We start from the raw sequence: 72,089 nt of genomic DNA, 5'->3' as shown, positions 1-72,089 counted from the left end.
TATGTCTGTTGACAGGAAACCTTTTGTTAATTGCACAGAGGAAAGAGTGGGAAGATAAAAGAGCTTACCAAAAGCAAGCCAATAAGGGACCCATGTATACAAAAAACATGTGTGAAGATGCTCTGTTCTTTTAAGAGAAAAAGTGAAAATTTTGATAGATGTCCACAACATCCATTTCAGTGGAAAGCTAAAAATGCACATCCACAGAAACAAAACACTGTCAGCAAGATGATGCTTGGATGCTTTATATTCAGCACGTAAAACACAGCTAATTTGGATGGGAAAATAAATAAAATATATTACAGGATCCAAAAAAGAAAAAAATAATACTTAGGATTTGAACGGCCAACAGCAGGAGAACTCTAAATGTAATGGTTTGGATCAAAGTTTATTAAAGTGCCGTTCTAAACCCAAGGTTCATTGACACAAGTAGATCTCACAGAGCTCTTGTTTAAAGAAAGATTGTCAAAATATAAAAAGTCACTAAACACACTAGATTTGAGGCATCATCTGAAATAAAAAGTGTTTCAAGAAATTATTGACTCAAATTAGGTGTGTAAAAATGCATACCACACAATTTTAGAACTTTTTTGCGTTCTTTCGGAAATTATCCAATAAGTACACAGAAACGTATAGTTTAATTATGACAAATGTGAAGAAAAATATGTAATTCTTTTGCTTGGCACTTAATCCACAGGAGGATTATTCCTGTGTTGTGGGCCAGTTTTTGTGAGCCCTGATATGTGAAGCGGAGGGCCGGAGAAAGATGAAGGGTGTTAAGGGACGGAAACAGCTGGTGAGAAGCCCAGAGGATATTAATCTGAGGAGGGAGACAGGATGGCAGCAGAGGAGGCTGTCTAATAAAGCATGGTATTACTACGGCAAAGGTGTGTGTCTGTTTATATACGTCTGAATGTCTTCCTGGAGGATTACAGGTGAGCTAAAGAAACAACACTGGCTGCCCATCGACATCTAATGCTAGAAATTTTGGAAAGTTTCCACATTTTCCAAAATGATGATGCACACAGTTTCTTTTCCTTTTTTTTTTTTTTTTTTTACTCAGTGAGTTCAGTTAACTGCTGCAAGGAAATCTGTTATTATCTTTATGACGTTCTATGAGTCCAACCACAAAATTTAAAGTTCTTAACACACGCACAGAAAAAGAGAGGGGGGTTTCTTGGGAAATTAGATGAAATGAAGCGATCCAAATTTTCTTACTGAGGAATTAAAGTTCCGGTTAAAAGGCAGAGGTGGAAATGTGGGAGGGGAAGCTGGGCGGCATCAGTCGCACAGACAGTAATGACGGCGCCACTGCTGTTTAACAATCAAAGATGGGGGGCGGGGGCTCGCAAGGAAGTCTCTCCATGAAAAATACAGGTGTTTGGTACAATCAAAGCTCAGCTTGCAGAAATGACTGGGTTTGAAGTTGAAAGGGGAGGCAGGAGGAGGTGGTTGAGGGGGGCAGCTGTGGTGAGTGAGCTCCTGTGTGAAGAAAAAAAAATACAGAGAGGAACACTGTGGGCTGAGGTGCTCCTACAGGATTTTGAATAATTAACAAGGATAAGGAAGTTGACTACTAGGTGCTTACTGTTTACTTTGCTTGGATTTTTTTTTTTTTAGTTGACTTTTGAGGGGAAGTGGGGCTTTAGGTTGGCTTGTTGGCAGAAGGATTTGTCTGGGACACCATGGTGGTTCCCATGGGACTACAGACAAGTCTGTCCAGTCACAGACCGATGAATCAGATCCACAAATAGCTTTATATGATAGGAATTGTGGATAACTTGCCCTTCAAGAGAAGTAAAATTACTACACAGAAAAAGACACTTCTTGAAAATGTAATGAACAAATCCGGTGCACCAAAGTGAATTTTTTTTTTTTTGTAGAATTGTAGAAAAACTTACCGGTACGTAAATTAAACAGTTAAAATACCCTTTAAATTAATTCCTTCAGCTTTTTATTCATGGACATAGTCTCTCCACCATAAAATACATAGATGAAATAGGGTGAAACTAAAAAGGTAGCATTTAGAGCTCTTTCCTGACAACCACAGCTAAGAAATGCAGCTCAATGAGAAAGACTGCCTCGGGGTGAAGAAGCATTGCTTCCTTGCAAGATTAACTATAGCATAAGTTTTCTTGCTTAACTAGTTGAGACTTGATGCAAAAATAAATTTTTGTACGCTAAACAAAGAAGCAACCAAGAAAACATCAACAACTTTAGGCGGGCTCCAGACATCAAAGCTAAAGTGATAGACAATTATTATAAAAGAGCGGCAAGAGAGAGAGAGAGAGAGTTATATAGAGTTGTTGGGAAAATTGATTAAGCTAAATAATTTAAATTTCTGGAGGATTATACCCACAGTTAAAATTCTCTATAAGTTTTTCCTCCTTTCAAATAAACCGTTATCATTTTTTAGACATATCTTGGTGTGAACCTTTGCCAGATTTTTCAGAATGTTTTTTTTTAAATAATTATCTATGAAATCATTATCGTCTTCAATTGAATACATTACAGTTTATGGTTTGCACAACAAATTCAAGATCAAGACTTGTTCAAAGCACTGTAAATATATTTTTTTGCATCATTCTCATTGATTGTCTAACTCATAACATGTGCAATATTTGTATAAATATTCTGTAAAATATTGCTCTCAAAATTTTCTTACTTTCCTCCCTCGAATAACTCAAAATCTTTAACTCTGTTGTTCCTATTAAAAGTGACAGTGACAACAAAGATTAATTTAAGCCTTTTTAAAAGATGTATATAGGCACTAATAGCCTTTATTTGTTTATTTTTTAAACTAGTGAGACAAGAAACAGGATTGGGGAGAGGGGGGAGACATATAACAAAGTCAAACAAGCCTGTTATCTTATCACATTATCCTATCACAATTTCTGTTATGATATTTCTTATAGACTAAAGTAAGTTGTAAGGAGAAACTGATGTTTTGTTTAAACCACAGGGATAAAATGCAAAAGATTAGACACGGAGGTGCAAGATGTAGCACTGATATGTCTATTCTAAAAAATAAAAAAAGAATGGATTTTGCTACTATGAATTAGTAGGTGAGAATTTTTACTTTTAAATAAAAGTAACTCTTGAGTTATAACCTAGGTTTTAGTCCAAATGGGCCTCTACCATTTTGACATTTAAATGTAGCTAAAATATTCCTGAAAACAAGAAATGCAAAATTCCTGCTAAAACAAGTGATCGATTGCATGTGGACAGATCATACAAAGAAAAAAAAATAGGTGAAAAAGAAAATATAAACAAATGCTGTTGTGGCTTTACGAAGACTGAAACCAAGGATGACCGATAGAAATCTCACTAACAACTACAGGTCTTTGGCTCAAAGTACTTAGAGATTCACTTCCATACAGAAAGCCTTTAATCTTACCTTCAGCTACCACAGATTACATGTCAGATTAAATAATACTACTTAAACTTCAATGATGGTATCAAGGTGTTACTTTCTTGTATCTCTTATACTATATCCGTTGGATATGCTGTTCTTTATTACATCTCAGGTGATTTTACATCTCTTTGCAGGCGATGAAGCAGACTGAAGATTTTTTATTCGTTATCTCCCTTTTATTTCCTCTTTCTTTCATCTTTTCTCCTTTTTTCTGTTTTTCCTTTCCTGTTCTACTTACATTGCAGTTCCCATATAATCTGTAAAACTCCCTGCATGAATTATAATAAAGCTATTTATATGCATAAATCAAGCGGAACACTACCACAATAGCCGTACTGCTCCACTTGTGAAAGTAAAATCTGTTGGGCTGTTTTTGGCATCAAGACAATTATTCTTATTGCCACATCACCAGACAGGACACTGTTAAAAAAAAAAAAAAGGATAAATGATTGATGCTGACGCTTCCTGTTTTCTTTCTGACTAAGTTTTTCCTGCAGATATGATTGGCACTGGGGCATTAACTTAGTTAATGGATGTTTGCTTTCTCTCACTGAGCACATATATCAAGAACAGTTCCTTTTAAGACTTCCAAAAACCTTAGAAAAGTGCATATTGTTAGGTTCAAAAATGTAGGTTTGTAAAAGAAGGACTGAATACACACAGAAAGGGACTTTCAACAGCTTCCTGCAGGAGGGGAGAGACGCAACCCAACACACTACTCTCTCTCCGACCCCCCTCCTTGCAGTGCCTTATTTATTAACAGAACATAACGCATGGTTAAAACACAGAGTATTGTTCTGAAAGGACAATTGATCAGGTCATAAGACAGGATGCTCCACTAACTGAATCACAAGGCAGGGTGGTCTTCTGACTGAATCACAAGACAGAGTGAAGCATCTCCTTGCTCCAATGTTTCATAAGCACACACACATTAATTTTTATAATCATCATTGAATAAACCTAACACATATTTTTTTAAACTCTGGGTTTTTCTGACCACTGGACAAACTTTTCTACTTCCAGTCTATATCCAGACTTATCATTGTCCTGGATACACCAATTAAAGTACTGCTATCTGCAAACTTAGGAGTATAAAATTGAGGATTTGGCTGTACTGTTAACTACAGGCTACTTTGTTCTCCTTCATGCATATTAAACAAATACAGCTAAAAGAAATACCAATGAAATAAAATTGTTATAAAAATAAGTAGGCTGTATAGTCCTGTCTTCAACCTATTAGAAGATGTTTTGAATGATAAGTTGGTAGCTCTAGCAGGTGAATGCCTCATGTTATCTTTATCAGGGTTCAGAGCTCTTACTATTTTACAGAGCACCCTGTCCCTTAGGAAAATTCTAAAGATTATATAGCAGAAAATTTAGAAACACAGTAAACTGGAAAAGTAAACAATGAACAACCAGCTAAAATAAATAAATTAATTAAAACTTCTAAGTTAAAATGACACAGCATGACAAAAAAAGCATTTTTGAAACGAATAGAAAATCCCTTTATTTCCCTATTGTCTATTCTGCTACAATATAGTTTTATTTGTCCTGCTGTGTCAGCAGTTTCTAGTAAGATACCAACTGGTGCAGAAATAGCTTGCTTTGGTTGCTAATCCTGTATGATGAGCAAAATATTTCAAGTCCCTGGTTTGCATTTTGGCTGAATTTGTCTTTTGACTCGTCTTACAACCACAGACCTGAAGACATGTCCAAGCTTTGCGGGGATGGGACCGGACATGACTGCTTGATTAACTTCTGGCATTACCTACATGAAAATAAGATCTTCCTGAAATTACTGGGTTATTTTTCATTATTTACTAATAGATAAGGATAACTCTTTGTCAGCAAAAGTGTCTTTGGAGGAAAATCCTTTTTCTGAGTCGTGGTTCTTCCCTGAACTGAGCAGAGCTTACCTAAACATGGAAGCTTATGAGAAGGATTGACAGAAGAGCTGAGACCAGATCAGGTCTGATTTTAGCTTTTAAGAAATTATGCATAAAACTTCATGATTAATAACAGGTACTCAGTGTTTCAAATCTCTAACAGCATCCAGTACCTACACCGGGAAAAGATCCTTAAATATGAATTAAATTCAGAATATATTAACTTTGTTATCATTAAAGACACTGAATTAATTTTGTGCATCTGTTCTTTACAGATACCAATCGAATTAAGACACCTTACATTGGTAGAGTCAGTAATCAAAATTTCTTCATGTAATTTTCCAAATCATTGAAAAATAAAGCTGCAGCTGTGATTATATATCCCATTTTAACTCTTTTGTGTGTTTTTTTCCTATATTTTTAATCAGTATGTTCTATGTTATAGACAATGTATTTGCTTGCATTACGAATAAATTTGGAATAGTGTGGACAGCTGGGTAAAAAAAAGGTGGTTTTGGAAGAACAAATCTTCAAATTCAAACAGCTTTATTTATTCCAAAAACCGCATTTCAATTTGAATATCTCTCTGGTCAATATAGCAATCAATCATGTGAAAATGATAGACAATCAATCTTCCTGAAACACTGTTGGTGCAGCTGAGATATATAAAAATAAGAAGCTTGTTAACTTAATCAAATCAACGTACTTTGCAACAATTTTTGGCCCAATGGTTTGTTAAATCTACTCCCAGCCATTAACCCAGGAGGATAAAGGAGATTATCCAAAAAAGATACAGAAATTCTTTACTTCAGCAAACCATGTCAGGACTGACATATAGAAATGTAAACATCCTCATAAAGGTTCTTTTCAAGCATTTCTAAACATCACCACTTCCTGTCATATAATACAAGTCCAGCTAAATGGTTAAAGGTGCTGCTACATACAGCATCACTAAAACCACACGGGCTCTGCTGGTTAAATGACAAAAGCAAATATCATCACTTCAGATTGTTTAAAGACGCACCGACATTTTCACGTAGAGTCACACATAAAAAAGCAATAAGTCAGCAGACACAGGAATAAAAGCTATCAAACAAGCCATCCAAACATATTTTAATCATTAGGAGAGTTCATGAGCCCCCGACACAAAACTGCACTGTAATTAAATGCTATTAGACAGACTCTTTCTGATTGTGCTGCATTGTATTCATGAGGAAATAAGCTTAACTATTTAAGGAAGTCTGTAAACACCATTTAGACGTGGTGTGTGGTCTGAGCTCCTCTGCATCATCCTGAAACTCATGTAACATGCAGTTTTTCTTTTTTATTCCTGATTTACTTGAAATAATCCCTCAATTCTTTTAAATTCTCACTTGATAGATTTATGTTTTATTGGAGAAGTGTAGCAGTGTAATTCTACAAGCAAGGCTTTAACACAGGAGATGATGTGTCTCGCTTGGAAGCTCAGTCTTTGGTACCATAAAATGAATCAGATAAGTTAAGGGTTGAAACAGAATTCTGCTGTTTGTATGGACTATGCTGTGGTGTTACCGGGTCAAACTCAGCTTTTGTGAAGTGCTCTTCAGAGAAAAAGGCCGTCTGTGATCTGTTTGTCTGTCGATTTGAAGCTTCTCCACCAACATGCTGCAACAGGACAGGAATTAACTCAGAGGAAGGCCAAATTAAAACAAAAAAGGACCTCAAACGGAAGAAAGATGTCAGCAATGTTTGATGCATGCTCCCAACTTCTATCAGACCTCCTCCTGTCAGGAGTTTTGATAATTTTGTTAGCTTTCTGCATGAGCTTCGGTAAAATATTAGATTCAAAAAGACAAGTATTCGAAGAAATGTTCTCTCTACAGAAACGTTCATTCATTAAATTATTTATAGTGGTTTACAATGATTAAAGCACAAGGCAGTAGGATTTGACAGTTATAATAGAATGCAGTCAGGAAATAATCAAATAAAGGAAAGTCAAACGTTCATAGCAAATAAAATCATAAAATGCTATGTCTAATATATTCTGTTTATTGCTATCCATTGGTCTGATAGTAATAATAAAAAGGCAATGATGATAATACTTTAAATCAGTTGAATCATATAAAAAAAATCTATCAAATTCCTAGTATTAAGTATTTATAAGAGCTTCATGGTTTTGACCAAATTCTTTTTTTTCTTAATGAGAATTCCAGTTTTGTACAAAAAATAATTTCCTTACCTTTGCCTGAAATAAAGTTGAGTTTGATCAACTGTTTATTATGTAGTTACATGTGAGGTATTTTTTAGTTGTCATTTACACAATCATAAGTTCCAACTACATTAATATCAGGAAAATATAAAATGTTAGATATTAAAATATCCAGTAGAAAGTTTCTTGAGTTAAATTTTTCTGTTTTATGATCTCTGAGAGACTAAAGTGTGATTCTGTTGTTATTAAAGCTCTAAACGTAAAAATACACCTTTAAAAATTCAGTTTAACAGAGCTTTGTAATCTGCATGGCACGTTTTCCTTTTTGAGATTTAGTGTTGCATACAATATAGACAGCAAGAAGACATTGAGTGAAAAATATAAAATAATTCACTGCCAGTAGAGGAACTTCTTTTTTTCAAATCTTAGAGGGGATTTTTTTATATATATATATTCAGTTTAAAGTAAATATATTTCAGGACTGTGATCATTGAACATCACCATCACTATAACATGCTTTAAATTGACCACATATGGGCCAGTAGTATTAATCTAAGCCCCCATGTTTAATTTATGAATCATGGTTAGGGCTGGAAGGTTGGTCAGACAGAAATAAAGTATCAGTTTCACAAATTGAGCTTTTAATTATGATAATAGAGCTCTAAAACTGAGGCATGTACTTTTAACAGCCATCTAAATATTTCGAAACAGGAAAAAGAGGGTGTTTGATATGCAATTTATTTTGTTGGGTTAACAAGATACTTTTTGACCAAATAAGTTATAAAATTTAAAAAAAATGTTTTTTCTTTAACAAACCAAGACAAGTCTCTTGACATAATGTTTCTCAACCCAAAACAGCTTCCACTGGAGGTAGAAATAAATAAAAACAAATTAACACTGTGAGAATATGAACTGTTACATTGGTGATTTGACAAAATAAAAAGTTGAAAAAATTAAAATAAAGCAGACAGGAGTGAAAATGATTAAATGTTGTTTATTATACTGTAGTTCACTGAGGCTGGATTTCAGATCTAGAAACGACCAGTCTTGAACTGACTGTTTGCTTGTCTAACTTAAAGGTTTGGAAATTAATGTTATGACTTGCTGCATATAGATAGTAAGACTGATAAAAAAAAAAATTATATAGATGCACATAAATTAGTCAGTCTCATTATTTGTCAAAATTTTGTCTAAAATATAACTTTTCACTCTAATTGAAGAGTTTCTGACACAAATTAAAGGCACAAGAACATTTCCAGATATTTCTTTAGTAGCTTGTGACCAACAGAAACAATTCTTATCTATTTAATCACACTAATGTACATTTAATAAAGTGAAAGTAACAGAAACATAAAGATGTCACTTCTAAACAGATGCTAATTAGTGGGAATAAGGATATATGTTTTAAAAACCACCTTTAAATAAGGTTCTCATCCCAGAACTGCCACAATAAAACTGGTAAAGGTTGCTTTACTTCAGGTCAGATTAAGTTGCTTATTTTCTGTTTCAGCTTTGTTTCTGCTGAAGGGTTAGATCATTTCTGGCTTTCGCTTTGTTGAAAAGATATTTGGTTTTCTTGCTTCATTGTATCAATTGGATTGATATGCTTATAGGATATCTTATGGTTCCTCACTTTGAAGATTTTTTTTTTTTTTTTACTGAAACTGTACAATATATAGCATGCAAACAAAAACATTAATCATCAATTTTGCAAGTTATCTTACTACTGGTTGTTTTTTCCCAAGGAATATTTAAAAACAATTTAGTGTCTTTATTATCATAAACATAATACAGATGGGGCACAAGCAGGCTACAAAGAAGGAAGATCCTGTGTAAGGTTAATCATTGCTAGATAAAAAATTTGACCATTAAAACGTCCCGATTTGAAACTGTTTAACTTTTCCTGTCTGCCTTTAACATTAAAATCACATTTGAATTTAATTTGAAAAAAAGAATGGTCACATGTAAAATCTAAACCACACAATTAAAAAACAATTACAGAATTTTCAAGGAAGTGTTAAATAATTTAAGCAAAAGGGGTTTTGGCATCTTTATATTCTTACCATCTTTATATATTTATTCCATGCATACATGGTGCTACAAATTCTCTTTGGCAACCACCTTAAAACAGTTGCTTCTCTTATTAAAAACCCACATTGTGTGTGAACAGGAGATGCCAGTATATTACATTTTTGCCAGTTTTACAAATAAAACTCAGATTCCTCAGGGCTATGATACACCAATCATATTGTAGATTGGATACTAAGAGATATGTCATGTTAGAAAATAAATAAAAAAAATAGGAGTATATTTCTTCACATTTAGATCACGGAGAGGCCATACATTACAGCAATATTTTATTGATTATAAAATCTCATATCTTGAGCTGCTTTCATATTTAATGACTCATATTGAACTTTGATGTTCAATATGATGTTCCTATTCAAAGTAATAGGAGCTCCTTTTGGGGCTTAACACATGTAATCATCATACTTTAAAGATTTTTGGACACTATCTTGTTGTAGAACAAATCTGAAATTCCTGAAAGAACCTCTCTAAAAGGCATTGGAGAAAAGCAACTTTTCTGCTGAGATGTTCTTACACTAAAAGCTGACTTTTTTTGCAGATCATGTGAAATACATCAGGGAGGTTTGAAAGTATGCTACTTTTTGCTTGCCTAATTTAATGCAATAAACATTTTCAAAAGAAGAGATCAAATTATCAAATTTTAAAATACAATGTTAATTTGGAAACGCTTTACTTTACAGTACATCAATGACCATATAAGGACATGGTAATAACATTGCATGTTATACCAGGCAACAAGAAAAACTTTATGGAGAATATTTGTAACTGCTCTTCTTCAAAATTTTAGACATACAAGGTAAAGTCAGACTTATTAGATTTCAAACAGTTATTGCCAGGTAACTCATATTCATTTCACTGACAGCAATAAATGAATGTGTTATTATCTAGTAAAATGCACTTTACTTCTTGTCAACAGAAAACTAAACCTAGAAGACAACAAGATAATCTTATTAACCAAACTTTTATTTATATGTTACTTGAGTTCACTTTTATAATGCTTTAGTTATCTGATCATGAGTTACAATTCACTTTGTAAGCCGGTGGTGGCCAATAAAATAAACTGTTATGTTGTAAGCTAATGGTAATTACACACCATTGTTACATAGTAACATACAGTTGTAATAATTAATTTGAAATATTAATACTTTAATTTTGGGGTAATTACCAAATTATCAAAATTTTCTTATTACCAGGTAATATAGTGTGACTTCTGATGTTATTACCATGTTATTACATGGTTATTGATGTACTGTAAAAGTACTGTATTTTTGAGTTGCCTCTCAGGTCGGACACAAGTAAGCATGAACAAGGACTGCAGGCGATTATAATCAATGTTAAAACTGGTCCAATATTCTCTGTAAAAGCATGAGGCATGAGGCAGCATAACCAGTGGAAAGGTATTCTTCACAAACATCAAAAATCGCTGTGTTCCCCATTGAAAATGTTATTTCTTATCAATTTAATTCTGTTTCCTGCAAAGATTCAGACTCAGGCTAAGAGGAAACCACCTTTTGATCTTTTTGTAAAGGATACTGCTCTGCAAGATTTTGGATCTTATCTAATGTGTGCTTTTTAATGTAACTTAACTATTCTCTGTTTGTTGCTTTTATTTTTTCTGACTCTCTTCCTTCTGTTCTTAGAGTATTGATCTATTGGTGTGTGAAAGGTCTGCATCTCATTCATTCTGAATGGAGCACTGCGCACAAGGTCCATCCCAAGTTACAATAAATTCTGAGGGGAATGACCAGGTGAAGACAGTGTGCTGGAGTCACGATGTTGCTCGCTCCCTTGCCCACCAAAATTGACAGTTCAGTGTGTCAGGTAAAAACCAGGCTTATGACGTATACACCCCTCATCCTCCGTCATTTATTGATTGATTAATTACATGTCAAAGCACATATGAAAAGTGACTCCAGCGCAAATACAGACAGCAGTTTATAAACCAGCTAACTCTGGACATTTGGCTTATTTGAAAGCTTTTTTTTTTTTTTACTTAGATTCGTTTAATTTGGCTACTACTTTAAAATATATTTAAGTTCCAAATAATAAATCCCTTTCTTTATTATTCACTCAGAGCTAATTTATAAAGATTTGTCATCCTTGGCCACATAACTGCACAGTTAAAAAACAACTGTGACTTTAACACCGAAAGAGTTGAATATAAATGTTTGCAATAACATTTTCTCCCACTCCTAATTAGTGTAAAATTTACTCTGCAGCAGTGTCAACTTTTCAGAGTTAATTTCACTCACTTAAGTGTAGAAATCAAGCAGACTTCTCAGAGACTGGCAGGTAATTTACACCATATAGAGTAAAACTTACTCTACTCTACTATTGTCAATTTTTTCGCTCACTATTAACTCCAAAACCTCAGCAGATTTACCCTCACAATAGTTGTAACTACTCCAGAGTAAAATAAGTTGCCTCTGAAATTCAAACATCCAGTTTTGCACTGTGTGGCAGGGGCACAGGTAGATGGGGGGCCAGGGGTGGCCATGATCCATAGCCAATCACTGGCCACCCCTATCATCCCCCATCCCACCCCCCCACCCCCCAATACAGATGGTGGCAGCAGTAATACTCTCAAGTGGAATATTCAAAACATTTTTTTTTTTTTTATGGTTAGTTATAAACATCAATATACTAGCATCAAAGATGATAAGTGCAGATATCATGCTCTGTTCAGAACTGGATTTTGTATGATATCAATTATGTGTCATCTAGGAGTCTTCAGTGAAATCAAGGGTAAATAACAATTTTTAACAAAAACTGAACAAAATGTTTATTGATATAAGTAGGTAAGATTGGAAAAGATGTATGCCCCAGAACTCAAAACTGAGTTTTATCCACTAGACCTTTTATCCACTATACCTTTTATCTAGAAATTATGGATGTTTAAATATATTTGTGTATTTTTTAGCAAAGGCTGTAGGAAAGTATAGTTAGTCTTTATTTAGAAAATATGGATGTTTTGCTCGTTAATTTTCCTGTTGGAACAGTGTAGACTGACCCTTATTGCCTGGCCACCCTTATAAAAAGTTCTGGTTACGCCTCTGCTGTGTGGGCCTCTTTGCAGGACTTAATTAGCCTCTGCTTTGGGGCCCCTCTGGTTAAAACATATCTTTTCTGCTCATATTTGCTATGATTTAAAAGTGTGGCTCTTGAGGGAACAGCTAAAAAGATTAAACCTCTCTGGTTGCCCACTTAGGTGGATTTATCAGCAAAGGCGCACTGTCCTGACTGATAATTTAAAAAGCATAAATTAAACCATCAGTTATTAAGTTTAGGTGAAAACACTCAGATGGCTTCTTTATGACTTGATTGAAACGATTTCCTTCCTTTGTTCGCTGGTTGGAAACAGGGTGCTGCTCCTTGCAGCCAAGCTGAGTCTGGCTGATTCCAGCTGCGGGTGGGCGGAGCCTGCTGGGGCTGAGGACCCAGAGCCTATCATAAAGTTAGAGCGCGCTCACAGTGCTGCTTACCTGCGCGCCCAGCCGCTTCACCTGGACCGTCACGTGAAATATGATGAGGATTTTACCTTTGTGGGCTCACTTCTTGACGAACACAGCTGACCTCAGCCAGGTTTATACCCAAAGGAAGACAGCAGCAGCTCCTGGGATAAACAGGTAACTCTTTTCTTTTTAATATATATATATATTTTTTTCTTTTCTTGCTTGAAGTGCGACACCCTGGTTTAACATGAAAGTAATCTGTGACGAGATAAAACTGTCTACAAAGATCAGACTCGGTTCAGCTTTTAAAGAAAAGTCCGATTATAACTTTATTCAAATTCTAAAGGTTCACTAACTAAATAGAACAAAGAAAAACAATGAGAATCACTATAAGTACATGAATTGAATTTTACAAATTTGAACCAAAGTCCCCAAACATAAAACAAACCAAAAAAAAAAAAAAAAGTATTTTAACCGGCCGTTGTTTTTATGGCTAAAAATAATGAAACATAAGTTGGCTTCCTGGACTTTTAATGGCACTTTAAATAAACTATGTTTTAAACAAAAAATTTAAAAATCATATTTTTACATGCATATTTTTATTTACTTTTTGTATAGATAAAAAAATCTATTAATTGGTTGAGTTATTATGAAATAAAATCTGCATTGAAATAAAGAATTAATAATAGTACTTATTCGAAATGCAGAAGCACAAAAAGTAAGGCTGCCTAAATAAAAACTGTAAAAAAAAAAAAGGGGGGGTGGGAGAAAAGAATGAAGCAAAACAAAGTTCTATTGCTGAAATTTCTATGATATTGGTGTAACTGAAGGCAGATATTTTAATGCCACTTTTGTTGCATTCCCTCTAGCCTAAATCTCGTATTCACTGACTGTCTTTTCCATTCTGTGGAAAACTGTGAAAAAGCAAAATAGCTAGTGTACACTGCAATAATTTATATTCGTGAACACCAACTTAATTTCCACCAGAAAATAAAAACTTATCTTACACCTAAAGTTCTGTCACACCCGATATTTAGATAGATATTTTTGAAATACCTATAGTTAAAATCAAAGAAAGCAGAACAACCCTTATATTATTGTATTATTACAAATAACAAATATATTGTTTACAGTCATTAATGAAGGAGGTACTATTCAGTTAAATAGATTTACACACATTTTGATTCATTTTTATCAAAACGTTTATATTTATTTAGTATATCCAATTAAAATAATTTGGAAACTCATGTAGAATTCTACAAATGATACTAAATTATTACAGAAATACATTGAAGGTTTAACGTAACATTTCACTATGTGAGTTGGTTGGAAACACATTTCCCACATAGGCTGACTTTGTATGGTAATTAGGACTGGAGAGGTAAAAAGTGATTTCACCACTGCTTTCAAAAGTATGTGATTTTTGTTATACGCTTATAAGCTAATTTTAATATCACCATCAGCTCTGCCATATTAATGTCAAGACAGTTATCCAGTTTTTCCCAATTTACCTGATATGCAAAATACACCAGAATCTATTCAGACAAGGAGGAAAGGGTTTGGCTTGAATTAGATTCCCATCTTTATATTTTAAACTAAAAACAGAGTTTAAATACAGTTATATTTGTGTTTGAAACTGGAGCGGCAGAATAAAGCGTAACTTATGTCAGTGATTGATAATAGAAATTAACGTTTAGTTGAACCATTAAGCATAACAAAAAAATATCTGTCATGCTTCTGCTGTTTAAAACTATATATAATGATAAGTAGGATGGTTTTTCTTGTTAATGTTTTCGAGGTTTTGAACCTGTGTTTTTTAAGCCCTTAAACCATTTCTCATGTTAAATGCCATTCATATCTGATGTATCTCTGCAATTAATCATACACTTAACAGAGAGCAGGAGAGATTAGCAGAGATTACAACTACATGCACGTCTGCGTCTGCATGTCACCAACTTAATCCGTCGCTCCGTGTGCGAAAAACTTTTTTTTTTCTTTTACGACCTACCAGGTTTTTTTTTTTTTCAAGTCAGATCTTGGTCACTGGAGCAGGAATTGGTGCTTTGTTTTGACATGTTACCAGAGCGTTTTAATGGTGCACAGCTGCCACACCGCGTCCTGAAAAGTTTGATTTAGTCCGAAAACCGTTTTAAGTTTGTCATTACAGACTCCTCTGAAGTGGCTGCTGCCAAGCGTCTACTCCACTCCATCCATCTTGTACATCAAGGAGGTTAAAACAAACAACCTGAGGAGTACCGGTTGACCTAAAGGAGTTCCAACAGATAGTCAGGGGTCAACAGCTAGGAAATGATAAGACAGATAACAAAACTGGACCTGTAGGTTCAAGAGGAAATGGACACAAAAACCTCTAGGGTTAAAACAAACCAGTTTGGGATATTTTTCTAACTCAACCAGGTAATCAAATATAGACAAAGCTGCCCATAACTTGACATGAAAAAAAATAAACAGGATAAATGCCCTACAAACTAAATCATTGCACATTGTAGTTAAAATTAAAATAAAAACTCCCTTACTCAAAGTCTTAATGAGTAAGGTTTAGATTTTGTTAACTACTTTACAGGTATAATGCTGATATTATATTAGTTTGAACTGATTTTAACATTAATATACCAACATAATAAAAAAAAAAATGTTATCCCAGCTGCTTAAATCCATTATTATGGCTTAAAGCAGTGTGTCTAGTAGTGTTGGTGTGTGGAGTAACAAGAAATTGAAAACAATTAAGTAAAAAGGTTTGATGCTGTGCGCCTGATTTAGGTTGAAATAAGTTTAATTAAATCCTTTCTATTGTTTAAACTCTCATAGAGTTTACGGAAAGGCTGGATTAATTTCCGTTTTAGTTCAATCATGTATTTAAAACTGCTGTATAAAATATCTATGAACCTTATGGCCAATTTTTAGGTAGCTCTAGCCTAACCTAGCTCCCTAGTAGCTATATGTGAAAGTTACTAAATGAGTTCAGGTGATATTCATTAGAGGAGGTTTATTTGTAGGTCATTGTTAAGTTCAAAACAGTGATCACTAGAGATGATGCATAGCCTACTTCTTTAACAGAACAAACTTGGCCACAGTTTTGTTTTTTGCCAGAAATTTGCCCGCAGCCTTCAAACGTCTCCCCGAAAAGCATGAAAAAGTATTGGGGTTTAGGAAATAATCCAGCTGTTTTAGTGCGAAGAGCAACATGAATGTAGGACAGACTTTTTTTACTCCTTACACCCAAGAGGATTCACTCTTAAAAGGAAGAAATAAATTTACACTGAGGTTAGCATTAACATCTAGTTTCTGTGTAAAAAGTTTTCATTTCTAAAGTGCTCTAGCGATGAGCCATCAGGTAGTTGTTGAGTTCAAATAGCAGTATGTGAGGAAGACCTATGTCACAATAGCACTAAACATTTGATTTTAAGAATCAATGCATCAATTTTGTGTTGGTAAATCATTAATCACACAATTTATAACTGAAAGTCCTGTTATAATTGTTGTAATGTGTAGGAGCCTTTTTTTAAGACTTGACAAGTATGTTGTTTTTTATGATTTCATATTTGAAACACCTTCAAAAGCATGTGTTAAGCAAGATGTATCAGTGTGGCTTGCTCTTTGACGTTCCTCCCCCTCTCATCAGGCCTCATTCAAATGTCAAACTTGTAAAATGGCGCCTGTGCTGGGTCTTGGTCGGGCAGGTTTTATGATCAGAGAATTTTGAACAGGTTTCACACCTCGTAAGTAGGGGTGGGGGGTAGGTTTCAGGAGGTGCTCTCAGTCATTCATTGGATGAAGGCAGATGTGTTGGTGAGACTATGCCGCCATCTGAGCATCTTCAAAAAATTATACGGTCCAAGCTCTGATTCCAGGTTCACTTCAAATAGCCAGACTTGACCTTTAACAGCACACCTTTTCATTAGAAAAATTCCAAACTAATTGTTTTTTTTTTCAATCCCATTCAGATTTGAAAGCAGCTTTGAGTGGCTTTAACCGAGCTGTGATCTTTTTCGTCTTTCTTCAGGCCTCAATTTACATTTTCAGATAGGGATCCTTCACTCTCAGTATTATTGACACATTGTGTGAGTCTTTTTGTAAGCCATCACTCTTTCATTCTGGCATTTCAGATATGCATCACACAAAGTGATCTCCAGACAGAGACACCAGTCTATTTCATTGTTTCCTGCTGTAAAGATAATTGTAGACGTTGGTGATTGGAGTACTGCAAGTCAACAAGATCGTTTTGTGCTGGAACCTGTTTGGTTTTTAGTCTCATTGGTTCCTATTTTCGCACGTCCCCAGACGTGTCCAACTTTAACAAGCTTTGCGCCACCTGTGGAATCAGTGAGGCACCGGCTCCTGCATGAAACACATGGTGACGCAGCTGAAGTGTGGTTAAGTGAAAATTCCTGAGGCGTGTTGGGGACAGGATGTGAATTCGGAGCATGCGCCCATAATTATACACATAAAGTAATTGTCCTGTTGTTATTGTTGGGCTCCTATTCTCAGGCTCCCGAATGTTGTCAGTTTGCAGCTGTTGATGCTTCCTTCGCCGCCAAGGTGTCAGCGGCGGGGCGTCTTACCCGTCTTCTCCCATAACATACCTAAAGGCGTGTTGTTGTAAATCATGTGTGATTCACACACACACACACACACACACACACACACACACACACACGTTAAAAAAATGGCCTCTTCTGTCTGCCAGGTTCTCTCCTGACAAGCCTCAGGGATGTACAAATAGAGTTTGGCCTGCAGCCATACCTCCCTGGAACTTCTTCCTCTACCCAACTGTTCTCTTGTCAACACTCCCTTTCCCCCCACTACCCCTCCATGAACACCTCACCCTCCAGTCTCTGCAGAATTCTTTCGCCCTGCTCCTGCTCCTGTGTCTGTGCCGAGCCAATGATGTTGTTTTCTTTGCGCTTGCCTCTGACGGTCTTCATTGGGAAGTACCTGGCAGCGGATGCATGTGGCAGGCCTTTGCCTGGACACGTCTGTCTCCCCCCTTCTCGTCTGTTTCCACGGCAGCGTGAGAACTCTGGTATCCATGGTAACGGGGGAGGTGCCTTCAGGGTTGATTATTTAAATGTTTTTGAACTAGAGGTCTGCAAATACAGTTCAGAGACGTGTGGTTTGCAGAGGTTAAGAGACTAAAACAGGTGAATGAAAGACTGGATTGAAGATGTTTTTCTTTCTCTCTGCAGGTTTTCTTCTGCGTGCTGCCCGAAAAGACAGTGATCAACTCCTTAAGTGGCTGGCTTTATCCTGAATCTTGCACCTGCACTACCTACAATCATGGCCCACCCCTACGAACCCTGGTTAAGGACAGCACCATCTAGTGGCAGCTCTGAAGAAATGAACATCCCAACCTGGTGGGACCTCCACCGCGATGTTCAGTCCGGCAGTTGGATAGATCTGCAGACTGGCCAAAGTGTTGGCTTGCCCTCAGGGAGTCCAGGCAGCTCCATGGGACTGCAGTCCTCTTTAGGCCCATATGGCTCTGACCCACAGCTGTGCACTATGCCCACAGCACAGCACGCCTCACACTCGCCCCACCTCTACCCTCAGGACGGCTTCAAGATGGAGCCGCTCGGACCTGAAATGCTGCAGCAGGACACCTTCTCAATGGAGGAACCGCAAGAGACTTCTGTGTCTGCTCGGCCCAAGCCTCAACGACGTTCATCCTCCCGGGGCGCAGGGCAGGCTTTGTGCCGGTGCCCTAACTGCATCCAGGCCGAGCAAATGGGGCAGAGTGCTGAGGACAGCAGGACCAAGCACATGCACAACTGCCACATCCCTGGATGTGGCAAAGCCTACGCCAAGACCTCCCACCTGAAGGCTCACCTGCGCTGGCATAGTGGAGACCGGCCATTTGTCTGCAACTGGCTGTTCTGCGGCAAGAGATTCACGCGCTCCGATGAATTGCAGCGCCACCTGCAGACACACACTGGTGCCAAGAAGTTTAGCTGCGCTCTATGCCCCAGAGTTTTCATGCGTAACGACCACCTGGCCAAACACATGCGCACACATGAGTCACCACCGGGACACGGGGAGGAGAGGGTAAATGGTGATGGAAGGATGGATAAGGGCTTTGATGCGCCCACACCTCCTCAGTCGTCATCAAATACGTCTGACAGCACAGAGCCTCAGATGAAGCTGAAATGCGAGACAGACCCTCCGGTTTCCAGCGTGACGGGGCAGTCCGGCTAATTTGATCACTTCCAGGAGATGTTTTTGTAGTAAGAGGGTTCAGCCCTATCTGTAACAGGTGCAGATTTTACAATAGAATAGAGAGTAGAAGAATGGTGCGGACACTTTCACCATTGGAAGCTGGATGGAAACAAAAGTATGCAACTCCTGTGGTAGTGATAGTAGGGATACTACAGCACACAGGAAGCACAGGGTCTTATGCATTATACAGCTAAAACTCTCCTCTGTAGTTTTGAAAGGAGCCAAAGAAGAGCAGAAGGTGCTGCTGGAACCCCAGGCAGAACAGAGACAGACGGGCATGAGTTCAGCTGAAAAAAGATGTTTACATAAAACTTGTTGAACGTGTTATCGAAAGTGAGAAATAGATTTGTATGCAACTTATAAAAGGGAGAAAAATATAATATGATATAATATTATTATATATAATATAATATTCATTGCCTTGCAAAGATACTCATACATCTTGGGCTTTTGTCACCCCACCATCACAAAACTTAATATACCTTGTTTTTCAATTGATATATCCTTATGGAACTGGACCTTGGTGCATAATTACAAAGTGGAAGGATAATAATACATGTTTTCTGAACACTCTTAATAACTAATCTTACATGAAGTTATTCAGCTACAGCTGTAGGTCTTTGGGAGCATATCTTAACCATCTTTGCACATCTAGAGACTAAAACGTTGTCTAATCTTCCTTGCATGAGGTCTATAACTTTCCTTTCCCCGTCAAAGAAAAGCATCCCTACAGCATCATCTTGCTGCCACCAGGTTTCCCTGTGGGGATGATGTGGAGTCTTAGTTTTCTGCTCCATTTTTTTTTTTTATATTGGGAAGTATATTCCCCTTTGGTCTCATCTGACCAAATAACTATGGTTCATGTTTGCTGTGATCTTAAATTGTTTGCACAGAGCTACCATTTGAACCATATTGCTTCTTAACATAAATAGACAGCTGATTCTTTCCCTCCCACATGAGCTGTTTGTCTATGCAGCTTCCCCAGAGCTGTCCCTTTCGCCCACAGCTTTATATCTCTAATTATTACTCTTCATGCCATTGCTGTCAATTCAGATAAGCAGTCATGAATTTAACAGCCCTCCATGAGATCGTAAAAACGTAACCCTACTAAACCAGTTAACTGTCATCTCCGGTCTGCGGAACTTATGTGGTGCCTCCAAATTTGCAGCATCATACTGCTTTCACAATCTACTTTCCGCATAACAATGGTTTTATATGGCAGACTAGAACCTCCAAGGGGTTAAAGAACCGCAGCTGGTTTAATTTATGCTTTTTCAGTTGTTTCAGGTTTTGGGGGATTTCTTTTGTGGGTTGTTACCAGGTTAAACTTTCCCACCACCTCTCTCTGACCTGTCTTCTATGCTCCTCACTGTCCATGAGGCTGTTTTTCACTAATGATCTGAGAAAACCACAAGCCCTTCACAGAACAGTAGTTAGATTAAACTGATTTTGAAAGCTTTAGTTTACAATGCAAATTATAAAAAGGTAAGAATACAATTCTAATGCAGTAATTTGTGTTGATCCAACACCTAAGATCCCTCTTAAAAAACTTTAAATTTAAACTTTGGGATATTGATATGAAAAATTTGGAAACAAGCTGCAGGCCCCGAATAGCTTCGCAAAGCATGGTTCATGAAACTGTGTGGAAATTCTATGTGCTGAAAGAAACTATACTACTTTTTCACCTCCAAATTGGTGGTGAGAAAATATACAAACACCAGGAGAGGAGTGAACAGGTGTGAACAGACTGTGAACAAGTGTTCTACGTGAAATAAAACAAAGGACAAAATAAAAAAAAATCAGCAGTATGAGAAGGCCCACATCACCACAAAAAGTAACAGAGAAACAAGTGATGGGTGCAGCTGAGGCTCCTGTTAAAAGGGGGGAAACAAGGCCAAAAACACCATGACATGGACAGAAAAGTGCCGTCTGGTGAGATGAAGCCAGGTTTCTGCTGTGACACGCTCAGGGACAGCAGGCCCATCTGGATTCAGAACACAAAAACACACCAACTGCTCAGATCCGTCCTGTCGACACTCCGGGCTGCAGGTACTGAAAGACGCATCCAGCATGAAGAGACACAGGATTTTAAGTTGCACTTGACAATTTTTCTTTGTAACCATGGATCAAATGCTTGTGTGTAATGTGAAAGAGGTAATGCATGTTGAGAGCTATCATCCATCTCTGCACTTTGTTTCAACTTTTATTGGACTTTTTTGTCTCTGATTTACTGGTTTAAAGCCTCTCTGCTCCATTTAACAGTGTGTGCATTGACAGATTAGACATTCACATATTATACCGAAATCTACTTAATGGCTTGTAGGTCCACATAAAAAAACAACACATTGGAAAGACTGGTTATTACATAGCACCACTCATAAAGCATGTTAGAGGTTAAATTGAGATTGAAAAGGATGGTCCTGAAATCAGACCTCTTTGAGTCAGGCATTGTGTAACACTTTGTGTTTGCCTGAGCATCACAGACATTTATTATCACCTTTGTCTTTAGATATAAAAACAGGTTTTTGGTTATTTTTACAGTTCTGCTGCCCCCTACAGGTCAGTAGTTAACAAATATGTGATTTAAAATAAAAGGAAAAACTAGAACAACTGATTTTCTTTTTCTGAATTGTAAAAAAAAAAACAGTAAGTTACTCATTTTGGATAGATTTTTATTAACGATACCTTATGATCAGTAGTTGTGTAGCAAACTAAGCAAGCAGCTTTATAGGATGTGTGAAAAGCATCACCAACTTCAGGCAGAGTTTTACTTTTAGGGAGCTTTAAATGATCAGAGACTCAAGATTGTTGTATTTATGTATAGAGGATATGTTAGAACAAAAAGGGCTTAAATATTAGTCAATTGTTTATTGACTTGTATTAATGTTATTGGTTTATGTTTTTACAGATAGACTTATTTCATTTTGTAGAGAACATTTTCTAGTGGTTGCCGTAGTTAATGTAACAGTTTTTGGAGACTATAGTAGAATAACTTAAATATTGTGTAATAATTTGTAGTTAATCAATTGTTGTTACTTATTAATAAAAAAGATTTAAAGAAATGATGCTGTGTTTGTGTGTCACTCGTAATAGCAGACGAAAGGTTTCGGTGCAATATGCTGTGTTGGAATTTTTTTTTAAATCTATTTGGTCAATATGCATGCTAAATATTTTATTTTGGGAAATAACTTTCCTAAAGTATAAAAAAAATCATTGAGTCATAAAATTAATTGAAAGCAAATATGTAGTAAAACATGTGTAAAGAATCAAACTATCAGTGAATGGAGCAGAGCATGTCAGATTTCCGCTGGGACCAAAGGCCCCCACAACCCACCCCTGGACCCACACCTGAACTTTTCTCATTTGGCACCCATAGAAAATATGCTGTTTTAATTCTATTATGTATATATTAAATATGAATGTTTTACTTTAATAAAGTTTCAGATATTTTTGTATTAAGAATAATCTGAACCAAATGGGTACCTGTAGATAAGGGCTATAATTTAGATTAGAGTATTTTGATCCGTGTCTTTGAGAGAACACCAAAAATTTTAGAGTAAATATCAGAACATTAAACTTCTTTAATGTCCCTTCATTGACAAAATAATACTGTATTATCTATCTAAGTTACCCCTTTCAACAGCCTCCCTTTCTTTCCTCCAGATGACATGACTGTCTACAGACATTAATGCCAAAATGTTTTCATGATTCCATCCTGGTACCATAATAAGATGCCTCATGTACAATGTGTCTAGTCATAACATTCACTCCCTACTTATATTCCACACAAGACTGTAAGTGGTATTATAACAAAGTGAAAGTGACTGGGAAAAACCAAGTTGAAGGCCTAGTAAAATCACAGACAACTTGAACATACAACATGAAAGTGCTGCCAGATTTTTTTGGCAGATTTTATCCAAACTTAATTCGGCCTTAACTATCAGACTGTCATTGCTCAGTTCTGTTTAAGTTCAATGCAAAGTGTCAGATACAGTGGTTTGCTGGGTCATCACAGGTAGGGGGTGAAGGGTTTGAGAAGAAACTTGTTTTAATTGCTGAAAATATACTAAATAGATTTTCAAAACCTATAAGATGGAAAACATTCATCCCAAAAGGTCAGGATACTCGACACCCTTCTTTTATAATAGCAGTTTTCAGGCCTGCAATTAAAGGACTTTTTTCGCTTCACAATTGCCTTGTTTCTAGTAATTGTATTTTGTTGTTGATTCTACAGCAATTCCTCACACTGAGGATGTATGGAGCGACAGTGGAGAGGAAAAACATTTTAACTGGAATAAACCTTCAGCAGAATGAATGAGTGGCATTCTGCAGAGGCTGACTGGGAGATCAAGTAGAGAGAAGGAGACATATGTAATGAACATAGTAGCATCCATCCATCCACCTTCTGACAAGCTTAATCCCAAGTGGGGTCGCGAGGGGTCCTAGTGCCTATCTCCAGCTGTCTACGGGCAAGAGGCGGGGTACACCCTGGATGGTCGCCAGTCCATCGCAGTAACATAGTAGCACTGATCCATAAATAGTTCTGTGTTAGAAAAAGGTAAAGGTAAACTAGCACCACATGTGGATTTGTCTAGGAAACAAAGAAGTTAAGCAGACAAGCTCTGGATTTTCATGTCAAAATAAAAACTAAGCCCATAACTATGTCTAGAAGAGAAGCAGGACTAAGTACAGAAAAACAGGCCCAACTATATAATCTATAGTTGAGGTTATTGGTGGCAGCAGCCCAGATTATATTTCTCTCCATGCTGGTGCCAAAGCCAAACATTACAATACCAGAAGAAGCTACAATGATGTGGAAAAGCAGAAAGAATGTAAAGTTTCTGGTTAAATGAACAAATACTGCAGACTGGAAGAATAAACATAGAAGAAAACATAATGATGAAAAGCGATTCCTATGTCCCCCGGCAGTCTAATACCATAGCAGCATAACTATGAAGATAGCCTGAGCTGCTCTAACTATCTTTGTCAAAAGGAAAGTTTTAAGCCTAGTCTTAAAAGTAGACACTCTACTTTTAAGACTCCTACATCCTATTCTACTTTTAGAAATTCTATGAACCACTAGTAAGTCTTCTGGTTGAGAGCAAAGTGCTCCATTAGAAACCTAATATTAATGATAAGGGGATTAAGCACTGCCATTTCCTCTCAAATAAAAATGTATTTACTTGACTCATCTAATTACAACAATATTTTGGCATTTGAAATATATATATATATATATATATATCAATGTATTGTGCTAAAATGTCTTTTTATGTACATATTTCCAAATGTTTTTCTCAAAACCCAACCTGAATATTGCTATTATTATTTTTGTTGTTTAAAATATAATGTATGTATTTTTGTCTCAAGCTTGGTACCCTAATAACATGCCTAATTAGGATATAGTAATATTAAGGTAACCAGGTAAAATTGTGGGTTAGATAAGAAAAAATAACAATGTGTTTTAAGAATCCACAATCAAAAAGGGCGGAACTAATCTTTGAAGCTTTTTGATTTCGGGGACAATTTTTCACGGTACGATCATAACCGGAACCCTCCATACAAAACAGGAAGTGTGCTGCTTGACGACATTATAGACATGAACGACACCATTTTCTAGCTAGTCTTTTGTTTTATATTGTTTTACATTTTCTTAATAAACGGATATTGATTCCGTCTTTATTTTTTGTTTGATTGAAAATACAAACTAGAATCCAAGATGGGAGGCGGAGATCTGGTAAGTTTGATATAAACTTGTAAAAAACATGTCCTACGTAACAAACTCATGTCTGAGAAACCCCATTAGAATGTTTACAGCACTTAAGTACAAAACAAGATCATTTACATCATACTTAAATTTCATTTCTGATTTGAATGTTGTTATCTTATCATTCACTGCTCAAAGGCAGTGTTAGTAGGAGGGTTATTGTAATGAAAGCTACCTTAATGGCCTAAATATTGAATCTGACTTACTTCCAGTTGGTTTACTTCAGTCATATTTGTACGTTATTTTATTAATCAAAGCTAAACCCGGTTAAAATCAGTGACATGGCTTTTAACTGATGTCGAAAAAAACAAAACACTGATGAAATGTTGAAGACTCATAGTCACTCAACCCAAACGTCTTGGAGCTTTATTTATAAATTGATTGAATACAACTGCACACTTTTTAACACGTTGTTTAAGAAATATACTTTTTGATCCATTGCACAATTATGCAAAAATTATTTTTTTTTTTGTCTATCACATACGATTCTAAAGGAAATGTGTCACATGTATGTTGCTATGTAACCAGACAGGATGTAAGGAAAATGTGGGATGCAATGTTGGGTACAAATCATTTTGGGTTGGCAGTGTAAATTATAGGTACGGCAAGTAAATCTTTACAACATTCTATTTCCAGAATTTAAAGAAGAGCTGGCACCCCCAGACTATGAAGAACATAGAGCGGGTTTGGAAAGCTGAGCAGAAATATGAGGCAGAACGTAAGAAGATTGAGGAGCTCCAGAAGGAGCTGAAGGAAGAACGAGCCAGAGAAGAAATCACTAGATATGCTGAGGAAACCGGAGCAATCAAGTAAGTAAACTCCAGTCATATCAATGGGATTATTTTGGTGGGTTAACAAAATAAATAAAATGATTCAATTTGTTTTTATTATTGATATCCAACAGAAAAAAAGATGACCGCCTCGACTGGATGTACCAAGGCCCTGCAGGTCAGGTATCCAGAGATGAGTACCTGCTGGGGCGCCCCATTGACAAGCAGATTACAGATCAGTATGAGGAGCCGGAGAGTGGTCCATCAAGTGAGACTGGCCTCCTCCCTGGGTCAATATTTAATCCTGCCACCCCAGCCTCTGGCCTTGATCTTGCAGCCAAGATCAGGGAAGACCCCCTGTTCCAAATTAGGTCAGTATGTCCATCTTTCTCCTGTATATTCTGAGAATTTACTAGAGCGATGGGAGACTAAACTAAATGTTGTTTTCATAGGAAGCGAGAAGAAGAAAAGAAGAGAGAAGTTTTGACTAATCCAGTTAAGATGAAGAAAATAAAGGAGATGGTAATTGCAACTCAAATATATTAAATATATATCTCAAATGATCAGAAACTAATTCATCATTAACATTTTTTCAATAATTTTCTAGTTGCGCCAAAATCTTGATAAAAAAGACAAGAAAAAGAAGAGGAAGAAGGACAAGAAGGAGAAGAGAGACAAGGAAAGGAAAAAGGACAAGAAGCATAAAAGAAGAAGTTTAAGTTCCAGCTCAGAAGAAGAAGAACAAGATAACAAACACAGGTATGTATTTGAAGAAAATAGATGGAAACATTTAAAACGTGTTTTGGTGAATGAGCCAAACAGTCTGCTGATTTATTGAAGTGATCACCTTGAGAATATATAAGCTAACCTGCTCTGCTTCTGTACTGTGTGCCAGCCAATTGCCTGGTCCGCTGATACTAATGGTTAGTGTCAGCAGATATTTGGCTGACCTTTCCAGAAGGAAAGCAGCAAACTCTGCACGGCTTCTGAGCCTCTTTGCTTCTTTAGGTCAGCATCAGTCCTCAACAGCTTTAGTGATGTTTAACTCTTTTGCTTCTTCTTTGGTTTGAATCTGAGAAATAGAACACTGACAATGAGCTTTTTCTCAGCTTGGCCACAGAGCTTCTAGAATCTGGCAGTGCCTGAGCTCCACCTCACCTGACTCAGTCCTTCTGTTCCTTCTAGTGCAGAATCCTTTGTGTTGGCATAGTAACCAGTAGTGTTGCGCCAATGCCATTTTTGGTATCGGCGCAACACAATGGTATCGGTGTCCTATTAGTTGGTACTCGCCGATACCGATATTACCATTTTAGTGCTGGATCGGCGCCCTGCACGATACTGGTATCAGTATCAGTGCAACACTAGTAACCAGAAGTAAATATTTATATACTATGGACTTGTCAAAATGTAAAAACAATTACTTATATACTTTTTTTTTTACATTCTGCAGATGTATTGTTATTAAAAAACATAATGAATTTGATGGAGAGTATGTAGCTATGACTGTAAACTGATTAGTAATATAGCGACCATCAATATAAAAACAAATACCTTTGATTTGTTTCAGGTCACACTCGAAGGATGATTCTAAAGACGGCAAATCTCGTTCACAACATTTTCCTGGATATGGGCTCCAGGTCAGAAACTTTTTTTGTTTTTTTTGTAAAAATAATTCAGCCACTTTAGATTTATAAAATGGGGTTAAGACAGCGGGCAGGGTTTATTAGGGGTTTGATCTTATCCACATCTTAGGTAACAAAAAAAGTATAATAATATAGGAATATTAGATTTAGATACCGATCACCAGCCATAAAGTGATCATACTTGTTATTTCAAGAGTAGGATCAGTAGGGGAGTGGTGATGTTGCATGCATAGAGTGACCGACCAATGTACAAAGGCCTGTCAAGATGAATGAGTGTAATTGAAGAATTGGGGGATTTTTGACTGCGCTTTTCACACAAAACTGATAACTAACCATCTGCCACTTTGTAATCTGTTACATGGGTATGGGAATTATTAAAGCTAAACCTAGCTAACAGGTTTTCTGAAACAGTAAAAAAGTTCTTCTTAGTCATGAAACTTTTCAACAAGAATGTAATGATCATTTTATAGTTTTGGAGCTACTGCAATAGGATGCCACCAGGATAATTATCTATCTATATCCATCTATCGATTTATCAATCGATCATCAACCAATCAGAAAAGCTAATCCAGGAGTTTTTTTGGGAGACAGACACTACAACCTGCAGAGCTGTCTGCGATCGATCGCACTGGATTATCTTTTCTGATTGGTTGATGCTCCACCCCACGATGCAAAAGTTCAGATTTCTCAACTCCAGCATTGGGACACCACAATGTTCTAATGATTGGATGCAACGCAGAAACTCTTCATGCTGCTTAAAGTCACCCCCCGTGGACTGCATGTAAATCAGATGCTTTGCACCCACAGTAGGTTCGAAAAAGAGAAATGTATTAAATTAGCCATCTTTCATTTTTTGCTTTTTTGCTAGTTTCCAAGCGGCAGACATCAGCCTGCTTCAAATCACTCAGGCCGCCGAGAGAGAAGCCGCTCACGATCTCCTCACAGAAGCCACAAGGACAGTCGCTCTTATTCTTCCTCCTCTCACAGAGCTGACAAGAAGGCGGAGGTGAGAGACCCCGTCCCACAGAGGGAGCACTACCAAAGGCAGAGGAACCCTGTGTCAAAGTAAGCTCTGCTGCAATAAATCAGCTCAGATCAATGAGTCACAATGGCAAGCAGATAATATCATGTGAATATTAATCTGTTGTGATGAGTGCAGTCTTTAACAGCACCCACATGGAGGTTTATTCTGTGTTGCCTTATGTAGGAAGCTTTCTGCAGAGGAACTGGAACGAAAGAGGCGTGAGATGATGGAGCAGGCCAAGCAGAGGGAGGAAGATAGGGAAAATAACGTGAAACGATACAGGAGGCAAGATGAGCAAGATAAACAGAGGGAGCAAAACACCAAGCACGACCCACATGCTGGCTTCATTCAGTAAGTTCAGGCCCAAGAGGCTCCTTTTGTTGGTACCTCACTATGTTAAATCCAATAAGTGTTTGAAAATGTACCTTTTGTTTTACAGTAACATGAAGCTGGAAAGTGCTGCCAGCTCGTCTGTGGAAGACAGGGTGAAGAGGAATATTCACTCCATTCAGAGGACACCAGCCTCCTTGGACAACTTCATGAAGAGATGATTGTTGCATGTTAGTTTGTAAAATGACGGAAAACATGTTTTAAGACTCTGCTTTATATCCCGACACCTGTCTTTTTGATAAACTTGTTGAGGCAAAAAGATAATGTGGGTACAGTCAAAGCTCTGTCCTCTGGCTTTTATTCTGAAAATCCCTTTCAGGAGGAAAAGCCAGTTATTGTAGCTGATTTTTTTCCTGCCTCCATCAAAAGCAACATGGATGAATAGGACCTTTGTACAGTATATTGTAAAACTATTTTAAACCAACTTAACAGATCTGTTTTATTTCTTTTTTTTTGTATCATGATTGTTTTTGTCTTACTGTAAGTAGGTGTGCTGCATTTTCAAACTACTTTGCTAGTAGTTTAAGTTTTATTTTTTTTCTTTGTTTCTTGGGTGTCACTAGCAGCATAACAGGAACATTTGATTGTGCTCCTATGTACCTGATAACACTCTTATAAACCTAATTCTTTACAGAAAGGCCAAAACACAATATTTCTTATCCAAATTGTTAAGTGGTTCTATTCAAACGAACCTTTCACATCTGGGTTAGAATATCTAACCAAGGATGTGTCTTTGTACAAATGATAAAAGAAAATATTTGACTACTTGTAGGTTAATAAGTCACGTGTGTTTATTTTATTAAAATATATACATTTATTTCGATTAGTTTAAATATTGCAGTAGAATAGACCTGGCCAGTTATATTGAGCAAAATCTAACCAGTCCATACTGGCCCAACGTCAAATCATCTAGACTTAAAGAACCAGTACTGATCTTTCTGTTCCACACTTTGGGTTTAAACATTGAAACTGGGCATGGCCATATAAGGTGAGGCAAGTTTATTTGTAGAGCACAATTCAGTACATGGGCAATTCAAAGTGTTTTACATGAATTAGATAATGATATAGAAGAAAAATAAAAGCAACGATAAAAAAAAAAGTAAAACAAAACAGTGGGACCACAACCCTAAACTAATAATACCTCAGTAAACTTCAAAAGCCAAAGGCAGTTCTAGACAATGGGTTTTTAAATTTTACAGTTTTCTGGGAGTTTGTTCCAGCTAAGTGGAGCATAGGATCTAAATGCTGATTTTCCACGTTTGGTTCTAGTTCTGGGTGTACAGAGTAGGCTGGAACTAGAAGACCTGAGGGGTTGATGCACTGACAACAAATATGTTATGTAGGTGTTCATCCATTCAGTAATTTATAAACTAAAATGATTTTAAAGTCTATTCTCTGAGTTACAGGGAGCCAGTGGAAGGACTTCAGAACATGGTTGATGTGCTTAACATACTTAGTTCTAGTGAGAACACAGGCAGCAGAGTTTTTGAACACACTGTTGCAGTAATCAATTCTACTAAAGATAAATGCATGAATGAGTTTTTCCTAGATCCTGCTTGGACATAAGTCCTTTAGTCCTGGAAATGTTTTTCAGGTAATAAAAGGCTGACTTAGTGCCTGCCTGTATGTGCCTCTGAAGGCTCAGGTCTGAGTCCATCATGACACAAAGATTTCAGTCATCAGTGGTTTCTAACTAGTAGCTGAAGCTGTGAACTAACTTAAACTGCTGCTTTGGTCTGAAAATAATGACATCAGCTTTGTTTTCTTTCAGTTGAAGAAAATTATGGTTCATCCACAGTGATCTGTTCTAAGCATCTAGCCAAAGCTTTGAGGGGTTCGTAATCAGCTGGTGTTATTGTTATGTAAAGCTGTGTGTTGTCTGCATAGTTATGGTCACTGATCTTGTTGTTTGCTTTAATCTGAGCTAAGGGGAGCATCTAGGTGTTTAATAGGAGGGGCCCCAGAATAGAGCCTTGAGGAACATGTTAAATATGATTTTTCTGGTCTTTGATTTAAAGTTCCCTACTGACACTACTCCATATCCTTCAGGTAGGATTTAAACCAGTCCAGTGCTGTACCAGAAAGGCTGAGGCAGTTTTCCAGACGCTCTAATAAAATCAAATGATCAGTAGTATCAAACCATTGCAGATCCTATCGGGGCCCAGGAAGACAAACCATGAAACAAAACACAAGTGTCTTGTGATTCTTAATGAAGTGAACTCCATCAAGAATCATTGAGCTTGCCTATATTCCTGAATGTATACAAGTTTTATTTATCCTGGTACAGTACATCATTTTCATCTTTCTGGATGCCAAGTGGGAAAAAACTGGCATTATCACTGACAAGTACTTGCGCTACAACTTATTCTTTGGAGGTAGACTAAAATTTGCAGCTGACAAAGACAAAAATAATTCAACCTAATTGGAGAAAGACTGAGGTGGGATGTATTAATGATTGTTTTGGTGATAACAAATATATTTAAGCAAAAATTATTATTTTAAACCTAAGAACACTAAACCCACGTGTCAAGCAGGGTGGTGGAAGCATCATGCTTAGGGTGGTTCCTATGCAGATAAATGTGCTTCTGTCACTGCTGTTGCTTTAAAACATTTTCAAAAAAGAACATTTTCTTAGTATTTTACAGGGTGTTATTATTATTATTATTACTATTATCAGTAAAAATCTGCATCAATTAACATCATCTCATATTGATGATGATCTAATTTCACTTTCTGCGAATTTCGCTTTAACACACCTCTACCAAACTATACCGGCAGCAGCTGAGACTTTATTGGCTCCTATCATCCAATGATATCAGACGCTCATAACGGAACACGAGAACATCCAATCACGTTAACCCAGCGCGGTGACGTTGAGAGCGACGTTCGTGCGTTCTCTGTGTTTCTAAATCGTGTAGTCATTCCCATTCTTGGCAGTTAACAATCACTTTCGACTAACAAAGAAATAGTTTACAAGTTTCTAACAACTAACAAAGAAAAAACAACGGCTTCAAAATGGTAAGAGAGTAACGTTTTGCGCTACGCACGGGCTTAAAGCTCAAAATAATATGAAATAACTACTACAACTGCTTAGCTAAGCTAATAGCATTAGCATACTTTTTGGGTTTCAGTTTTATGGCTGAAAGATTAAAATACACTTATTACTTGGATGCCTCCTTTTAAAGCGCAGTTTAATGTACCCGTATGCTTTATGATATATTACAAAACACTGTTCAGCACTAGAAATTGTATATAAACTGTAAGCTAAACCGATTAACGTTAGCTGTGCTAACGTTTTCTTCATATAAAGTCTACATATGCATTTTGGTTTCCTTGATTTATTTTCAGCCCTTTATTAAATAAATAAATAAAAAAAAATCGTCTTGTAACTGACAACAAGGATTACATTGTGGTTTAAAAATATAAGGCAGGGCTTTTAAATGCAGTCTGTAAGTCGAATAAAACGTTTAGCTCATGACAAACATTACATCAAGGTTTTAGTTATAATCAGTTGCACTCTTAACCAGTTTAGAAAATCTGCCCCAATGTTTAGTTTTGTGTAGCAACATGATGGGGGGAATAGATCACAGATCTTAGGATGACGTTTGAAGGACTTCAAGCCTTTTTAACTGTACAACTGAGAACTTGTACTAGAAGCGGTCCATGTCCACTAATGTCAAACGATCTGAGGTTTCTCAGGAGAAGTTAGCATAATACCTTTTACTTTAATGGGATTTCTGTTTTTATATTTCGTTTTTTTGTACACACTAATACCTAGAGCCTCAATATGTTCTTCATTCACCTCTTTTTTTTGTTAAGCATTTTCACCACAATGAGGACACACTTTGTTTGTTTTTTTTCTAAAATCAATAATTTATTTAGGGTATGACAGTATCCTAATATTTTCTTACAATGATAATAAAACATAAGTCAGAATGAGTTAGAATTTGATGAGAGAATATGTTTGTTTATTAAATCTGCACTAACTGACTCCCTCTTTTGATCCAGTCTATAATGAACTATAACGGCGGGGCTGTCATGGCCATGCGAGGGAAGAACTGTGTGGCCATAGCTGCAGACCGGAGGTATGGCATTCAGGCCCAGATGGTCACCACAGACTTCCAGAAGGTCTTCCCCATGGGAGACAGACTCTACATCGGGCTGGCTGGACTGGCTACTGATGTTCAGACAGTGTGAGTGTGCTTTGCCTTAGTATTCTTCCCCATTTTCCCCACAACTTTTAGTGAAACACAATTGTAGTGAAAGTCTCTGCCACAGAAAGAAAAAAAAAACTATTGACTTAGACACTATTGAGTGATGGGACCTGGTTTTCTGTACATTGTGTTTAGGGCACAGAGACTTAAATTCAGACTGAACCTGTATGAGCTGAAGGAAGGTCGTCAGATCAAGCCCAAAACCTTCATGAGCATGGTGTCCAACCTACTGTATGAAAGGAGGTGAGTAACTTCAGATGGCTGAGGGCTACTTGCTGTGTAAAAGTCTATATCTTTGCCCTAGATATGTGCCTTATTTATTACAGACAATTTGGTTAAATGTGATGTAATCCAGTGTGTCACAGGTAACCCTTTTAGTTCTTTCACAGGGTTTGGTTGGATTTAGATTTAGGATTTTTACAGGATAATTATGGGGGAAAATATTCTGTTCCTTATTTCACTGAACTAAAGATTTATCTATTAAACTATGTATATGTCCATCTGTCAATCCTTTAAGTATTCTACTTGTCCATTCACATTCAAAACAAGTTTATTCTGAAAGCACTTTATAAGACAAAAGTGTCTAATTCTGATCCAGAATTTCTAAACATCCCAGTTTGATCCTGATTATGCTGCAGTATTATCAAATTTAGGTTATGATACCAACTGGTAAAAGCATAATTGTCTATGGTATCCCTGCTGAATGAACTGAGCTGTTACTCTGCAGCAATCCCTCTTACAGGGTGAGCAATTGGTAAGTTGAGTAGAAAGGCTCAATTATTACAGGGCAGAAACCTCCAGTATAACCCTCTGAATCCAGTATAAATTCAGTGATAGTGATTACAAATGATAGGATGAGGAAGAAAGATCAGGTTTTTATATTAAAAACTGATCACTGTTTATTTTAATAAATGAAAATGAGCAGTTTAATTACAACTTTTATAGTAAACTGAAATTAACTACCGGTAAGCAACATCAGGCTGGAGAACTCTCACTTGGATATTTTCTGGTCTCTAGATGAACCACGTGGTTGTAGATCATCTCTTTGTTTTTGTCTTGCGTTTTGCATCAGGTTTGGACCATACTACATTGAGCCAGTGATTGCAGGACTTGACCCCAAAACCTTTGAACCGTTCATCTGCTCCCTGGATCTGATTGGCTGCCCTATGGTAACAGAGGACTTTGTAGTGAGCGGGACCTGCTCGGAGCAGATGTACGGCATGTGCGAATCTTTGTGGGAGCCTGACATGGTCAGTATTCACTGTGGGCCCGTTCATAATTGTACATGTTATGTAAATGGATTCTGTCAGCATCCTTTTAGATCTGAAGAAACTTGAAATGTGTCAAATAATTCTAATTTTGTTCAAATTATCGGCTTTGATGTTGCTAGAATGGCTTAAAGATCATCTTTAATCCTGCAACTGCTTCCTATTTTTCTGGACTTTTCCGTCTGAAGACTAAACTTTCTAAATGTCTTTGTGTAGAATTCGCTCTAGAAATGTCTCCAGCCTTAGATGGACATTTTTACATTTCATTTTTTTATCTGAAACTTTTCAAACCATCTATGAAATACATCTGTGTTTAAATAGAACGATCAGCTGCCTTCTAACATAGAGACACATTCATGTGGTTGGGTTTAGTTCCAGCTTTCAAAATAAACAATAATGACCAACAACACAGATGATCAAGATTTACATAAGAAATATGAGAGCTGTTCATAGCTTATCATGCACTAGAATGGTAATTAGAAATGTTTTTGTCCCTGCAGGAACCAGAGGACCTCTTTGAGACTATCTCCCAAGCGATGCTGAATGCAGTTGATCGGGATGCTGTGTCTGGTATGGGAGTCGTCGTACACGTCATGTAAGTGCAAAATCTACCAACAGATCACATCTCGCATATCTTAATGGCCTACAGACGTGTCTTTCATTTTTACAGCCATAAATACTTTTAAAATTGCCTGATAAATGTTTTTGCATAACTATATAAAAAAAAAAAATTATATTCCTCCCAAAATAATGAGGAAGATCTAATGGGGTTCTACACATGCATACCAATGAAAGGCTTGCTGTTGTTTAAAAATTTATGAACCAAGGGGACTAAAAATAATAAATCTTCAATTCTTTTTTTATTTTTTTTTCTGATCCATATCCCTACATACATTTTATTAGACACATAACCCATACCATTTATTAAATTGAAGTGATGACTGCAAAGTGAGTTTTGAAACCAAACTGACTTTTTGTGATTTCTGTGTCTAATTTTTAATACATAGAAAAAGGAAAACTTTAATTTTATAAAGCTGTGCAGAGATTCCAGAACACTGGACTTGATGTATAAATACCTGATTTTTTAAACCCACAAATAAAGGACTGGTGGTGGTTATACAGACATGGGTAATAAAAAATCTAAACAAATTCTCAGCTGAACTTAAAATTCAAATACAAAAAAAGGGGAAAGAACCAGGAACCTAGAGGGAGTTGATTGATTGGAACAAACATTGCTGTGAAGCAGTTCTCTGGAATACATAAATGCTTATGGATTAAGGGAAACACTACATCTTACCCGCTCAGTTTCTACTGCAGATTGTATGATAAAGATGCTGCAGTTCCAGAGAAGTGGATGATTTCTAAAACATTATTTTATAGCTTTCTGTAGATAGCGATAAGTGGTTTAGATCTGTGGCTGCAATGCGGCAGAAAAGGTTTGAATCCTGGGGTCAATTTCATGAAGCAGGTGTAACAAAATACAGATTCAAATCCGCAAATCAAAATTGATCTAGCCAAAAGTCAGGAACTGTGTTCTGTTTGACAACGGCTGCTATCTATTAGCTCAATCAATTTNTGGTCTATGGCAGACCGTTTTTACATTTATTAAAGGCACTCCTCTCTGTTGCTCCATTTGTAGATCACTGAAATAAGATTCTTCCTGATCAAACTCACACTCTTAGACCTAACTGTAACAATATATTTTCTAAATTAAATTTTTGTAGCAGAAACTGCATTTTTGAAAGTAAAAAAAACTAAATTATACTAGTAAGAATTAAGTTTTATATATCTAGAAATGTTTACACATTTTAAGTGGCCGTTCTCACATCTATCAGCTTGACTGAAAGTGTATTTATGATGTCTGAAAAAAAAAATGTCATAGTTAAAATAATACAAATGCTGACCAGGATTATTAAGATGGAGATCTAAAATTTCCAGAAGGTTTATTCCAGATGTGGAGAATATCATTTTGTTTGAAATAGTCATTTAGACAAAGAAAAAATGTTGTTTTTTTTTTCAGATATCAGGAATACGTATTCAGTAAAACTGGTACGTATCAAAACGGCTTGAATTGTAGTAAATCAATGTATCTATTTAGGTGACATTTTCTGGCAGCAGGTTAAAATGAAGTCTAAAAACGTTCTAATATATAGAACCTGTGGATCATCTCACGGGTCCCTCTTCATGTTGATTCAGTCTTCTTTTACACTGTAAAGTGTCTGTATGCAGACAAATGGCCATTATAAGCAGCGATCAGGCCCATACCATGGCTTCAGAGTGTGCCAATAGGCTCATTAGGGTTGTCATCGAGTCAATCCTTATGTGTAATCTCAAAATAATATCAGCAGTTCTTCATGTACAGTAAATATAAAATGATCGGCATCTTGCTCAAATTAAACAAACATAAAAACACGTAATCTCATAGCATGTCAACTGAGTTGTAGAATCCTCTCCCTATAAATATTAAATTCTCTGTGAAAAAATGCTGATCATTTTTTGATAAGATCCTCGTCAAACAGACATGCAATGTTTGTTTAAAACCTACCGGTAACGTGTCCAACGGACCGAGTGAAGGATATATATTTTTTATGCACAAAACTACAACAAAAATCAGACTAGATCAGGAAATGAAACACAGCATTTGGCTGTAAGGAGAGCAGAGACAGAGGAAACTGCTACCTAAAACTAACCTTCTACTGACCAGGTTAGCTCTGGGGAGACTTACTACGCTGACTGAACCAGAGGTTGAAGAAACTCTTTGTGAACCAGAAAAGTCAGTTTCCCTGTTTTCAGGTTTAGACAACTGAGTTTTCGTTAAACCTGCTTCGTGAAACGGAGCCCTGGTTGTCAGGAAGGACATTCAGCATTGAAGCTCTGCTGAGTCTGTGAGCAAGTCCTAATGACTCACTGTGGCAGCCCCTGAATATTTGAGGAGCTAATAATAAAAAATTTAAAAAAACAACTTTTATATAGAGAAAACAAAGGTGCTTTTTAATTTTTTCCACGATTAAGTTTACAATACCATTAATTACTGCTATGACAGCAAATAGTTTGGTGAAAAGGGAAACAGCAGATCTGATGATTTAATGTTTTGTTTCTGTGTTCTTAATCTTTCACAGAGAGAAAGACAAGATCACCACACGAACCCTGAAAGCCAGGATGGATTAGAGCTTCTGTTTCTCGCTGCACTTCCTCCATGCAGTTGTTTTGTATAAAACTGATTCAAACACACCTGTTTTGTTTTCTTACTGATGCTGTCCAATAAATAAAAAAAATGGGTTTAAACAATCAACATTTGTAATGTGCTCATGCCGGGCCCACTGGGGTCTTGAAGGGGGTTGCTGTTATCCAGAGGATTTTGTTCCACCCCATTCTCTGTACAGCGAACAGAAGAATGCATCAATGCAATTAGTTATTTAGACATCTGCTTATGTGTTGTAGGTAATATCCCAAAAAGGTCAATAGGTTGCTCTACCAATGATTTTTTTTTTTTTTTTGTGAAGAACTTTTTTTTTTTTTGCAGAATAACTTGTTATAGATGGAATGTTGAACAGAAGCATCACTTTACATTATCCTGATGCATTGCAACACATTAAGAAAATAACTTGGTCAAATTAATGCATCAAATGTACTTTAGTAACGTATTATGTTAAATAGTAATACTGCTTTTGAAATGGAATATTTTAACCTGCATGATTAAGTAAATATTAGCTTGCACATCCTGAACTTAATGATCTAATTGAACTAAAAATGGAGGATTTCTTTTCATCAGTGATCATAGGGATTATAAGTGCTGGATTGAGTTAATTTGATCGATCAAATTGGGATTATTCTTTTTAATCTACACAGGACCATTTGTTTAAATACTGTACCTTCTAACAGGCAGCTTTTCAGTACAAACCTGGATTTTAAACAGTTCAGAAATGTCTAATATATTTAGACAGCAAAGTGTTCTTCAGTTAGGAAACCTTACCTCAACTACAAACTGGCTTAAATTGGAGGAACATAGTCACCATGACCTGGATGACAGAATTTTCACACTTACCCTTCCATTTATTCTAGCTGGTTTTTTAGGATTTTCCTCCAGAAGGTGTTTATCCATTTTTGAAGCTGTGAGGCTGATTTTATTAATAGGTTCTAATCCATGAAGACATCTTAAGAATTTATATTTCGCCCATTTATGACTAGCTTAAATAACCAGTCTCCTCCCTTTACGCAGGCAAGATCAGGTGGTTAAAACTTTGACACGTTTGGTCGGTCCAACTTGATGGATCCAAAACCAGAGGTCAGTAGAGTGTCAAAGAACGGTACTTTAGAGTAGCACTACTTCATCGTGCCTTCTTGAAAAAAAAAAAAAAGACTAAAAGTACCGAGTATCTGATCTACTTATAACCCATTACAACAGCTGATTTTATATTTTTTGAGACATCTTATTAATAGTTACAGCATGTTAGAATTGATTAAAGTAACTTTTTACTGTAATTTCCCTCAAATTCCATGAAATATTTTTTTTTAACCAAATAGCTTTGTAAAACATGCTTGTATTCATTAAGCAAAGTTACAATGAAGTAGCCAGAAAGTTTACACAAGAGTAGTGATACTTTATATTTTTACTCAAAAGTAAAAACTACAACACTGTAAAACTACTCCTAAAAATACATTTGAAAAAAAAAGCTCCACAAGTAAATTTAACCATTTACTACCCACCTCTGTCCAAAACACAGCAGAGCTGGTTCTGGAGGCTATTAACTTCCTGAAAACAGGCCCCAACCCATTGAACACAGAGGGAGTGTGTTTAAAGGCAGGGCCTGAGCTTGAAAAGGATTTCTAATGAACTCTACTAAATCTGCCAAATAAAGTGGTCAGAGGAACAGCAGGACAATGTTAACACCAGCAAAGAGGGAACAACGGATCTAAATTAATGTGTTTATTCAAGTCTTTCTGATGGGTGCAGGTAAAATTCAGAAAGGCATTGTGCAAACGGGAGCTCTAAAAAACAAGTAACTTTAACCCTAAATGTTTAATTATCTACAAAGTGGTTGACTCGCCTTGCATATTTACTTATTTCCCCAAACTCCACAGTTTGAAGTAACTATGTGGAGATGCAACTCATTAAATAATGAAGAGTATATTTGGTGTTCAATAAGCTTTCAACTTGATCTGTTAAGTATTTGGATAATTCCCTTATGGGATCACACAAAAATTTTAGTGTGATTTATCTCCCAAAGTTTATGAATTTATAAAAACATGCACACAGAGGGCAAGAAAAGAATGAGGACAACAAAAACAAGATAAAACTCCCTTTAATATGCAATGAGTCATTTTTTTTTCAAGTAACCTTTTTTCCTAATGTCTGTTGGTAACAAAACAATACTGTATACAAACACAAAATTGCTACATTAATGTAAACAAGATATAAAAATGATCATTATGGTAATAAAACAAGTATTTGCTGCAGAATTCCCCTTTTTTTTCTTTTGTGAGAGTTTGTGTTTCCTTATTCCAACCAACCTCCACCCAACTTCTGGGTTAAAATTTTAAAAACATCCAGAGAAATTATGGCAACATAACATTTCAACTTTTTTTTTTCATATTAATCCTTTTAGTCATAACACTCTGATGTTTAGTGGTTTGATGTTACAACTGGTGCTGGAGTCTCATGTACATGTCAGCCATGCATTTTTTTTTTGACACTGCATTCGTTTAGTCTATACACTGATATATTAATGTGCTAATCTCCAATTTGTCAGCAGTACATTTAAATCTTAGGAGAAGCCTGGTGGCGACTGTCTGAGAAGTTTGTCATGCAATTTGGTCATTCTGCACCTGTTTGTCTAAAAGAAAAAGAAAAAAGAAAAACAGCATGAACAGAGACTGAGGAGACTCTACTGACTGACATAACTGCTGAAGCTGATGCTCTCGTTCAAGGCATTAGTGAGACAGTTTTCGTGCTGGCATGAGGAGCAATTGAAGTGTTAAGGAGTGTAGATTTAAAAAAGAAAATAAAACAGGAGGAGGATACTGGGATTTGATTTCACAAAGTGAAGAAGGGGTGGGTGTTGCGTAACAGGCTCAAAGGATCCCCCAGCAGGACCTCTGCAGCGTTTGGGGATCTTACTGGATGCTTGTTGGATTGTTTATTTTTATTCGAGGGGCGAGAGACCTACACACAGAAGTGAAAGTGTGGCATCTGACTGATCTATGACTGGATGTGACCGGCTGGACTGGAGGATAATTCTATGATAGGATGTTGGACATAAACTCGTAGAACCTTTTGGAGTACTGCTCCGGGTTCACCGTCGAGATCTCGGCCCCTGCCTGCACAAGAAAAACAGGAGAACCTTTAAAGTCAGAACAATAACAGAACTGCAGACCAGCATGAACAAAAGTTGACGTTGCTTTAATTCCTGCAAGATCAGAAGATCCTTAAAAACAGCAGCAATTGAATACATTATACTCAATTAAGAACCTTGAAAATGATTTGTATGAAAATGCAGATCGTCTTCTGGTCTGCTGATGGAAGCACTTTTCAACCATACGGTTGATTTAGCAGCTGTGCTTAATGCAACAGCAGTGATTGATATTTTAGAAAAGCTTGATCCAATAAAACAATCTTCATAAACAAGACTGGAGAATTTAAGTTACCAATATACCCCATGTTGCATGTCTTACATCATACCTAATTATCAAAATCAAGTACATCTTTGAGGGTGAAAACTATTTTATTGTAAATAAACCCTGAAAATACATAATCATCCTACAGGACAATCATGTAGGTATACATGGTGTTTAAAAGCTGTCTCATAGAACAAGTAACATGCTTAAAAACTTTAAAAAGACATGCAGTGTATTAAATATATCAACACAAATATTTATGTAGTGAATATGATTAATCTACTGTTCACAAACAGCAAGAATATAGATTAATGGGAACCTCTCAAATCAACTAACAATGCAAAGAGGGTGTCGGCAGCGGTGTCCGTTAACCTTTTTATCGAGCCTCTGGTTTGGGTTATCAGGGAGGTTTACTGAGGATGTGGAGAACAATATATGCTGATATGCGGATAACGGTCCTCTAGCCATGGAAAATACTGAATTTTCTATCCTACTGCTTATGAACATTCTGGAAAAGTATGGGATTTTTTTCGTTTATACACTCAATGTACAAAAACCCTAATTTTGACCAAATTGTTCAAGCCATCAAAGCAATAAATGGAATCAAATTGTGTACTTTGTGCTTTTTTAACAAAAAAAAAACTTGCACAGCTCTATGAAAATTCATTTCAAGCAAATAAGAAAATCTATGATGATCTGGAGAGGTGGAGCCTATGGACAATGAAGGTAAATGTTCTCCCTAGATTATTATAAATCTTTGCAGCACTCCCAGTAGAGATCCCAACAAAACAATTTAGGGAGTCTGATCTGCAATCTTTTCCATATTTATATGCAGAAATAAAAGATAAAAGACCAAGAGTAAAATACTCAAGCCTTTGACTGGCGAGGGATAGTGGATTATTACATGTGGGCCCAGATTAGACCTTTAGAATGCTGGTGTAATCCAAACTACATAGCAGAACATTCATTGAGCTCACTATATTGAACTTCCCTAAATGATCTGTGCTTGGTTGCTCAGACAGGCCTCTGCAAGTATACAATTTCCAAAACTGAAGTGCAAGTTTTCCTTAAAGAAGTGATCCGAGGTGGTTAAAAAATATAATCTGAAAAAACAGACAGGAGTGTTGAGTTGGTCGGCATACCATCTGTGCTTTCTCATGATATTTCTAGTCCATAAATAGAGACTGAATCACTTCCTTCTGTAACATAACAAAAAACGGGCATCTGGAAAATTGCAAGGATTTATGCCAGATTTCTGAGATTGGAGGAGAGATTTTGATTTTGATATGCAGGTGCAGTTTTTTTTAGGGGGAAACCATGACCACTGACTTAGTGATGAATCCAGGGATAATGCAAGTCATAATGTATGCATAAATGCAGGGTTTATACAGGAATTAATAACTCAAATTTAATGCTTTTTAATGCTCTTAGAAATAATTTTAATGCCACCAACAAGTACCCGTCGACAGGCTGGAGCCATGTACCAAATTCCTCGTTTTCCAACCAATTTTGTGGAAACTTGGCTTTTTCCCTCCATTCTCAAGCTTCTTTTCTGAACATACAGCTTTGCGATCAACCGGAAGCAGTTCCACAAAAATATATCTTGACATAATATGTCTGACGAAATTGTTTTTCTAAACATTTTTTTTTAATAAAGCATTTTAAATGCCACAATAAAAACATTTAATGAATTTTAATGCCAATTAAGGCCTTAATTTAAAAAATAACAATTCAATGATTTTTAATGACCCGTGGAAACCCTGAAACTGGTAGTTATTAAAAAGGTATAATTGGCAAACTTTACAGAAATTTCACATCTATGAATACGTGGCCAACAGATGATATCAATTAGCAATGGGTAAAGGAAGCCTAGGATTACATCTCAGTGGAAGTTTGGTCTCGACTATGGAAAAGCACCTTTTCTACTATAGAATGGTGAGATTCCTGGAAGAACCTAATCAGGTTTTTTATTGCAGCAGAGCAGAAATCAATGGTTAAGTTGTGCACAGTTGCCATGCTGGAGGAGCTGGTTACTGTAGATTACTTTCATATCTTCTGGTCCAGTCCTAAGTTGAAGATGCTTTGGCATGCTGTTAAGCAAATAATCTGAAAGCCTGGAAACAGTATTGGACTTTTCTTTCATCTTCTTGTACCTCGTAAAAATCTCTGAAGGCCATGGTTCAAGTGACACATATTTAATGAAGATTTTTTTGATTGCAAGCAAGGCGGCAATCACCAAATGCTGGCTCCAGTTAATCCCCCCTGCAATGAGGCCCTCCTAAGCATTATTAACCTGATCCCCGAAATCGAGACCAGGACTTTTTCACTGGAGAAGGAGAAAGGAGAGAGACTCGGGGAAAAATCGAACAGTTACCTCAAAGACTCTTAACTTTTGTGAATTGGAAAATATAACTGCCTCTTTTGTCTGTAACCCTCGAGTGATGCCCGGGCGCTGCACAGTGGCAGCTCACTGCGCCCCAAAGAGGATGGCTTAGATGCAGAGTTAATTTCTCCATTGCGAGATCAATAAGTTCAATTTATTTATTTAACATTCAGAGAGAATGTTTAAAGGCTCTTCCAAAAAAGTAAAAAAAAAACAAACAACAGGACTTTGTTTTCCAAGTTTGAAGACATTTTGCTTCCCATCCAGCCAGCTTTCTCAAATCAAATGTCTGGATTAACGCTGAGTTTCCGGCTTATAGAGTGGCTCCAAATCTGGAAACTCAAAGCTAATCCGGACATTTTGAATTGAAAAAGTGAAACGTCTTCAAACTTGGAAAACAAATTTCAGCAGTTTGTTTTTGTTTCTTTTTTTTTTTACTTTTTTGGAATGACTGACCTGGGTGACTCAGAATCTTCACCAGCATATTTAAAGGCTCTTAATTTAAAAGTTTCCACAAAGTTAGTTTCTGCATCATTTTGACTGAAACAAACAACTGAACTGCTTCAGGCTATGGAAGCTTTGTTATTTGTAAAGACTATACTACTCCATTAAAGAGAAATTAAGTGCTAACATCAAGCTAGAGGCTAATTTACTTTTGCATCATCTGCAGCCTGAGGTAATGGAGAAGGAATGTTTAATGCATGTAACATTCTGTCTGCATGTTGTGCAGCTAGAAAAATATGTATCTGACCAAAAAAGGGACATAAAATGTCAATAATGCTTGGATAAAAAAAAAAAAAACACCAACACAAAAAATCCAAGTGAATGGTCAACACTTATATAGTGTCTTTCAAGTCAGAGGACTTGACCAAAGAGCTTTACACTACATTCACGTGCATACTCACACACAAAGCATGGCAAAATATATAGTAGCCACAGATGCCCTGGGGCTCACTGACACCGGGCCCTCTGACCACCATCAGTAGGCAATGCAGGTGAAGTGCATTGTCCAAGGACACAACGACACTGAAAGCCAGAGCTGGGGCTTGAACTAACAACCCTCAGGGCAAACTCCTTCATCCAATGTAACAAACGTTTCAGCCCAAAGCAAGATGTTTAAAAAAAAAAAGATTTCCTCATGATAAATTCTTTAAAATCAAATCCTTTCCAGTTTTCCTGAAGCGATAGCCTGAAATAATGTCTGACCAAAACAATAAGTGGTTTCAGAAAGTGTTCATGCTGTAGGCTAAACTACTTTGCTTTTGGCACATGAACTACATTCAACCCCTTTTATTACACCATCTTTGGTCCAGGCATGTGACAGAGCTGCACTGCAAGCAGTACCTGCTCATCAGGTTGACATTAAACACTGTGGAGATGGGGAACTGTTTCCATCCTCTGATTAATCGTCCCTATGTTATTATTTTACAAACTTTTAATCAGTCCCTTTGGACTGAAGTACACAGAGAGACCATAAAATCAACCCTCCAAATAGCTTGAGAAAAGTCATAATCCTCCAATTTACAATCCTTTAACCGTTTTTGTTTCTAACCAGCTCTATCCAGTCTGCTGTTGACACCACAAATCAAGAAGAAAGCCTGAGGATTCAAAAACTGAACGATTAATAAATCCAAAACTATTATTGGAGTATTATTTAGTATTAAATGAGATGTTTATAGATGACTCATCTAATGTGTAACCTCTTTTTAACATGACACTGTGTTTGTGAATACTCTGTCACTTGAACTGGCCTTTCAAATGGTTGAAATACATTTAGAGATGCTGCTACGAGTTTCATTTATAAATTCTACATTGTACTGAATGGAAAAATTTACAGGCGATGAAAAAAAAACAATAAATAAATAACTCAAGCAGCCTAAACATAAAAGATGATTACTTTGCTGCTGGCTCAAATTCACAGTCACCAGTAATGTGATATTGTTATTACACTATACTTTAGGTCTGCACTCGGCAAAAAGCTGCTGCACTATTAATGCTAATTGATTATATATATATATATATATGTGTGTGTGTGTGTGTGTAAAATCTAGAAACTAAAAGAATTATCCAGACTAGAATACTAAAAACATTTCAACCCTGCAGCATTTTGACTTTTAACTGGACCAGATAATCCTTCATTACTGGTAATCCACCCAACCTAGTTTCTATAAATATATTTTACTAGAGCAGCTTAACAAACTTTAAAGAAGCCGCATTAGTGAACAAATCATTTGATTGGAGGAGGGAGTGCATCCCTAATACTGCAATTGCAAATTTGAAGAAAATAAAGGAAAACTATTTTATTTTTGTCGAAAAAAAAAAAACAAAAAACAACAGGCTGGTTCCCATACACACAGAGGAAATAAAAAGCTATACTACAATACAAGTAACATCATATCAGGGGTGCCAGGACTTTAGTCCACGACTGTTTCTCAGAGTTTATAGGTTTACCATCTATAAACCACCCTGTAATAAATTATAGTTAAGTTCATAAGAAGGAAATTATTCATATAATTAAATTTATTGAGAAGTTCAGACTATTTCCTCCAGGCAGGTAAGCTAGCTCATTTAAAACGTATGAACTTTTTAAACCTTCCTCTTTAGAGAACTGAAATCGATAGGAAATTGTCACAATGCCCAACCCGAGTTCTGAACACTCACATTTACATGTCTGCCTGTCAAAATATTAAAAAACCAAACCCGTCCGGCAGGCCTTCATTAACCAAGTGTACCAGCTGCATAACAAATTCAGCATTTAGTTAAGGTTGATTGCTTCAGGTTCCCTTCTAATCCACAATGACCTGCGTTTATAACAGCAGATAATTCAAAGAATGATTCCAAGTACAGTAACTCTGTGAAACCCACTGGTCTTATTTCAAAGTCCATAAAAAGAACGAGCATTTCAATACTCACCCCATGTTTCACAGTTTTGGCAGCATGTGCAGCTTTTTTCTTAGCATCATAGTGCGTGAGGATGTCAATAATAGCCATAAAGTAAACCTCCTTCTTCACAGCACCTGGAAAAATAAAATAAATAAAATCACTTTATGTTTCACTAGTATCCAACAAAACAGCTGATAATACTGGAGACAACCACAAATGTTCCAGCTCTTGGTGCTGACAACCTGATAAGATGATTGACTTGGTTTTACTCAGTAGGTTGGAAAAGTGTTTATATCTTTTGAACTTTCAGATTTTGAGTCATCACAACCTTAATTTATTTTGGTGGCATTATGTGGTTATTTAAAACTCCTCTGGGTTTAGGTCTGGGCTATAACTTCACCTTCCTAATCATTAGCTGCTCTGTTATCAGCCCCTCAAATCCTTTAACCTGAGCTCATTCTAGTATAGTTTTCTATCAGTGCTGGATTTCTCCTTGCCTCTATTCTATAAATTTGTGGAGTATAACGCCTGATGAATTCTCCCACCTGAGCGGTGCATCTCTGCAGCTCCTGCAGACCTACCAGAGGCAGGGCTCGATGTTAAGCGTCGCCCGATCTCCCAAGGCAAGTTTTTATTGTTGGGAGAGTACAAATTTCATTGCATTTGCAAGTGCAATGATCACAAAAAAAAATGTATCACTTAAAATTACTTTAAAATCACAGACATTCGATGAAAACGACCCAGAAGCGCTGCCGGCGCCATTTTTGTTGTTTTGTACACATTCTCGCGTGATTTGAAAAAGCCAGGTGATTTTCCGCCAGATGGCGTGATTTTTGTCCACCTAGCGGTCATTTTGATGTAGTTGCCAACATGACAAACGGCTGCATTTATTTTGTCAGGGAAAACTAATCCTGAGTCAGTTAAAAGTCAGAGAATTCTGAAATTATGTCAGACTGTGGAAACCCTGTATAAAATAACTATGTATAATGATTCTGTAGAAAAGTCAGATTACATTAATAGTATCATCTTGTATAAACATACCGTGGCTCTAAAATAAAAGTTATTCATTTGTGAAATTGACTTCTGTCTTGTGATTTATGTTAAGTTTTAAACCTGTCATGTTTTTTTTTTTGATTTTTAACATTACAATTTATATTTTTCCAAGCACACAACAGTTTGAAGCAAAGTTTAGTTTGAAAAGAATGTGCAGGAAGGACTGAAAAGCATGTTAACACGGTAATAGAGGCTTGAGTTCATTATCTGACGCATGCATATACACACTAGGAACCTGTAAACATAAAAAATACTGAATTACAAAAAACATTTAAAAAAACAAACATGTCTCATTGATATATATATATACAAAAATTAATATTAGGAACTATATTTAGTATTAAACATTATACTGGGCAAGTAAAAATTGTTTCTGGGCAAATGAAATGTGAAAGTCACTTGGTGGTAAAAATGGTAAAAATCCTTAACGTCAACCCTGGAGAGGCCTCTTTACTTCCAATGAAGCCATATTTTTTTTATTTCTTGTGATAACAGAACACAGTTCTGTGAGGGTAATGTTCTATACCCAAACCCTGCTCTCAGCGTTTCCACAGCTTCCTCGCAGCTGTTGAGTAGTAAGCATAATAGTGAGGCAGTAAAAGGTGCAGGATGGCGGACCTGGAGGAGTTTGAGACTTTTGGTCTATATACTGCAGATGCTCTTAATCACTTAAAAACCCTTTGACAGCTTCACAGAGCAGCCATGTTTATACTGAGATAAGTTAAGAGTTTCTTTCAGTGAGTCTTAATTAGCTGCACTTAATCTTATTTTGAGGCGTTGGTGTGAAGGTGGCTGAGAACCTAATTGTAAAACTCACTTCAAAGTTATTCTTTACTCTGTTTAAGGAAGTTAAAATTAATTGCATGTAAATTTGTCGCTGTAGAAAGACAAAATCAGAATTCAAGCAGCATTAATGTATTTGCAACTTGGACCTTTAGTCAAATTCAATTCTTTCATTTGTGTTTTTATGTTTCTAATTTAAAATAAAATTGCTCACTATCATGGCTCTTGATTGCGTAAACATCAACAGAGGGGTCGAACTCCCCGGGGCCGAAGAATCCCCCGTAGTTGAGAGGGTTTCCAGGACTGTCAGGAGGCGTGCCGAAAGAACCAGTCAGCACGCCCCGACCCATTTCATCGTTCTCAAATTCCTCCTCGTCCCCGCCACCCTCTACGTCCATCTCCTCCTGCTCCGCCCGCTCTATGTCATGGATGCCCACCAGCAGACTGTAGTCCATGATCTTCAGGGTGGCCAAGAACTAAAACACACATACAGAGAGGCCTCATTATTCTATAAAAATAGAATTCAGAGAAAAGTCTTTGGCACTTTAAAGAAATAAAAACTGAATCACGGAGGTAGACTAACAAATAAGCAGAGGTAACGTCCCAATAAACCAAAGTTTCTCTACCTCAACATCCCGTTTTAGCTTCTCCAAAAAGTACTTCTTGTTATCGTCTCCTATCTGCAGCTTGTGCCCTTCATTCAGGAAGTCATTGTCTTTAAAAGTAGGAAGCTCTTTAGCCTGAAGAGAGAGATGCATTATATCAGATTTCTATCAGCCATGCTTACATCACATCAGGTAACTAAACATCTAGAGAAGCTTTGAGCAAACAAACACTTTAAAACAAGCCTCAGGATGTTATGAAAGATATATTTAAATGAGGCCGTTGCACAAGGTACCAACACAGTGTATCTGCTTTCATTCTGCTTAGAACTACTTAATTTAGCTGTCATTTGACAAGTTTGCTGCTGGGGTCATCCGAGGGGGGTTATTTTTGGTCCCTTCGTGACGGCAGCCCGTCAGCACAAAGAAATGAGGCTTACCTTTTCCTTGTCACTGGCTTCCCTTGCAACTGTAGAACCCTAAAAATCAGGATAAAAACAAAAAAAACAAAAACAGAAAAAGAGGATTTAAACAAACAAACCTAATCAGAAGAACCTTTAATAAGACAATCTGTATGTAAGCATAGGAGGTAATGTAAATAAAGGGATATGAGACTGGTGTGGCACTGTTAAGACCATGGCTAGCATTAATGCTCAGCATAAACTGAGATCTAACAGCTTTCAGCAACGACCTAGACTTCTAGTCTCCTGTAAATTGGGTTATCACCAAACTGTGCTGCTGAATTAAAAATCTTCACAAGGCACCATAAAGAAAAGCTCCATAAGGTGAAGGATAAAAAGAGAAAATATCCTGGAGCAGTTAGATTTGGTTCATCACTTCAAAACAGATACAGTGGTGAGGTGAACATCCTTTTTTTAAAATTACAGTTCTGATTCTCTTTTCACAAGAGGCAAAACAATCCAGTTAATTAGATTAACATCTTTCGACAGCACAATTCATTTTTACTGCAAATTGCAAGGGTGCAAGTCACTTCTCAAGTTCCTTAAGTGTTTTTTTTTTATATATATATTGACAGATGGGCTCCTGTAGGGACAAATGACTGGACAACTGATGGAAAAAAACAGGTAATATAATAAATGCTGAAAGTATGGCTGAGCAGACAAGTGGATGGATTAACAAAAAAGCAGGTGGGCGAAAGGATGGATGGATTTTAGACGGACTGAGAAGATGACCATGGTACAGTATATTACACTTTTTATTTTACCTTCAGGTCATATTTGCGGTGCACAGTGAGACGATGGCTGAAAACGTTCCGGGTCACCACCATGTACGTCTCTACGCCGTCCACCGTTAGCCTGTACATTCCCAGGAACTGGGGGAGCAGCGTGTTGCCATGACACTCCACTATGAACTGGAACCAAGGAGAGGAGACGAGCGATGTAACGAGGAGTGTGGGAGTGATAGAAAAAAAAAAACGGGAGGCATAAAAAAAAAAAAAATCACTTCCAACACTGATTAAAGCTCAGCACAGAGCTGCTTTACTGTCCTTTTATGTTCCACAGCAGTGCATCGTTTACATCAGTGTTTAAAGTTAGCTCAGAAGAAAGGGAGATAAAGTTAAGCCTGTGATTCAAACAAAAACGACAGTTCTACCTGATGATATTTCTTTAGAATGTTGTGCATCTCAGCAATGTCCTCACTGGATACTGTTTTGATTACGAAGCGATGGTCGTAGCTTGTCAGGAAGCGGTTACCGAAGCGGCCCTGGGAGTCACTGTTAAGAGGGGCGCTCCTGGTCAGAGAGTTCTGAGACACACCACAAAAAAAAAAAAAAAAGAAATCACTTTTTACCAGCTAATGCAGAATTTAATTTCCTCTACTGATGTTTGCTGACTTAGTGAAAAAGTGTTTCACCTGGTAGTCCTGGTCGTCGATGGCGAAACGCTCCCTCAGGTTTCGGAACACCATGGGACAGTACTCTTTAAACTTAAAGCGACTCGGTAGATTTTCTCTGACGAGAGACACAGATGAACGGTGAATGGCACAAAGTTCTGAGCACCAGTTGGAGGAAAAATAACAAAACACACTATTTCTATTAGCTTTATCCATCAATAAAACACTGCAGTATTGATGCTAGAATAGTATAAATAACAATAAAACACTCCAAACACTAAACTAGGCATTATCAATCTCAGGTTGAAAGTTTTAAGTTTGATATATAACACATAATAGGACTTTAAAAACTTTGTTTTGTGCAGGTAGCTTACTCTGGTTGTGTAAAGGCTTTCTGATTAAATTATGATGCCCTGTTGACACATATTTTATTTAATTTCAGTGTTTTACTCTAGATTTGTAGGTGATGTTAGTAAACCTAAGTGTTTTCAGTAAAGACACATATTGATATATTAGCCGGCCAATACGTGCACACGTTTGCTGATTTGAAATCACAAACGCCTGCATTGCTGCCACTGTCATTTCCTAACCATTAATAATAAAATATAAATAAATATAAATGTTAATTTTACTTAAATTGTGACTCGTTTCACATTTTTCATCACTATGTAAATGTAATTATAGTAACAGACGCATGCCATTTGAGTTGTTGAGTTAGCATAGCATTAGCCCTCCACCAACTTAAATTGCTGCAGCTGAAGTAACAGTTGTCAACAGGACAACAAATGTCTAAATCAGTTCAACCCAGAGTTGCCAAATATTCTGCAGCAGAATGTCTAGTTTGAACAAAATATCTGTTGCTTTCAAGGAAAAAAACAAAGAGGCTCCAACATCCAAAGTAACTATGATAATATAGATGGTATAGATGCTGATGTGGTGTATTTACACATTTCCATTGTGTTGGTTTTTTTCTTCTTGTTTAGCATTGAATACCGATTCTGTATCACAACAAACCTAATGTCAGATTGACATCAGGATTAAAAAAAGATTTTAAAAGTAAAAATTTACTTCTAAAGTATTTTGGGGTATTTTGAATGGCTAAAAATAAGATTAGTACAAGTATTCACAATATCCAGACCCAGGTATACTGAGAAATTAGGACAAATGCTCGTCAGGGAAGATCTCTTGCCCAGAGAAAAAAACAAGGTTCCTATAAAATCCTCTGTGTTACTGTAATTTTAAACCAGATTAAAAGAAGCATTTCCTGCAGTCATTGCAAGAACACGAACAGACAAAACGAAAGTCCAGAATGATTTAACAGGATGTTGAAAAACCACTGATCAGCATCATGAAAGGCTCGACTAAAAACTAATTTAGCAGACTGAGGTAATTATATCAATCATCCTTCAGGATACGTCATCTAGTGCTGTAGACCAAAGGGACGTCTCAATTCAAACAAGTCTTTTATATTTCAGTTTTGCTGTTTTAAAACTTTTCACAGCATGTGAACTGATGTACCTACTTGTTAAATAGGTGGTTGTCCACTTTGATCTTACTGTAGGCTTTAAAGTCGTCTGGCATCAGCATCACGGGTACAGGCACATTACTTAACTCATTAATCTAAAAGGAGGATGAGAAGAAAGACAAAGGAGGTCAGAAAAGTAGAGTTTAAGCAGTAGATGTCCATGCGAACGATGCACAAAGAGGTTACATGATCCAAAGGCCTTGGCAACCATGTATTAGGGTAACTAGTGTGCACAATGTGTCACCATATCCTTACTACAATTGTGAGTGTACTGCAGTGATGCCTGTCTGCCCCCTCATCAACCAACAGAAACATGTTTTGTTCTGTCTGGATTAGGTACTACTAACAATGCACTGGAAAAACGACCTAGAATTAAGTCAAAATTTCTTAAATTAAGTGTATTTACCCTTAATTTGAGTAGGTAAATGAGATGATTTGCCGATGGAATTAGTATTTTTACTCTTAAAATAAGATATTTAGATATAATACACTTGAAATAAGACAATGCAATTGTGTTTTCTTATTTTAAATGTAAATTGTCTTGTTCCATTAGCATAATGTCACTTTTACCTCCTCAATCCAAGAACAAATGTACTTATTTTAAGGAGAAAATTACTTATCTAGATTTTTATTTTTTCCAGTGTGTTTATGTATCTGCTGATCAACTCAGCAAGCTATACTCCTCAGAAATCTCACAGTCCTGAATTGTGGTAAAATAACATGAAAGCTGGAAAGTTAGGAACACCATATCTTTTCAGAGGATGACTACAGACCGTGGAAGAGCAGGCAGCCTGATTAATTCAGAAATTAAATGCAACTCCATATACCCAGGCTATAAAGAGCAGGACAGGAGAAAGCTACAGGGTTCTCCCCAAAGCATTTTGACGTCAGCCGTTAAAAGTTATGCTTTAATTAGGGCCTCACCCTGACTCTCAAAGAGCATAATGGCAGCAGAAACTGATTTTGAACACATTTACATGATTATTTGCACAAACCTGTGAGAAACTTGTCTGTTGGTGGACCACGAATCAGCACTTTCACATTTACACTAGCACTTGTTTTGCTAATCTAGGTTCAGTGTTTCTCCTACCAATTTACCAGCAAGGCGCCTGCCAATCAGAAGCCTGCTCACTTGGCGTCCTATATACTCTGTGACCTACGCAGATCCTTGCCGACTCCTGTGCACTCACATGAAGGGGACCATGTATACTCCCACCCACAGACATGAAGGTTTAAAAGGAGTGGTGATGAAAGGGAGGTTAGGAAGGTAGCGGGTGGCTCAGTAAAGTGTAGGGGAATATGAACTGCCCAATGTTAAAGAAATATCAATTCAATAAAACAAATTTTAACTTCTTTACAGGTTTAGTAATTGTAACTACAATATAGAGGCTATAGCTAACAGAGCAACCCACTCAGAGCAGTAAATGTACAAAACTCTAAAAAAACAACAAAAAAACATTGAGACATTCTGTCTTAAAGATGAGAAACCATCAATATGCTCTATCCAGAACTCCTCAAGTGAAATAGTTCAAGTTTTACCTTCTTTAAATTCTGTTGGGGAAAAAAATCTTTTGCAATCCGATTGAAAAATGAATGACAGATTAATCGATTAGCAAAATATTCATTAGTTACAGCCCTATTAAAAAGCTTAAACTAAAACATTCTATATTTTTATAACCCTGACTGATATATTTTAGCAGTAGTAGAAATATTTTTTGCTTTTCTTTTTTGTTTACATTTTTTTAATGCAAATATTATTGCTAATGACGACCCATGGCTAACAGTGACAGTTGTTTAAAGATTATTGCTAAGATTTTAACCCAAACAAACAGACAGAACAATGATTAAAGTTTAGCATGGTTTGTAGGAGCTGTCAGCATAATCAGTTAAATGGCCTCGGGGGTTTTGCAGCACTGCTTTGATTCTGCCCAAAAAAAAGCATGGCTCAAAACTAATGCTGTTCAAGTGGCGAACTTCGATCCTATCTGCAGAAACACATGGAGGAACTTCAGACAGCCTACAAGATTCCTGCAACTAACAAAAAACAGCATGCTTTCAAACACAAAAAGGACAGCACTAAATGCCAGGGCGGCTGTTTGGCAAATTATCTTGTAGCAGGAAGTAAATAATCAGCACTACCACATTCATTTTACTGTTTTTATTTCTATTCCCCATCCCTGCTAGGCAACAATTATACATGCAGGCAACTTCAGACTGAAAGGGGACAGCTTTGATGAGAAGGCTGCTAGATGTTTTAAATCGGCCCAACACCCACACCTCAAATCATCAGGCCTGTGTGCTGCACCCACACACCCCAAGTTCAACTGCTGAATACTAAAGATGCTGCAGTAATAAACATCCCCTTCACTGCCTCTTTAGTCCCCAAACAGAAAGTTTTATTCCTCCAATTCTTTATCTTAACTTTACAGTCTACAGTTTTTTTTTTTTTGGTCCTGGCACAATGAACAGTGAAATGGCAGTCTTAGCAACACTAAAGCACAGCCGACTAAAATAAAAAAAATACTTGCATATGTAATACAATAAAAAAAAAAAATAAACTTGATCCAAGAAACTCATGTAAATGTCAGAGAGATGTTAGATACAAATTTGGTTGTATATATCAGGAAAAATGGATCATTGAAAATGTGCATATATGGATCTAAGAAAACAAAAAAACAAAAAATAAAACTGTTGCTTGCTTTCACTAAATCCTCCTTACAATCACAGCACATCTAGATCACTTTAACCATTTATAAGGTATACATTCGACACCAGTTCCTGCTTTCTAGACACTTAAAAGGTTAAATAAATAATGAATACAAACTAAGCCTAGTGCCTAACAGGATGACACGCAAAGATTTCTCCAAATCAGTGTAGGATGGCCCTAATTATAAAAACTTACCCTAATTATACAAAGAGAACACTTTTTCTAAAAGGTCCGTCTCTAATCTTTTCATTTAAAAGTATAGAGAAAGATCTTTTATTTTCCGGGTGGATCATCTAAATAAGTGGTCCTCCTAACTGTCAATCATTCTGGTGATATGTTTACGTAAAGCCGTGTTACATGCTCATCCGTTTGCTATCTTTTTCTGTGCATGTGCACTTATCATATATCTGTTATGAGCTACGTTTTCAGTGATTGAAGCTCACAGCATTATGGGGGCTGTCGCTACCTGACAGCGGCGACTAATAACAAAGATGCCGCAGGCGCTGCATAGTGGAGGAGGAGTTATGTGACCAACGGAGCAAAAAGCAGTGATCATCTGTCCAAACGGTCAGTTAACTGAGTTTGCTATAAAGTCCATAGTATAGAGAATCTTAAACACATTTTCAATGAACAAAATACATAAAGACAGATAGGGAGTCCTGTTTCATATATTCAGCACAAATACTGAGCTCTAATTTGGTGACTTGTTTTCATTCAATACAGAAATGTATTGTTTATTACAATGTTTTTAACTGTCAATAAAAATAACATAACTCTGCCATACTGATTAGTACTATAGGTTGATATATGGACAGTTAGTCAGGGTGTCTGCTCATCTGAGTTTGCAGTAGTCAGCCTCTTAGCAGACATGTTGTGTGCAGTGTGCCAACTTTGGTTTCAAAAATGTGTTATCTTCATAAGAACTAAGGTAACATGTACTTTAGTTTCCACTTTATAACCGTCTAAGTATTTTACAAGCTATAATATTTCCTAAAACGTCTAAATGTGTCAGTCTTGCGAGCGTGTGAAAAGTGCAGCAGCCTTTTTTCCAGCCACTTGAAAGGCTGCTCAATATAGACATCGAACTGTAAGAGACAGAACTTTAAAACAAAAAATGTTAAAATTTATAACACTGTAACTTGTTAAAAATATTTCTAAAACTTTATACTAACCCACCTCTTCTTGCACTACCTTTGTACTTTATTTTTGCCATTTTTTTCTCTCAATTGCATGTCTTTAAGTCATTTTATTTTTAGCTCACCTATTTGTCATGAATCCCACAGCCAATAATTTCTACTTGATGTTTTTTTTTTTTTTTTACTTTTTTCTCCTCTGCAGCTGATCTTCAAACACAGATGGCCACTCATACTGAGCCCGTTCCTGTCTGAGCTTTCTTTCCCATCAAATTAAGTTTGTTTTTTAATTCCCACGTTTGTCTAAGATGAATAATGGCTGCATAAAGCTCAATGGGCTTTCCTTAGAGAAACATGTTATATGTATTAAACCTTAAATTTACATTATAATATGTAATCAGAGTTGAGTCTTTTTTGTTTAAAAAGAGATTTGATGTGAACTGGCACATTTATTTATTCTATTTTATTTAAGGATTGAGATGAACATTGCTCGCTGTTTTTTTTTAGCTCTTGCCAAGTCTCCTCTGTAATCCCTTCATGTCAAAAAGGCATCTTTTCCATGCATTTATCGAACTGTGGACGAGTTCAACAGTTAGTACACACAAGGGGGTATCCCTTCTGCTTGTGCCACACATCCATCCATCCTTCTGCCACCCCTGGATGGCACAACCTGCCCAATATTTAATAGCCAAAAGCAGCATCAGCCAAAGGAGAATGTGAAGGATTTTCTGCTCTAATTATAGTCAGATGATGTAATGGAATAAAGCGCAGAGAAGAGAAAGAGTAGAAACCCAGGAGCGGTAAATACGAGCTTAGAACAGGTTTGTTTTGAAATCTGTGTAACCAGCTGCTCCAGCTGCCTGTCCCTGCCCCTCCCACCTCACCATGCCTGCACCACAGCAGCAGCACATCACGACTCTCCAACCAAGAAACAAATACTTTACAATCCAAAATAATCTATGATGACAGAATAATCCCCACTAAGAGAGAGAGAAAAAAAAAACATCTATGGCAGGGATGCAGATTTTTGCAGAAGCATAAGATATACTGTGTGTATTTGGAGTTTAATTCTTCTGAACTGGTTGTAATTAACCTCTAATGAGGTTTATGCATTCATGTTTTTTAATAAATAAAAAATATGTGGTGAATATGGCCTAAAAAGTCTGCTCATAAGTACACAAATATGAATCGTTGCAAAAAGCACAGCATCCCACCCCAGAACAAGCCTTTCCATTTGACTCTAGTAGAAAATCAGCTGAATTTAAGGAAATTATTATTATTATATTGCAATTTCGTGCTTTTAAGCGTGAACGCTCGTTTGACAGAAGGGGGCGGCTAGCTGAGGAGGTGCAGCTAAAATAAAAACACAGGGAGGGAGAGAAGCAGCGGTGATGTACTCACCGTGTGATTGACGCCCCACATTAACACGCTCAGAATGGGCTCGCTGGCTCGAAACAGCTTCACTTTCTGTCCTATAAAATGCTTCTTTTTCGTCTTGGTTTTGCTGGCGCTGACGGCCGCCGCGCTGGTGCAGTTGGATGACATGATGATGATGATGATGCCGTCTCCGGCTGGCTCTTCGATTCACGCAACAAAAAAAAAAATTTACAAGAAAAAGAAACCCGCAAAAGTCAACGACGTGTAAACTGAAATCTATAAGTGCATCATGGTGGTCTTCCAACTCCCGTTGAGTCCGTGTTAACGCAGCAGGACAGAGTGTGTGTGTGTGTATGTGTGTGTTGGTTGGGAGTCAGTCAGCGGCGGAGCATTTTGCGCCGTCACCACCCTTCCTCCTCCCGAGCAGGCCGCGGCGGAGTCCAGCGAGGAGCAAGCTAGCCGGCCATCGGGCTACAGCGCCACCGCAGCCGTTCACAAAAAAAAACAGCCAGCAGCGATGAAATGTCGCTGGGCAGCACCTCTTCTTCCTCCCTGGAAGTCTAAAGTATGAAACTGTCGCTCTGCTGTATTATTTGACAGTGAATAATCTCCTCATGATGAGCTGGAGACGGTTGTCAACCGCCCTATGCCAAGCAAAGCGATACGTTTGGGGGTGTCCTCAAGATGGCGGCTGCACCCCGCCCCCTGCAGGCCTAGAAGGGAACTGCAGGGGTTCCCATTTTTTTTTCCATCTACAAAAGATGACTGGTACGGAAGAGGATTAGGGCCACTGAAAAAATAAAAAAGTTAAGTGATTTTTAAATATTATTTCAGTACAATATGAGAAAAAGTCAGAGATCTAAGTCAGAATTCTGAGATTAAAGTCAGAATTCTGAGAAAAAAAAATCAGAATTCTGAGAAAAGTCAGAATTCTGAGATTAAAGTAAGAATTCTGACTTTTTCCCCATATTAAACTGAAATAAAACTTAAAAATCAGTAAAAAAAAATTTTCCAGTGGCCCTAATCCTCTTCCGCTCTGGAATCCAACAGAAAATAAAAGGAAAATAAAAGCAAATGAAGATACAAAAAACATGGTAAAGCAGGTAGTAAAAAAAATTATACAGCTGGATTGCAATTTTAAACTTATGATACTTTAACAGTTTAACAGGTTTGTGGATTTTAAATTTGACTTCAAAGAACTCTGGTTTCAAGCTCCTTTATAGTCTCCTCGGAGTTTATTCCAGATCAGTGGATGGTAGGAACTAAATGGGGAACTAAATTGGGAGTTGTGGCCTAGTGGTTAGGGCATAGAGCTTGGAATTCTGACAACCTGACAACAGATCTGTTATGTATTGAGGTGCTGATCCATTCGGTGATTTATAGTCTAGGATTTTAAGGTCTATTCTCTGAGTTACAGGGAGCCAATTTAAGGACTTCAGAACTGGGGTGATATACTCTACTTTCTTAGTTCTAGACTGAGAACACAGACAGCACCACTTTTGATCAGCTGCAGCTTTCTGACAGACTTTTTAGGCAAATCTATGAAGACACTGTTGCAGTACTCAATTCTACTAAAGATACATTTAGATTTATATTCAGTAATTGCCGTTATGTGCCTCTGAGGGTTCAGGTCTGAGTCCATTATAACACCAAGCTTTCAGCCATAATCAATGGTTTCTAGCTGTAGTATCTGAAGCTGTGAGCTAACCCTGGATCTCTCCTGCTTTGGTCCAAATGTGCTACTAGCTACTGCGAACCCCTTTGCAAGATCACAAAAACACTTGATGTAAGATTTTAAGAGTTCATTTGATAAAAACGTTTTGCTGTCCCATTTGTTCTGTCAGCGTATATCATCATAATAAATTAATTTTGTTGTACACTGCAAAAACTGATCCAAAATTGTAACATTTCTTAAACTGTGCAGGAAAATAAGGTGGTCCTCCATAGGATTTTGATTTTGAATATAAATCATCTCATCCGTTGGTAAATTTTCTTACCTACCTGCTGAAATCAGGGAAAATTACAGTTATTTCAAGAAAAAAATATTTCCATTTTTGTAGTGAATGCTTACAGTATAGGAGCTGTAAGATGGGGCCAGGACCAGTTCTACAGGGGTAGGGCCCCAGTCTAGAGCTGTCTATGAAATACATTAATTTAGCGGTAGTTACTACACAAATAACAAACAGAAACTTGTTATATCCTCCTGGTGAATGAATTAATTTTTTCATTTGCATGTAGAATACATGCATGCAAGCAAATGAAATGAGTATTTTTAAATAAGTTACCAGTAGCAATATCAAAAGCTATTTCAGCTATTTTAAAAAGAGCTGATATGAAATGGCTCCATTCACACTTCCATTGTTTAAGTTTATTAACAAATCTATCTGGAATATCTCTTTTCTGTTTAAATGTTTCAAAAAAAGGTTGAACAGAGAGGTACTTTTCTCTGAATGTTTAGGTCCCCTCTTTCATCCATTTTGCTGGCTCCTTAACAGAGCCAGCTGTGGAGATAATATACCATTGCCTTTTCTAACAGAGAGTTTTTATGGATCAGAGCTTCTACAGTATCTTCTGTCCTCTTAAACTCACAGTCAGTATCGCCAGGCTGCTCACCCTGAGCCTGGTTCTTTACAATTAAAAGGAAGTTTATACTCTCCACTGTCGCTCCATGCATGCTCGGTGTGAGGGATTGTTGTAGAGTCAACAAAAAAAATGCGATTGCATGTCTCCTGTAACCACACCTCATTTAGGACAAGCGAATCCTGCAAGACAATGAATCAATGCAGTCATCTGGCTTTTCTTAGTTAGAAACTTTGAACCAGTCTGATGGTATGATCTGATTGAAATGTCTTTGTTAAGTGCCTTAAGATGACAGGTGATATGAATTGTTTTTATATACTGTATGTATATAATAAACAATGACTTGAAATTGTATTTAATAGTCACTATTAAACTTGAGGAACAATTCTTGGTTAGGCTTTCATATATATATAGTAAGAGCAACAATTTAAAAGTTCCGAAACTGAAAATTGAAATAAAAATACTGGAAAAGGAAACCAAAATTCCCATCATGCGTAATGAACAGGATTGACGTAAAGAAAAAAAAGTTTGCCATTGAAGAAATGAAGCAAAATGTGGCATGCTTTCCTATTTTTGAGAACACAAGACCACAATACACTGATATTTATATTTATAGATGTTAGATAGATGCCTTTCAGTGCATTACAAATATAGGGCCCAAAATATCAATGCATGAAAAAATAATTAATAAGAGCCGATTCCAATGCCAAAATAGATATATCATGCATCCCTAGAAGTATAATTTGAATTCCATCCAGAAAAAAATGGATATGCTGCATTTTAAATATAGCATAGCATATTTTTTTTCTTGTAAACTTTCTGGTAAACTTGGAGATATATTTTATTGCATGTTGCATATCCCAGTAAATCTGTTTCACCTTTAAATCTGCAGCTCTCCCTGCTTCTCTCTGTTTAAAAAGATTTATTAACCTACTAATTTAATGATGCCAGAAACAACATTTCAAGATATGTAGAAGCTCTGCAATCTGATTCTGTCTGTTCAATAAGAAAACATGTTAATTTTAACCTGTAAATGTGCGTCATGGTCCTCTGAGAAGCCAAGATTTTTTGAACTAGTAAAGAAGAACAAACTTTGTTTTCTCAAACTTCTTGCATTATAATACTAACTTGTATAGACTTACAATCTGTTGCAATTTTTAGCTGAAAAAGCTCCGTATGTCTAACGAACATATTTTACGGTGGCATCTCTAATTTTTTTAACCTAACCTAACTTTTACTTAAACATCGAAGTAGCTGCTGGTTAATATTCACTGAGTGCTGCTGTGTGTCTCTCCTCCAACCACGTAGCTACTCTCTAAGCAGTGAAATGTAACTGCAAATCAAATGTCTCAAAGCGACAGATCCGATGATGTTAGACTGAGATGCGTGACACAGGAGCAGCAGGAGAGAGGAAAAAAAAACCCTGACTCAAAATGCTCTGAACACAGATAGCTGCACCCAACCTCTGTTACCTCCGCTGGCTCCAAGAAAATACAGAGGACATGACCTCTGTGTTCTCAATGCTGGTTACGGAGCTGGCAGGGAATAGACATGAGGATTCCACTAGATGACTCTTGGTCATACTTGGTAATCGAAAAGTAATGAGTATATGAGGAACACATGAGCACTAATGTTATATCATTGTTTAAACCCTTAGTGAAATAAAGCTTGCCCAAGCTTCAACAACAGCTCAAAACCAGATTACTGTAGCATAGCATAGCATGCAGTGCATCCTGTTAGCTTTGTCTTTACTCATCAGTTAACACATGAAAGGATCAAAATCATCAAAAGACATACTGTTTGTTCTTTCCCAATTGTGCCAGACCTGCAAACCCTTTTACCCATGTTCATTTGAGTGGTGGGGGTGGTGGGGGTGGGGGGTGTTAGAGGTTTTAGAGCTGTTTATCCGCCAAACTGTATTTTCTTCTCTGGTCATCATGTCAAGATGAAATATGGACACTGGTTCTCAATGTCCAAAAACCATGATCATGGCATGTGGCCCAACATATATAAATGCTTTGAGCTTCAATCTCAATGAGTTTTTAGCACCATGTTTTTCCTCCCACAGTGTTTGCATTTGATCACTGCTGCACTTTATGGAATGGAAATGTTCTTTTACCGTCTGAAAAACTGTACCGCCTGGATGCAAACTTTTGATTTCAAGTACAACACGTGCTTGTAATTCATAGATTAATAAGACATTAAACTATCAAACAGGTTATTATTTTGTTCTTAAGGTTCTGGAAAATGACATTAAGTGAAGTAAATGTGTTTGTAATTGAGAGAGGGCCAGGAAGCGGAGGGGAACCCATAAAGAGGACCAACCCCATGATGCCATTCTAAAAGAAACAGCAGTGCTTGTAGCAGATTGCTGCAAGCAATTAGATTATAATAGATTATACTTGGGGAGACGTTGCTTTGCACCATTTCCAGATGCTTGGAGGAATTGCTGCAAAGTCACTGACTTCTTCTCTCTCATTATGGTAGGTTGCAAATCACTGATAGGTGCCTACTGCCCCCTGCTTTACATTGGTTTGTAGCGTAGCTTTCCCAATCAATTTTTTTTTTTACTAGTTTTGTGTGAAGGTATATGCATATTGCTTTTCTACGGTAATTACACAGATTTTCTCTTTCTTCCCTTCAGTTCCTAGTATAACTGTAGGAGTATGTTGTTTTTGTTTGATTTAGACAGGACCTACCCTTAATATCGCCATTATTACTTCCTCTCTTCTTTATTAATATAGCTTTATGTATTTTATATGAATTTCTTCTTTTTTTATATTTACCCTAAGGCACACCTGCGTCACCCAGGGTGACTGGGCAGGTGTGCCTTTGTCTTACCCCTATATCATTTTGCTTCCAATCGTTTTTTTTTCTCTCTAAGACCTTCTTCCAGATATAACCAGAGGTGTGTAGTAGCTAGTTACCTTTACTCAGTTACATTTACTTACATAACTAGAAAATACTATTAGGAGTAGTTTTACAGCATCATACTTCTTACTTTTGAGTAAAAATATGATAAAGTATCACTGCTCCTACTTGAGTATAATTTCTGGCTATTCCATCCATTGTGTGTAATTTTTTTTTTTTATAAAAACAAACCTATTCTACATACTGTAACTATTGATTTTGTAAGTTTTATATCTCAGAAATTTATTTTGAATAACTTCATTGCACCTAACTTTTTATTGTGTAATTACTGTGTGATATGTTTGTTTCCATGTTTTCCTTTGAAACTCAAGAATTTGCCTATGACTTAACATTTTGTTCTATTTTACACTATTTTGTAAAATATGAAAACAGATCTTATGATTTTGGATAGTAAGTGAATACTTTGTTACTGTTACTTCAATAGTTATAGGCTACTTTTTACTTTTACTTGGGTAAAAAATATGATGACCTAGTTCTACTCTTGCTGGAGAACAATTTTTGGGCCCTATATCCACATCAGGATATACCAGTGTTGTCAAAAGTGCATACATTTGTAAGTAGAAGTATAGATACTGCAGTTTAAAAACACTCTGATAAACGTTGAAGTATCAACTTGACCTCTTTACTCAAGTAAAAGTGAAAAAGTATGTGCTCCAAAAACTACTTAAAGTATAAAAGTATAAAGTAACCTTTAAAAAAAACAAACAGTCAGATGCCACTATATGAATTGAAATCTCAATTTTTCGACTATCTTAAAAAATTCTTTGAGATAAGGCCAAGGATGAGGGAGGTCTTGTTGGTCTCCATCTCCCGATACGCTCTCGCCTGTTTCCAACCTTTCAGTCATTTCAACATCATTTTCTGAATCCAACATTGTAGCATGGCATAGACAATTCATGTCTGCAGTTTGAAGAACACCTGCTTGCTTCTGATGATTTCCTTTAGCTAACCAATGAATGTCTGCGTTATATGACTCGTCCAATTACACTAGTTTTCACTAGATGTGGATGGCGCCAATGATGGGAAATAGATATTTATAAACATTAAACCGAACCTATTTAAAAATGTAAGGAATAGCAAGTACAGATACTTGTGTGAAAATGTAATGAGTAGAAGTCAGAAGTAGGAAGAAAAATAAGTAATGTAGTAAAGTATAGATTCTTAATAAGTGTGCTTAAGTACAGTAACAAAGTATTTGTACTTTGTTACTTGTCAACTCTGGGATATACCCATGAACCTGAATCTGTAACCAATCAAATTATATATTTTAGGATGCAAATTAGACCTGTTTGTCAAAAAATAAAATGCAGTAAGATTATGTTTGTTGGGAGCTTTGGCCATATAATGAACTATTAAAAGACTATTAAAAAAGTTTTAAATCTTAAACATGAGATTGACAAAACCCTGTTTTTTTGTTTGGTTTCAGTGGTGTAGCTTTATTTCTTAATTTATTTATTTGTTTCTATCTGTAAAAATGTAGACAGTTTCCCCAAGTGTTTAGGGCCCTTTCTGGGTTGGGGCCCTGGACTCATGAGGCCTGCAGGGCCTCTAGAGCAGACAAATGGTCTTCCTCTCAGGCTGGAGCAAACAGAGGGGGGGTGGAGCACATTCATCCTCATTCGGCGGCAGAAATTCAGGAGAAAAGGCTGATAGGAAATAAGAAGTGCGGAGCTCGGCCTGTGAGGGAGAAAACATCGCAGTCAGTGTAAGCAGGGCCTACAGAGAGGAGAGGACTGTTTAGGCCCGAGCGAAGAGAGCAACGAGGCGACAAAATAAAGTCACGTGATCCAAAATGGGCAGTCCTCTGACGGTGCTGAAAAAAAGCCATTTTCTGGCGCCGCTGCACAATTCTGCTCAAGTGCAAATAATTTCTCCCGGAGTCCGGCTGGGAGCGAACTTTAATGTCTGACCAGGTAGGAATAATAGTAATAATAATAAACAACCGCCTCTGTTAGGTTCTCTCTCTCTCTCTTTTTTTTTTTTTTTTTTTTTTGTCGGGGGGCTCTTTGCGTCTCTGTCGGCGGAGGCGCACGCAGAGTTGCCCGGTGTCACATTTGAGGAGCCTCTTGTTCCAGATTCAGCTCCTGTCAGTAAATTTAAGATGGCTGCTTTGTGTAGCGGTGTGATTCCGCAGCCTATCGGTGTCGGTGTTTTCCCTCTGGATGTGCAGGGCCCCCCTCCTCCGGGCCTCCTGCCTGCTCGGACTGCGGAGCTCCGGGGGAAATGGAGTCGCTCTTTGTTGGCCGAAGGGGAGCTGGGAGCTCGGTGCATAAGCTGAGGCCCCGCAGAGGGAGGGCCATTCAATAGCCTGTGTGTAGCTGTTTATAAATATCGCGGCAGTTTCGACTTGTTTTGATTCTGCTTGTTTTGGTTTTGTCCCAAGGACGAGCTCTAGACATTGTGTGCCTGTGAGCAGCGGTGTGGAGATAACCAAATCAAACGCATTTACATTTACACTGCTTCTGTTCCCCCCTCTCCCTCCCCTTTATTGCAGATCTGCCCTGATGGATAAAATGCAGCCGAACCGGGTCAAAATCACAGATCTGAACCCCCTGCTCACGTGCCCGCTGTGCGACGGCTACCTGATCGATGCTACAACCATCGTAGAGTGTCTGCACTCCTGTAAGTCCCCCCCTCCCTGATGAAGGCATTGGCAAACATACCTGCATGCTCCACAGGTTCAGGATACCTCACAGCTTCATGCATACCTGCTTTAGGGCTCTATGAGGCTGATGCATCAACAGATGTGGACTTTTTTTTTTTTGGGTGCAAAACAAAACAAAACAAATTATTGGAAATTTGTTTCCAGTAGCAACATTTCTTAATATATATGAATAGAATTCAACTTTATTGTCATTACACTGTCACAAGTTTAAAGCAAACAAAACTAACTCTCTGCATTTAACCCATCTCCTTGGGGAGCAGTGGGCTGCCACTGTGTGGCGCCTGGGGAGCAGTGTGGGGTTAGGGGTCTTTGCTCAGGGACTCAGAGTGGCAGTCTGTGGAAGTGGGGCTTGAACTCAGGGCCTCTAAGGCTACGTTCACACTGCAGCCTGAAGTGACTCAAATCCGATTTTTTTGCCCATATGTGATCTGGATCTGATCTTTTCATGGCTGTCTGAACAACACAGATATGATTTTTTTCCAATCCGACCCAGGCCACTTGGCTATGTGGTCCTGAATCCGATATGAATCTGATCTTTTCAAATGCAACCTGTGTCTAAACGGCCAGGTCGCATTTATCCTGCCTGAACGGCATTAATACCCGACAAAGGTCACTATTCTGCGTCTTGCTACGCAGAAGCAGCAAGAGAAACAACAGCCATGGTGGACGATGATGCGGAGAGCAGTATTTATGTTTAAACATCTTGGAAAGATTGAGTTTTTATGGTTGGAAAAGACCGCTAGATGCTATCATCCATGTTTACTTCAGTAAACATAGAGCATACTGGCCTGTGACGTCATTGCGTCCTCTACTGCGCATGCAAGACACTTGCGTTCTATGACTGCGGTTTACACAGGAGATCACATACAAGGCAACGCAAAAAAAAATCGGATTGGAATTGAGCATTAAGGCCTGCAGTGTGAAGTAGCCTAAATTCCAAGCCTAATGCCCTAACACTAGGCCACCACTTGCTGCTCTCCAGCATGTTAAAATGCTGGTATCACTAATTTTTTCCAGCGGTAATTCCAACATCAGTGGGTGTCCATTAGGGGTCAGTATAGGCATAGATGTTGCGATATGATATGTGTCGCGGTAGTTGGATCACGATACAATATTATCGCGATATTGCAATGTTACTATATTGCAATATTTTTTCCATCAATCAAATTTAAATGTATTGATTTAAAAAAAGCAAATGCTGTATATGTTTATCAGAAGATATAGGTCATTTAGTTATTTTTGTATCCATGTTGTTTGGGGTCTGAGTCAGTCCAAGTCCACTGTGACTGCCTCAAGTACGGATATGGAGCTGCGCCGCACAGCAGAAAGGCTGCAAAGCGTCACCTGCCAGAGCAGTGGTGCAGAGGTAGCCCATTTTCCCTCATAGTTTTAGGTAAAAATGTTTTGTTTTTTAAAAATCGATACTAGGAACTGAAAGATCGATATTACATCTGGGAGCCGAAAATCACGATATATCACCAAAACAATCTTTATTCCCGCACCCCCAGTGTCTTTTTGCATGTCCTATGTCTGTTTTTGTTATTTACCATAAATAAATAAATTACTTCATGAAGGCAGCATAAATGACAAACTTCTTACAAACTTAACGCCCTTTATTGCTAATGTCATGTGTTAGATTATACAGTAAACATATATAGCTGTGCCATTACATATATAGCAGTGCTCAGGAAGCTATGTGAGGTTAAGGGTCAGGGAGCCAGAGTGGCAGGCTGTGAAAGTGGGGCTCGAACTCAGAACCTGAGGAATTCAAGCGCAATGTCCTAACTGCTTGGCTCCTTCTAATTTCCCATTTAAATGTAGAGAAATTTAAGTTTTTCTTTTAAAAAAGGAAAACTTCTCTGTTTAGAAATGATTATTTTTCATTACTATGGAATGAACGGCAGTGTTGGCCCTGGCATCTACTACAAACACAGCAGGAGAGAATGTTCAACAGCACAGTACTTGTCATTTAGAATCGTTTCACCAAGCTTTTTAACTGTCATTCCACTGTCACAAGTACAGAGCAATGAAATGAAATCTCTGCATTTATCCCATTCCTTTGGGGAGCAGTGGGCTGCCATCGTGCAGCACCCAGGGAGCAGTGTGGGATTAAGCGTCTTTGTTCAGGGAACTTTGGGTCTTTGCTGTGTAAACTGGGGTTCTTACTACATAGAGTTTGCATGTTCTCATCCTGGGACACCTTTAATAAAAAAGAATATTTATAAAATCTGATTTCCTATCAATATGTTTTATTTGATGCTTCTGTTTTATTAGTAAAGAGGTGATCAAGCAGGAAAAATCGTATGTAAGCCAAAGACTGTTTATTGTAACAGAAGTTGCTTATAAAGGCCAAAACACACAGAATCCGATTTTGCATCTGATCTGACAGAAAATCGTGTCGGATGAGGTTGTGGCATTTAGCGCTCATTGAAAGTCAATGGGGATGATCACAACTGACACGATTTTAAGCAAGGGGGGCTTGCGTAGCTCCGATTGAGACATACCCAGGTCTATTTTAGTCGGACTATGCAGCAATTAAGCTGCAATTTCATGGATCTTACAGGAAGAGAGATGCGGTTACTAGGTAAAACCCATCCACTTTGGTGGAAAATACAAAATTAAAATCTGTTAATCACACAGGGATAGAGTCAGTTTTGGAGTTGCATAGAGCATACACAGCAACTGGGATAGACTCGTGCAAAAACAATTAAAGAAACATAAAAAAAAAAGAATACTTTACCTATAACAGGAATTCAGGAGAAAAAGAAAACGGATCCTCTATGAGCCTCACATAAACGAGGGACGAAAAGTGTAGGTTATTAATCTCCTTCAAAAAAAAAAAAAACTTCAGGAGGACAAAAAAAAATGGGTAAAATAGTGATCCTCTTTGAGCCTTACAAAAAACAAAGGGCAGACAGAGCAGATAAGCCTGACATGTTTCTCTCAACTCTCTGGGAAAAAAATAAAAACTCAGATAAACTTCCCAGATCTCTCTCTAAGAATCACCTCATTGCCTCAGTCAGCATATAAACCATCCCACAGCATTTATTGCTGTGTTTTTCTTTTCTTCAGACGTAGATCTCACTATGTTTTTAATATATGAACATTCTCTATCTGATCTGGTTGGAGTTGCTGCACATACTCAAAGTGGGGTTTTGCTTTTCTTTCTTTTCTTGTAATAACTTTTCATAATCTGTCCAAGTCAAATATGGGAAATCGTTATAATTTGTGTATACCAGAGAGACAGAAGTGGGAAAAAAATCTGTACAGATCGTATCACCCTGCCTAGTCGTAGTCTCACCGTACGCAGTCGGTGTACCGCCGAAAATAATTGGATCGGAGATTAAAAAGTCGTACGCAATTGGTTGTAGTCTGGCCTTCAAGTGATGGAGCAAACAATGCGTCAAATATTACTGTGTCCTATGCACACAGCAATAATGGCACAGATATGTTTACTGTATAATCTAACACATGACATTAGCGACAAAGGCCACTCCGTTTGTGAGAAGTTTGAAATTTTTGCTGCCGTCATGAAGTAATTAATTTATTTATGGTAAATAACAAAAACAGACATCGAAGATGCAAACGGACACACACTGATGTTGGAATTTCTACTGGAAAAAATTAGTGATACTAGCATTTCAACATGCTGGAGAGCAGCAAGTGGAGGCCTAGTGGTAAAGGGCAGTAGGCTTGGAATTTAGTGGTTCTGAGTTAAAGCCCCACTCCCACAGACTGCCACTCTGGGTCTCTGAGCAAAGACCCTTAACCCCTCACTGCTCCCTGGGCGCCACACGATGGCAGCCCATTGCTCCCCAGGGGAATGGGTTAAATGCAGAGATTTCATTTCATTGCTCTGTACTTGTGACGGTAAAACGCTGGGGGAAACGATTCGAAATGAGGAGTACTGTGCTGTTAAACATTCTCTCCTGTTGTGTTTGTAGCCTACACAATGCTGTCACATATAGATTTTAATTAATTTTTATGTCACCTTTTAAACTTATGTTTCCAAAATGACCGTTATTGTTTGATTTTGAGTCAGCCGATGCATTTGATGCATCCTCCTCTTCCTGTAGCAGATGAATTGGGAAGTAGCAGGCCTAACTGACCACACCAAACCAAAACACTGCATATTTGCATAATAGCACCATACGTATTTTAATCCTCTAAACATCCTTTTCAATGCATTTTTTGCATTGATGAGGATGAGTTTTGTTTCTCCCAGATTGTTTACATTTGATCGCTTCTGCACTTTAAGAAATGGAAATGTCATGAAAGTTGTACAAACACAGAGTATATATAAAATAACATAAAAGTTGTCTAAGTCTAAGGATAATCTGATGATCCAACATGTTTCTCTTCTCTACCACAACAGAAGCACTTGAACTCAATGCACTGGTAATTTCCACTTTAAAAGTTGAGAGGATCTTCTTTACCATGCCACATGAAGGCAGCATAAGAGTTATTTACATGTATAGTAAATATTAAATAAGAGTGTGCACTAAATGCAAACACTTACTAAAATTATGAGTTGTTTTTCCTTCTGTTTTCTAAATTTTTAGTTGTGCTACTGCAGTAAAGAATGCTTTTATGTTGGCTTTTTATACATCGTAACCAATAGCAACAAATCACAAAATCAAAACTACAGAACAATAGAATATAGTTAGAATCATAGAATCATTTTTTATTCCACTCCCAATAAAAAAAAAAAAAAAACTCCTGAGCATCTTCAAAAATCATGATGAAGAGCTTAAGCTCTGCCTATAAATATCTAGATCTTATCTCAACTTAGAGGTATGGCACATTATGTTAAGTTTTGGGCAGTGTTGTTTTCATCGATGGTGACGAAGTTATTTCATTGACCCTCATGACTATAACGAAGAAACTGGTGAGCTAAACATGGACCCTTGATGGCGAAAACAGAATGAGTCACGGGTGTGAGTTTTTTGTCTACGAGTCTAAAAGAAATATATTAGCTGGTGGTCGGTCAGAAGTTTAAAATGAATCGTGTGCTGTAATCTGTTAGTCAAGCTGAGCAGTATCAGTCATGCTGCTGTGTCCTGTTTAGTCATGCTAATAGTCTGCATGACCACAGATGGATCATGGCAGCAGCGGCAGGGGATAAAATAACCCTGGATCATCCGGTACTGCACGCTCGACTCTTAACAAATTCTGCTTTTCTAGCTGTGCTTGTGCAGAAATGCATCTTTGCGGCGATTAGCTCAGAGTCTGCGGTTCACGCTCCACACTGATGGTTCGCTCTCAGCAGTATGGCTCTACATGCCCTTGTTCCTTAATAAACTATATGTGGCTGATCATCCGTCATATCAACATTTTATTGCTTCCAGCTCACAAGAGATGATGCAAAGCCTACCTTTAGACTTTAGACAGATTTTATTTGTCATTTTGTTTACACAAGTGTAAAGCAACAGGAAATTTCATTTGGAAACAGCTCACTGGACAATTTCATCTTTTAAAAGTGCAGCCTTAAAAATAGTAAAAATGACTGTAAATTTGCAGTTCTAACAATTTTTATATTTATTTTTAACCTATATGAATCCCTAAAGTATATCCAAAGCAAATATTTAATTGCATGCTGTTTATTTTTGGATAAAGATAAAAAGGTACATAGATCTTTGAATATTTCTCTCTCAATAGTTCTTGTCTCTATCTATTTGAATATCAACATTTCAGTTAACATGTCATTATAAGGCAATTATGTAACTTCTCTTTGTATTTTTTATTTTATTGTATATCAGACCCCTATGAATTTAAATCTACTTTGACCCTTGAGCAGCGGTAACCAAGGGGTAAATTCTTAGAAATAAATCCAAAATTGCCAAAGTAGGAAGAAGAAGGTTCTTTGCTTTTTTGGAGCACAGAAGATGTTATTGATCTGTGTGTAATGCATGATTCATAGGAGACAAGGGAGTGTCTGCTTTGCCCTGTATGTCTAAAACCATTCCTTTATTCTGCATTTTGTTAGCCTGTCTGTCTGCTATATTAACCAATAGATGTGTTGAACTAGATCTGCTATTTTCACAACTTTAGTCAGACACTTTTTTTTATGAAGTAGGGCATTAATTCTTAAAAAGAAAAAAGTTTATTTTAATTCTAGAAATCAGTTTTCTTTCATTGCCCATTTTTTTCATTGCCCAACAGCAATGATGAACTCCACAGCAGCATTGGATCTCTAGCAAGTCAGGTTCTGTTTTATTTCTGCTGCCTTTGACTCACCTTCAAAGGTTTACATTTATTTTCTTTTTCTTCTGATTTCTCTAGGCTTTGGTACCACAGAACCAGATTTGTTGTAATTCTCATCTTTGATCAACAGGGAAATCATTCAAAGGATTTGCGGAAAATATATGATTGAAAATCTTTCTCTTAAAAATCCATGAAAACAAAATATATTTTCATAGTGATCAGATATTTATATGTTTATCCAAGAGATTTTGTGACGTTTCACAGCTCTGCATTAAACTACTTTTTAACTGATATAAACAAAAAAAAAACACGCAAGATTATTTTTATGTTTCCAGTTGGAAATGCTAAAAAACAAGCTGAAGTCTACATTCGGACAGACAAACTACTCAAACAACTCTGAGTTCTGTATCAAATATGGCCACACATGTATAGCATGTTCCCAGTTGTAGCTATAAACA

The 72,089-nt window shown here is 37.1% G+C and overlaps 5 protein-coding genes across 6 annotated transcripts in view; 4 read left to right on the top strand and 1 right to left on the bottom strand.

Annotated features, from left to right (window-relative positions):
* Positions 1-13,051: 13,051 nt before the first annotated feature.
* On the top strand, positions 13,052-20,385 carry LOC107085520 (transcription factor Sp6-like). Its single transcript, XM_015375881.1, has 2 exons — positions 13,052-13,203; positions 18,234-20,385. The coding sequence occupies exon 2, from the start codon at positions 18,325-18,327 to the stop codon at positions 19,237-19,239; it is 915 nt and encodes a 304-aa protein (XP_015231367.1). The 5' UTR covers positions 13,052-13,203; positions 18,234-18,324; the 3' UTR covers positions 19,240-20,385.
* A 4,426-nt stretch (positions 20,386-24,811) lies between these two features.
* On the top strand, positions 24,812-29,644 carry cwc25 (CWC25 spliceosome-associated protein homolog). Its single transcript, XM_015375798.1, has 9 exons — positions 24,812-24,997; positions 25,664-25,836; positions 25,932-26,168; positions 26,250-26,319; positions 26,405-26,556; positions 27,365-27,434; positions 28,309-28,505; positions 28,648-28,815; positions 28,904-29,644. Exons 1-9 carry the CDS (start codon positions 24,980-24,982, stop codon positions 29,013-29,015), a joined length of 1,197 nt encoding a protein of 398 aa, XP_015231284.1. The 5' UTR covers positions 24,812-24,979; the 3' UTR covers positions 29,016-29,644.
* Positions 29,645-31,713: 2,069 nt separating this feature from the next.
* Positions 31,714-37,621, top strand: psmb3 (proteasome subunit beta 3). Its single transcript, XM_015375837.1, has 6 exons — positions 31,714-31,872; positions 32,863-33,047; positions 33,204-33,311; positions 34,141-34,318; positions 34,837-34,931; positions 37,456-37,621. The coding sequence occupies exons 1-6, from the start codon at positions 31,870-31,872 to the stop codon at positions 37,502-37,504; spliced, it is 618 nt and encodes a 205-aa protein (XP_015231323.1). The 5' UTR covers positions 31,714-31,869; the 3' UTR covers positions 37,505-37,621.
* Positions 37,622-40,015: 2,394 nt separating this feature from the next.
* On the bottom strand, positions 40,016-57,937 carry pip4k2b (phosphatidylinositol-5-phosphate 4-kinase, type II, beta). Its single transcript, XM_015375836.1, has 10 exons — positions 57,276-57,937; positions 52,032-52,129; positions 50,531-50,627; positions 50,270-50,422; positions 49,881-50,027; positions 49,096-49,134; positions 48,680-48,793; positions 48,268-48,529; positions 46,248-46,351; positions 40,016-40,654 (listed from the first exon to the last, which is right to left on the bottom strand). The coding sequence occupies exons 1-10, from the start codon at positions 57,417-57,419 to the stop codon at positions 40,574-40,576; spliced, it is 1,239 nt and encodes a 412-aa protein (XP_015231322.1). The 5' UTR covers positions 57,420-57,937; the 3' UTR covers positions 40,016-40,573.
* Positions 57,938-64,392: 6,455 nt separating this feature from the next.
* pcgf2 (polycomb group ring finger 2) overlaps positions 64,393-72,089 on the top strand; it is a 21,248-nt gene continuing 13,551 nt past the window's right edge. Inside the window, exons 1-2 of one of the 2 annotated variants that reach the window (XM_015375858.1) lie at positions 64,393-64,675; positions 65,257-65,384. In XM_015375858.1, the coding sequence (XP_015231344.1) occupies positions 65,267-65,384 (118 nt within the window). In that variant the 5' untranslated portion in view covers positions 64,393-64,675; positions 65,257-65,266. Of the gene's footprint in view, positions 64,676-64,838; positions 65,073-65,256; positions 65,385-72,089 lie in introns of those variants that run through there. The other variant, XM_015375859.1, reaches the window with a different exon arrangement.

The sequence above is a fragment of the Cyprinodon variegatus genome, unplaced genomic scaffold (assembly GCF_000732505.1).
Source record: "Cyprinodon variegatus isolate N-32 unplaced genomic scaffold, C_variegatus-1.0 Scaffold126, whole genome shotgun sequence".
NCBI lineage: Eukaryota > Metazoa > Chordata > Actinopteri > Cyprinodontiformes > Cyprinodontidae > Cyprinodon > Cyprinodon variegatus.
This window is presented reverse-complemented; position numbering and strand designations above follow the sequence as displayed.

Excerpts from the sequence above, each read along its gene's own strand:
- LOC107085520 (XM_015375881.1), top strand. The coding sequence starts at position 18,325 with ATGGCCCACCCCTACGAACCCTGGTTAAGGACAGCACCATCTAGTGGC.
- cwc25 (XM_015375798.1), top strand. Across the intron at positions 26,557-27,364 it reads GAACAAGATAACAAACACAG|GTCACACTCGAAGGATGATT; the intron begins GTATGTATTTGA and ends GATTTGTTTCAG. Across the intron at positions 28,816-28,903 it reads CCACATGCTGGCTTCATTCA|TAACATGAAGCTGGAAAGTG; the intron begins GTAAGTTCAGGC and ends TTTGTTTTACAG.
- psmb3 (XM_015375837.1), top strand. Across the intron at positions 33,312-34,140 it reads AACCTACTGTATGAAAGGAG|GTTTGGACCATACTACATTG; the intron begins GTGAGTAACTTC and ends GTTTTGCATCAG. Across the intron at positions 34,319-34,836 it reads CTTTGTGGGAGCCTGACATG|GAACCAGAGGACCTCTTTGA; the intron begins GTCAGTATTCAC and ends TTGTCCCTGCAG.
- pip4k2b (XM_015375836.1), bottom strand. The coding sequence starts at position 57,419 with ATGTCATCCAACTGCACCAGCGCGGCGGCCGTCAGCGCCAGCAAAACC. Across the intron at positions 48,530-48,679 it reads AGCTAAAACGGGATGTTGAG|TTCTTGGCCACCCTGAAGAT; the intron begins GTAGAGAAACTT and ends TGTGTGTTTTAG. Across the intron at positions 46,352-48,267 it reads CGCAATCAAGAGCCATGATA|GTGCTGTGAAGAAGGAGGTT; the intron begins GTGAGCAATTTT and ends TTATTTTTCCAG.